We start from the raw sequence: 71,941 nt of genomic DNA, 5'->3' as shown, positions 1-71,941 counted from the left end.
ATCATACTACTAAACACCACTGTCCTGTTGCCTGTGGGAAGGCAGGATGTACCTGGAACTTCTCCTTTCTGCATTCATTACCTCTGACCAGTTGTGAAAAAGTGAAGGAAGCAAGCAAGTTATCCTGGTCATACAAAATGCTGTACATATATACTGACTGAAGACAGAGAAGATCACTTATTTTACAAGTTATTTCCATACACCAACATTTCTTGTTTCCAAGCTGGTGTGAAGGCTGAAGGGGTGGCACCACCCAAAGTACACACAATGGGCAAAAGGCAAGGTGTAGTCATGTAGTGCAATCTTTATTTCACCAAACTCGAGAAAAACTGTAAAATATAACTGTAAACAATTCAGAAACTAATACAACTCAACCCTCTGCTGCTTAATGTGGCACTACAGCCACGATCATCTGTGTCTAGTCAGTGTAATTTTCAGTCAGGATGTCGCTACAGTTGCAACATTAATTAATGATTTAGAAATGTCGAAGCTTAATTAACGTCGCTTAAAAAAAAGCAAAGAAATTAGTACAAGGTTCTCTCAGAAATCATTTTAAGAATGCAGGTTTCAGAGCTTTTCTTAGACATATTCTAGAATTCTGAAAATATTTGGGTAAACGTCCCGCAAAGCGTCTGCCATACGTGACATGTGACATGTGACATGTTTGTGGGAAATGTTGTCAGTGGAAGAAAGCCTGAAGTTTGCGACACGCGCTGTGAGTGGGACTGAAAATAGAGGTGCGAGGGTTAACAAACAGGTCCGAGTGGTTAAAATGTTAATTATAGTCTCGCCAGGGACAGACTGTCGCTACTCTCAGAGGTCACTCGGTGCCCAGTGGATGTAGTTGTCTTATTCATGCCACGTCCAGAGAACGGTACCCGTTTCAAGTACCGGGTGGCGGGGAAGTGCGTGAACCCTGTGGCAGGGTGCAGTGCTGTTTGAACCACCCTCAGCTAGTTCTCTCCAAACTGCTGACTCGAATATTTCCATAGCCGGTCTCACCTGACGGTTGTCCGAGTTTTTTTCTCTCTATTTTAATCTGTCGAGGTGAACGATGTCGCCTGCCCTCTGTGCCTCGCGCCCTTCACCTGTGTGGCGGCTGCACTTTAGTAGGTTGCAAACTACTTACGCAATGCTGACGCACGCCTGACCTTCGACCAGAGATCCCCGCACCTCAAGGTCTTCGTCTCCGCTAACATCTTGTGAAGCGCGGCCCTCGTCAGCCAGGTTTTTTTTTCAACCTCTGTACGGGAGACCTCCAGCTCACTGCGCATGCGCGCCACTCCTGCAACAAACGTCACAATAATCCCTTGTCGTCGATTGGTTGTTGGCGAGGCTACGTGCTGTGCTATATTTAGCCAGAGGAAACCCTCGGCGTAAACAAACTGTTGTGAGCACCGCGTTTTACTTACACGTGCGTCATCAGCGCATCTAATTATAGCACCTGGGTTTTCCTCGTGCCGTCAGGTACAACTGAAAAAGAGGAATAACCGTCTGATTACAGAACTCATCTCCTTGACCTACACCGATTTTCGGTTAATGTGGTGGACAGAATTAATCCATTGAATCACCGAAGTTAAGGAAGAACAAGAAATGGTTTACATGAAGTGCTCGTGCCTCCACTTTTCACTCAATCCAGCTAGCAGGCTTTGTCAAGTTTTAGTCGCAGTGGCGGTTATCGGTCATAGTCAGCACTTTTATAATTAACTGTTCATAACCCAGTAAGTAATAGTTGTCCCCGGTACATACCCTCCTTCTTCCCCTGCGCTTCTCCCTCCAAGTGGGTCACTGGGTCGATCAGATAAGAGAGCGAGAGTAAAGTGCAAAGTTTAATCCATGGCGGATGTATGAGGGAGGGAGATGCCGAGGGCTTTATAACCGCACCGGGTGGCGAACAGTGAGTGTGGTAATAACACTGGAGCAAACAATGGATTTCTTTATGCTGTTGTTGTTGTTGTTGTTTGTACAGCAGGGTGGGGGGGAAGCAGATGTGTTTGTCTGCAGGCGCACGTGCTGCTGTCCAGGCTACATCACACAAAACAATAAATTCTCGCTTACACTCAGATGCCGGAGGATCTTGAACTCCACAGCTGATGAGAGCAACGTTACCGCCGGCTGATCACATGACAGAAGTCAGCCAAGCATGCAGACGACCACTACACCACGACCACAGTAACGGACACGCGAGGGCATTAATGGCCGCTGGAAAACAAATCTACAATTCAAATGGTTTTCTTGTGGGAAAATATAAATTGATTTGTTTAATTTGTGTTTCTCAGTGTGAGCGGACATCTTTTGATTATCTAGCGATAACATGTTTGCAGCTCACTAAATATTGAATACATCGGTAACCAAGGGAGACACGGTGTGACGCAGTCTGGTCTGCAAGGAACGAAAATAGCATTTCGACATTTCCACGAAGAGGTCTTACATATTTTCACTGAGCTTTAACGAAAACTGCACGCGCGCGCACACACACACACACACACGCGCGCGTACCCCTCTCCCATACATACACACACTATATGTAATTATATCGCTAGTGTTCACGTCACGTGGTCGACAGCGAGAGACATGAACACAGTAACCACCACCTGCCCTGCACAACGCTTTTGGCTCCTGACGTCAGTCAATGACGTGATCCAGGAAGCACGTGCTATTGACCAGTGGAGGACTTGCTGACGTCACTGTTCGCGCGTGCTAGCTGTAAACATCACGTGATGAGATCTTGTCAAGGCCGCCGCCATCATGCGCTTCTGCGGGTAAAAGCCTGCGTCCGTCTGCTGTGATGATCAGAGCATTTGAATGAAAGCTGGGTGGGGAATGTCCGGTTATCACACGAGCACGTGACGGGACAGATATATATCTCACAATATTAATATAAATCACAATATTAATATAAATTACAATATTAATATAAATCACAATACTAATATAAATTACAATATTAATATAAATCACAATACTAATATAAATTACAATATTAATATAAATTACAATATTAATATAAATCAATAAAATACTAATATAAATCACAATACTAATATAAAATACTAATATAAATCACAATACTAATATAAAATACTAATATAAATCACAATACTAATATAAATTACAATACTAATATAAATTACAATATTAATATAAATCACAATACTAATATAAAATACTAATATAAATCACAATACTAATATAAAATACTAATATAAATCACAATACTAATATAAATTACAATATTAATATAAATATTGTGAATACTACATAGAGACCTTCAACTAGTATCTCGCCAGTTGTTATTTCAGTCAGATTCTGTATTACATCTTCTCTGTCCACCCCGATCGAATAATACTTGTTATGGCTTGTTATTTCTGTAAGATCACGGTATGAAATATAATATACATATATCTATATGGGTTGTAAATGCTCTAACGATTTTTACCGTGGCTACAAACAATTTTTTTCTATCACATAGTTGGTCCTATAACTTGCTTGTCTGTTTATTTCTTCTATCAAATTTTTTATCTGCGCTCATCCTTCTGTCTGTCTGGCTCCTCTCGTCCCCTCGGAACGTGCGTGTGTTTCCTGTCATCATGTCATCTATGATGCTGACGATGCATAATCATCTGCAGCTTCTCTGGTTGCTTTGCTTGTCGCATGATCTTGATTGTTGCATGCTTGCGGGAACCATGCACCTGTGTTGATGACTTTGTGTAGATGAACACAAGGCAGAAAATCAGTTGAAATGTTTTTGTGAGGATCTGGGCTCCTTGTGACCTGATTACAGAGGAGAGGATGCACTTGACATGACCTACTTAGAGCGGGGTCGAGAGAGGTCACCCTTCTTGGTCTGAGCCTCATGCAGCGCCCGGTAGTGCAGTGGTTCAAACACTCGCTTGTCACCACTGCAGCGAGAGGCCCTGGGTTCAATCTCGTCTCGGGACACTTTCTGTACGTCACACCTGTTGGCAGGGTTGGGTGCCAGGGGTTTTCCTCGGGTACTAAGATTCCTCCCCGCTCACCTCTACACTATAATACGAAATCATCGCAGGGTGGAAGCGCTTTTCTACTCAATTAACCAACCAATGATCTGAATCTAGTTCAGACAACCAAAGTATGTCCTTAACTGGCTCAGCCCTATAGGTGACGTGTCAAAGATGGCTACTCCCTCGCCCGTGGGTGTTAAAAAGTGTTTTGACAAGTAAGATGTGTTCTTGTTACTCACTTTGTCTACTGTCCTCTAATAATCACATTTTATGAAATATTTCATGTACTTTTACATTGTTTTCTTGTTTGTGTTTGACGAGATGTTTAACATTATTTTTCAGACAAAATCCAAAAAAAAAAACTCCAAAAAGAAAAAACAAAACCGGATGGACAGAAAGCCAGAAGAGATCCGGTGGCACCCGCTTGCGTCACGTGACATCACAGCGTGTCAGCAGACCACAAGACACAAGACACACAAGGCTCCCACCGTACGCCTCCACGTGCAGCTGTCGTTGTGAGGAGTGAGGGAGGTGGCATTCCATTTTTTTCACAGGATCCTGTAGCTGTGTGCCCCAAGTCTTCTACAACAGTTCTCCATTCTGTCTGCGGTTTCAGACGAACGTCACCCTTACCGGTGAATCACCGACGCCAGACATTCAGAAGTTCAGCAGGTGGACAATGGCTGACCGGATGGCTGACTGGACACCGACAGTTAGCGAGTCCAGCAATGGACAAGACACCAAAGTCTTCAGTGGTCTCCGATTCAGCTCCAACAGACGGGTTGTTAACCCTCCCACCTCCATTCAGCAGACGACAGTCAAGAGGCAGGCCCTTGTCACCACTGTCGCTCCTTTATCGCCAGGAGGTTTTTTTTCGTCGTTTTATTATGTTTGTTTGGGTGGGAGCGTGTTCGTTCTGAATCAGTTAGCACAGTCCTCGACTGGAGAACTTCCCGAGACTTGTGTCGCTCTAACAAACACTGCGAAAAGCAACATGCTTGTTTACTTCCACTCGTTAATGAAAAAAAAGTAATAATAATAACGATAAGACGAATTAAGACAAGAGAACTTTTACTAATATCCATGCCCACACCAAGATAAGTCATCGTCTAAGTGGGACCCGTAGCTTGTGAAATTGTAACGGGTATCATCAGGCTGTCGGGCTGCTGTCATTGAGGTGAAGAATGCATATGTACATAGTAACCGTTGCTATTTGCAGGACACCAAACGAGAAGAACAATTCGATCTTAGAACAGTAGAACTCAGAAAGAACTTATTAACAGGCTAAATACAAAAGAGAAAAAGAAAATTTCGCCCAATCGAGAAAATGGATTGGATGAGAGTTTCTTGTCACGTGACAACACGACGAGACTTTCGGTTTGGATGTTGCTGTTGGTGCTGCCTCGTTTTGTCTCTTTATACATTTCATAGATAGGCGAGGATGGACAATGAAAGACGAGAAGGAGAATGATGATAAGAAGATGAGGTGGGTTGGCCATTTACATGCATCACAAGATTGTTTCGTATCCCGGGTGTATGATCCACCCCTTGTTTATTGTTTACGTCTCCGATCTGGTTTTAACTGTATTGTTTTGTAAACATTTTTAAACTCTTCTTTCCCTTCTTCTGGCCAAGTTTCTTGTTGCTGAAAATCCAAAAGCAGTCAAAGTGTAAAGGTTTTTTAATAGATTGTCAGCATTTCAGTCTCGTGTTTCTCCGCCATGTTTTCTGTGCTGTGTGTGTATATATATATATGTAGACAGGAAGGGGGAAGACAGTAGGGACGGGGGCGCTAGTAAAGCCCGCTTCTTGCCGCTGATTTCTAAAGGCTCAACTACCTGTGTCCGTGCAGTTGACTGTTTGAAACATGTCAAAGTGAATGTCCTGTGTCACCATGCATGCTGACTAGCTTGCGACACCTCACTGCACATTTCTTGTGATCCCTTGTCCATATTATACATTACACTGTTCATACTATACATGTACATTGTTCATATTATACTTGTACACTGTTCATATTATACTTGTACACTTTACGCTGTTCATATTTTCCTGCTCATCAGTCTCAAAGAGACACTGAGTTCTGTGCTCAGTCCACAGAGCAATATACTCATGGCCAACTAAAGTCTGTCTGTCTGTCTGTCCTCAATGTCTGTGACCACCTGTGTACGAAAGAACCTGTGTACAAAGAACATCGTGAAGGTCTGTCCTCACAACCTGTCACACATCCACACACACCAACAACTGCCATTACTTCTAGTGCAGTGTTCGGGTGGAAGGGAGGGAATGTCACAAGGTTCCAGTCCAGCAGACGCAGGCTGGACCATACAGGTGGAAGCTACTCCATGCAAATGTGATTCTCATCTCTCAAAAATAAAATTTCACATTTATACTTTGATACTGGCGCCTGCAATATGTTGTGAAGTTATCAGCCAGTGCTCGTTGTTGACCGTTCAAATGTCGGTTTAGCTAAAATATGTTGCATGTTGTTGGTGGAACACATTGGCACAGTTCACGTTCCTGAAACACATCGACAAACGTCCACTGAGTGTCTACAGAGTGTTAACATTTGATTGTGGAGGAAATAGTATTTTCACCTTTTCTGATGGAGAAAGGGAGAAGCGATGCTTTGTGATATATCGTGATATTAACGATTGTGTTCATGGCAGGGGAGGGGCTGGCGGAAGTTTTTGAAACTTCAGATGTTTTTACCTTCACGTCACGTGGGCAGACGATGGTAGAGGATGGTAGATGGTAGAGGATGTGTGTAGACTGGTGGCTGTCATTGTGAAAGTTTGCTCGCTCACGTAACTTTACAATCATTTCCTACTGAGAATACTCAGTGGTCACGACTAGCTGCGTGACTTCCTGGTGTGGTTCATCGTTCCTAGTGGAAAGATGCGTAACTCTGCGCCACTTCACTCTGGCATGTCAAAGACCACCCTTCACCTCCCCAGATACCCTTCTACCATTGTCTTTGTATGGCGACTTGTAGCCGAGCTCTGGCCATCCTCCTTGTTGTCGCTGTCTTTGCAGACCACATGGAGGTTTGTAGGTGTCGTCTGCTTTTTGCCATCTGTGGGACACCAGGCTTACTTCCCCTTTTCAATTTTCCGCTTTTCAAAAGGGTGGAACTTTCACATCCATGTACAAGCTACAGCTCTCGGTGTGTGTGTGTGTGAAAATGTGTGTGTTGATTCTAGGAGTTAAAGCTAAGGTGTGTCAAGGAAACTCACCATGGTCCAGCGGACCTGAATTGTGTTAGTATCAGTTTTATTTGTTAAATTGTCGTCCACATCATGAAACACAGTACCGTGAGCATGCAAAACACGGCGACAACCACACCTACACTAGTGTGATTCTAATTTTAGAATTTCCCGAAATTTTTGCTGTTAAAGTGTTTTGTTGGTTTCTTGTTTTTATATATATAATTTGATCAATCGTCGACGCAGAACATCGTTCACAAGTGTGTGTTTTTGAGTGGGGTGATGTTGACAAAATGTTTGGGTCAAGTACTAGAAACTGTCTCATATTTTAGTCCTTCACTTTGTTCGTCAAAATCTTGATAATTATTAGCTTGATGATAATTATTGTGTGTATTGAGGTCTCCATCAAAGACTGACCGCTATCAACTACAATACATTATACAGACGATTTGTTGAGTTTGAGTTCCTTGACAGGAGTGTGCCTCCATCTATTGGGGATTTCAGGGAAGCGGGAAAAGTGCGATGTAAGAGGAGAAAAAGGTAGTTGGAGAAAGCTCTCGACGGTCCAGGGAGAAGAACGTGTGTCCCGAGAAAAGTTCTGAACCCAGGATCTGTCGATGCTCGTTGTCCTGGCACAAGATGAGTGTCTACCCGCTGTGCCCCCGGCTTTGCTCAGTGGACTGACAGTCCTCTCGCCACTTGAGACCGGCGACCTACAATACTCACCAGATTTTTTTGGAAATTATTCCCAAAACCTTAGTCTTTAAGTCCAGTCTAACACCTGACATGCACTACACCCCGAGTGAAGATAGGTCACGTGATAGGTCAATGACGGTGAAGGTAAAGATTTGTCTCCCTTCCTTGATTGCCAATTACCGCCGTGTGTGGCGCTCTTCAGAGTCTGACAAACGTCACTGACAAACGTCACTAGCCCCCACGGCTGACAAACGTCACTAGCCCCCACGGCTGACAAACGTCACTAGCTCCCCGCGGCTGACAAACGTCACTAGCCCCCACGGCTGACAAACGTCACTAGCCCCCCACGGTGATGAACGTCACTCGCGAGTGTTGTCTGTCTTAGGCTGTGTAGCGGCGATGCTTTGGTTAGTTGCTTTGATTGACCGGTTTTGTTTGTTTTTCTTTCATTTGTTTTTATTTCTTTTTTTATATTCTGCTCCACATTCAGCATTAGATCCTGTGTCACACTAACTGTTTTGACAGTTCACTGACCTTTACGGCCACGTTGGCACCAACGATAATCGTTGTGACTGTACACAGGAACTCACACACAACCGGTGTACACCAGCGGATTAAGTAATAGAGACCGTTCATTACAAGGTAGGTGTGTACATATAATATTTAAATCATTTTTTTCATTCAGCCTGCACGTGTTACGACAGACAAAGTCACGTGTTGCCGATCCTGTACACAGCACGTGACCATCCACCCGACAGCATCAGCTGTGCACTGTGTCCATACTGTGTACTTGAGCGTTGGTGTGGGCGGCGAGCTTGCGACGACGATAGCTTGTGCTTATTCGTCTGCCTTACCTCAGGTGTATCAATTATGTTTAGAAAAGAAAATGGCAGGCGACAGGTGTGCTTGTCGAGGATGCCGTGAAAGCGTTAAAGCAAAGCGTCGGTAAAGCGAGGCTGAGTGTGAGCAGTGTTCAGGCAGGAGACTGTCTCCTACACCAGTGTGGTGCAGTGTGTCTAGCTCTGTACAGTTTGTCTGGCACTGCAGTCTAGTTCCACGTGACAAAAACTGTGATAACCATGATCATATATATAGAAGGCTGTACACTATAGTTGTATATTATTCTGTACACTATAGCTGATGTGCTACCAGCTATTTCTGTGTTATTGCTGTAAGCCCGCTGTTATTAAAGCCTATGAAGACCCTTATTGTCTTCGCTTGACTGATGGACATGTGCGTGCGACTGTGGCTCATGCATGTGTGTGAACAAGAAGTCGATGCGTGCATGCTGTCTACATGCAAATAGCGTGTGCTTGTGTGAGCTTGCCTGCCTCCATTGTTGATGAGTGGGTGCATAAAGGCCTGGATGGGTGGACGTCCGACTGTTTGCATCAGACCTGTTCTGGAAGAAAACGAGCAACTGAATAGAAATGCTTCGCATTCAGCCCACGCGAGAGCTAATAGCTGGCCTCCTGCAGCCACTGTTATTACTGCCTGAGAGGGGAGGCCATTTTTTTTAATTTGCTTTGATTTATTGGCTTTGCCTCCCATCTGCATTTGTTCCGGAGAGTTCGACTATTCTACAGACCTTTCACTACTGTAATCTCAGCCAAGTCTTTCATCGCTATAGTCACGAGAAGAAAGGAACTACTTTTGACTGAAATATTTTGCACTAGTCATGAAAAAGAAACTGCTAACCACATTGAGATCCCATCAAATATTTATTAGTCGTTAGAGAAGCTTGGAGTTAATAACAGTTTGTAAACCACGCCACCTCACGAAGTATCTCAAAGTGCACTTTTATTGAGTTTCTACTCAGTTCTTAAAATGGACTGCTACACAGTTTTCAATGGAATAGTCATGCCGGTTAATAAACAAGCACAACATCCAATAACAGCGAAACAGGATATGAGACCTCATTGCCTGCCTGCAATCTGTTTAACCAAAAGCACATATGACAGCCACGTGTATCCATTATGGAGAGAAGTACTTACTAAGCTCCCATTGTTTCTCCTCTAGGCAATGCACATCAAAAGATAATTAAAGGTCTAAAACTTTTCAACTGACTTTGTTGTGAATAAGGTCTGCTGGTGTGCAATTCGCCTTAATGACTGGGTAAAGCTCAGTGCAAGAGAATATTCTTTATGATAATTGCGAAATGCTGAAAGGATTGTTGGTCACTGGACTCTGTGTAAATATACATGGTAGATAATCACAAGAACTCGCAGGACAGTACCAGTTACCGTCTTTGATTTCTTATGGAGGTATAGTGTAATGGCTACGAGGAGTCATGGGTTCTGTGCAATGTCGATCGTTGGTTTCGCCAGGGCCAGACAGCCACCATTCCTGTCCCATTGCTGGCATCCGTCTGGGCCGACCTTGGTGTTCCAATCACAGAGTACAACGATGCTAACCCTTTTCGGTACTGCCTTTATAACCTCCTCTATCTGCTGGTAAAAAACATTCACTTCCTTCTCTCTTTGCGTGGACATCGCAGCATGTGACCACCTGCCTATAATATGTTTCCAGCTGATGACCACCTGCCTATAATATGTTTCCAGCTGATGACTGCTCTGACCACTTCCCTCTGTAAGAGGAAGCCCAACCCCTGCTCGTTGTCTGATGTCCTCCTTACACAAGAGCTTGGTGGCTTTTACCAGTTGTTGACTATCGTCCAAAATAGGCGGGAGAGTGGGGACACAGTCAGCTGCCGAGTCTATCCATACGCTCCCCTCGACGATCTGTACTAATCAAGAGAACGAATGAATAAATGAGAAAAGGACGCTTGCAAGGGAGATAACAACAATTGTAAATCGACACTCCTTGCTGTCTATAGGCTCTAGTATTATCTCCCTTTAGCCTGAAAAGTTCCACTAATGCGCGGGTTGCGTGCAATAAATGTAAGAAAACGGTGCCAGAGTAGTGACAATACTGTCGAAGCAGCAAAAGTTGAGGGTGGCTTTATCTGAGGACTTGATGCTAAACTTCGATGAAGAAAAACAAACCCTGCTTTGCTGAACCTCACTGCATAGTCTGCTGTCTTGCAGGTTGTTTAAAGTATGTTTCTATTTGCGATTTCCTTCTTCAGCAACACGCAACTTCCTATTTAAAGGGTAATCCTAGTTCGTGTACAGATTTATTTACAGGCTATGCAACTTCTCCAATATACTAACAGCATGTTGAAGAGAGATTACAGACTGAGGTCTCAGAAAAATATAGATTGACACTGAACTTATATAGCTGCCTCGGTTACCCACCCACACATCTATGGCATACCATACTGTCATTAGTAGTAACGAAGGTGACAATTAATACATGCAAATTCTAGATTCATGTAAACAAACAAACATGAAGAAGACAAACTAACCCCTCCCCCCACAACCTTCCTCCTTTATCCGGGCTTGGGACCGGCAGGCACCCAGGGAGGGAGGGGTTTCAGGCGGAGTTCATAAAACTGCTAGCCTAGCCTAATCAGAAGTTTAAAACATTTTTAAAATAAATTTAACAGTAACAGATATAGGCTTCATTCATCTAAATATAGCCAAACCACTAATGAACAATTGGAAGAGGCACCAGCAACAGTAACCAACATCTTCGGCGTCACTGAGTACCGACCCTCCTCCACACCTACCCTAACCCCTTACCCTTCTCTCCCCCATATTACCCAGCTTCCCACAGTGTGAAATCACCGTATATGTAAGCATTTCGTGTTTCATTTTACATTAGGTATAAAAGATTGATTTACAATTAACAGTCTAATTATATATAGAGCTGAAATAACTAAAGTACATGTACTCTCTATTATTATAGAGTATATATTATAGCAGTATTATAGCTGTAATAATTTGTAAAAGGTACAGATTACTTTTAACCTCCGTTGCATCTATATATGTAAGAACTGTCTTCCATCTGAACCATACACAGCCTTGGCTTTGTGTACCACGGGACGTATATAATATAGATATTAGTTGGTGTTGTGTACCATGGGATATTTATGCATGATTGGCACTCACAGAGTTATCTTTGCGGTCAAATACCCTGCAAACTAATGTATTTCCAATATACACGTACTTTGTACTAGCTCGATCTAACCCTTTGTGTGTTGCATTAATGCGTGCATGTGTACTTTGAATGTACGTCGATCCGTGCTCTAATACTATACAGTATATTATTTCATTCTGAACTTTACAATCACAGAAGTTCCATGGAGACATCTGTGCTCTTGCAAAGAAATTAAGCTAATATCTGCATTAATCCTTGCACATTGCTGGATAATCCATTTTTGCTGTTTAACTAATACAATTATTACTTCCGAAAATCGGCCATTATGTTTTTTCTGATTTTCTTGTGTATATATATAAAATAGAGAATGATCTGTGTGTGTGTGTGGTTGTAGTGAAAGATCGATCTAAGTCAATATAGTTGTATCAAAATTTGAACCAAAACGATCCTGTGCGAGGATGTTAATGTAATTGTTGTTGTGTGTGGGAGGATGCCACCAGTCATTTCGCCCCGAGACATTAATTTCGTCTTACGTGGGACGAAATGGTCGCGACTAGGACGACTTGACAGGCGGTGGGGCGAAATGACCGGTGGTCGTAGTGGGGAGGGCAGATAGAGGGGGTAATGTGGTGTGACTCGGTGCAAGTTAGGTTAGAAGTCAGTTATGCAGTAGACAAATGTAATCCCATTAAAAAAGTAAAAACTTCAGCAAATGGAAGACGTAACGCCGCTATCCTGACTGCGACTGCCATCTCTAAACTGTTCAACAGCAGGTCGAGCCAAGTGAGGATGCGAGCCATGGACAGTGTGTGTATGGCATGACGATATCACGCCACTGTACAGACAGAGCGCAACCGCAAATAACACTCACGTGCTTCTCTAGTGTTTTCCTCCAGTTACCATGATGGCCTCCGTCAACAACGTACTGTGTATTCTTGCATTTATACTATCAGCCAAGTTATCCGAAGCAGCGAAACCCAAGAATCCAGTTATTTTAGGTAAGAAATTTGTTTGCAGTTGGTTTCTGTGGTTTTGTTGCTATTTTAGTAAAAAATAAATCATGTGATCGACTTCTAAGGTTAAAGCTGAAGAAACTCCTAACTGAAATATAACAGTCTTAAATTGTATGCGTTATGTAACGATGATACATAGCTCTGGAATAATCCACGTACACATTAAGCCACGTCGATAACGCGTATTACCCCAAAGTAACAATTAAAGGCCGTAACTAGACCATGTCACGGTCAAGTGTTCGCAGCCTTTAGCTCAGTTATGACCATCAGTAGTTGTAATACTAATCTTACGTAACAGATTACAGAGAAAAATCTACTACTGCCACAGGCTTGAGGATATACACTTCAGTGACACTGAACTATGTACTTAAAACCATTGTATAGATTTGTAGTATGTGCTTTGCTAAATAAATATTACTGTTTAGGGTACGCTGTGACAGTTGTTAAACATCTTTTCTTCGTTTTCATAATTCGTTTTTATTCACTTCCTTAGTGCCAGGAGATGGGGGAAGTCAATTGTGGGCAAAACTAAATAAGAAGAGCTCGCCCCACTACTTCTGTAAAACTTACACCTCAGACTATTACAACATCTGGCTCAACATGGAGGACTTACTCTATCCAAGTATACTATGTTTTGTGGACAATATGAGGTGAGTTGACTATTAATTTTATACTTTGGGCTCAGATTAACCATGCACACATTGTAACACAATTTTAGATCATTTTCATTCCTGTTGGTTGATGGAGATAGGATATCACTTCTGTTTCAATCAACATTGTCTGGATATTCACTGGCAGAAGAGTCACTTTAAAATAAGTGCTACTATAGCAGTTTAAGTAGCAGTTGTGAAAAGCCTACACAAGAAATGTATGTAGCAGCTTTTGTAAAATATGTAAGCCCTTGAAGAAGTCTCAGACCAAAATGTTTCATACAATAAGATTAATGTAACAAATTTTAATGCTGAAGGACAGAATCACAAAAATTAACATCACAGAAACTGCAGTTGAATTGGTGTAAAATCTTTCAGCCAGAGTAAGACTGATAACATGTTCAGTATTCTGCATCCTGTCATGGACCTACCTTCAGTTGAATGTCAAGTCTGTGGGCAGAAAAAAAGTCTGCAAAATTGAAGTGCTGTCTTTGTCAGTTGTGCGTGAGAATATTGTCTTGGGATTTGTGGAGGGTTTTTTTTTCAATCAAGAAAAAAAATTAGTTCTGTCTGTGTTTGTGAGCTGATTCAAGAAATGCTTTTGAACAAGTAGTGGACTTAAGTGTTGCTGAAGGAGATAAGTCAGTTTGTTTTCAGAAAGAATATAGACAGCATTTGCAGCTTAAGTATTACCTAACAAGAAGAGTGCAAATCTAATGTGAAAATATTAAAGGTGGCTAACAAAGGGGTTTATTAGACCATTCTAATACATCTTCAAGATGCAATTAATCAGGTGCAGTTGGTCTCCTTTTGACAGTCAAAGATCCAACATTAAAGCAGCATTTGAAAAAGATTAACTGAGACATCTCTGAGGCATATGAATAAACAACAGACATCAGTAACTGGCCAGTTTAAAATCAGACCATACTATTTTTTTAATAACATAACATTTTATTTCCTTGACATGATAACGCACGCCAGAGAAGCAAATTACAGTCAATACAATCATATGTCAGCTGAACAATTGCATACTTCCTTTGTTCACTATACTTCCTGGAGTATACAAGTAGGGCGTAAGCATATGCAGTCAAAATTTCTGGAGTAGTTATGACAGATGAAGTCAAAAGTTCAACGCATTCCTATGAAGACAAAAATTATCCTCTCTTGTAAGGGTTCTTTACAATCATTTCTTGAAAGTCATCCGGCGTGTAAAAATTATGTAAAATTCTAAACAATTAACTAGCAGACAATGTAGACAGTAGTATGCCATACTGCATACAGTGGCTTCACTTACAAGAGATAAATCAGATAATACTTATTCTTATCAGACACTGATTCAAGGCTATGACAGTTATGATTCGTGCTGTATAAACTGCCCTGTTTACAAATGTGACAATCAGCATTTTGAAGCAGTTACCTTTGGTGGCCCTGCCTGCTCTTGACCCAGGCACATCAGTCATGGACACTTTGGCTCTATGGTTTTCATATACCCAGTGCTTGACATGAATTCCCCAGCCTGAAACTTGTGCAGAGTTAAGATTTTTGCCATTTTGTCATTCATTCTACAGTAAATTCCTGGAGTGCTGTAGCCTTTTATTGTAATTTTCTTTGCATTAAATAATCTTTTACTTCAATGGGTCTTTCACTCTAACATGCGCAATAACATACATTAACAACTTCTCTTCTGCATTTAATACTATACAGCCCCATCTGTTAGCTCTGAAACTTCTTAAACTTGATGTAAGCCCCAAACTCATCCTATGGATTGTTAACTTTCTGGTAAAACGTTCCCAGACAGTCTGTTTCCAGCATGCACTCTCCTCTTCCAGAAATACATCTGTTGGGCCCTCAGGGTACATGTCTCTCGCCTGTAATCTTCACTCTATACCAATGACTGTCGTGGCACTGATTCGTCTCTCTTGATAAAATACTCTGATGATACTGCTCTCCTAGACGTCTCAAACTCACACTCTGCCTATGTTGATGCAGTAGATAAATTTCATAAATGGTGCAAGAAACTATCTTGATCTAAATGTAAAGAAAACAAAAGAGCTGGTGATTGATTTCAGACGCAAGAGCACTGTTATCCCTGACCTATACATTGATGGTGCTGTTGATTACAAATATTTAGGAACTGTGATTGACGACAAACTTTATTCATAAGAATGTCAATCTAGATTGTACTGTTTACAAAGTTCCCTGGTGTCAACAAAGGTCTTCTGTTGGTTTTGGTGGCAAGTTTTATTATAAGACTTGTTCAAAAGATGTTGCCTTGAAAGGAAATTTAGGATCCATCATCAGACATGATGCTATGCTTTTTAAATATGCATACATTGTTGATTACTGATTTTTCTTTTTAAAGACTGTTTCTGCTTGGATTTTTTTTATAGATATATACATGTCTTGTGGTTTACCAAGGCTTGCATGTGATGTTTACTGGACATTATTTTTTCTCAGAATTTCATGTAAAAATGTTAAACATTGAGCATCACTCAAGGTCACTTGACTCCAGATACAGCCTTAACATTCTTGCCCTTTTGTTTCCCATCTGTGATTATTTTTCCTGACAATTTAAATAGTTAACATTTCAAAGTAACCATACACTATGGGCAAAACTTCAGAGTATGGTAGCAGAAACTGACCTCCATTTAAACCAAGGCCATGGCTTTGTGTGCCATGGGATAAATATGATATGCATGGGATAAATCCTGATAAGACATGGTCACAAACTTTTCTTTCTTCTTTCTTTCAGGCTTTATTACAACAGAACTACACATACTACTTACAATACTGATGGTGTTGACATTCGTATTCAGAATTTTGGTGACTCCCAAACTGTGGAGTGGCTTGATCCAGATACAAAAGTACACTATTCACCAGGTGGGTACTTAGTGGTGCATTTTATTTTCTGTGGTAGTAGTAGGTCATGGTTAGAGTTAAGCTGAGTTAGTTTAAATTGATATCACGCGGAGAATGACATCAGCCAGTATAAGAGGATGTTGGAAGAGCAAGAGACATGGAACAATGGAAGCCAAATCAAAATAAGGAGGCTTACTCTTCACTGTTGTATGCACTGGGGTAGGTGAATGTGAGCCGGAAGGTGATAACTTATCTTTAAAATCTTTTTACAACATTGTTATAGTCAATCTATAGTAATGTAGTCAAGCTGCATATTTCACTACTATTGATACTGGAATACTATAGATATTGGAAATGCAGCATTCAAAATAATAGAGGAGATCAACTGTCTTTTCATGTTAAGTATTTAAGATATAACTTTATGTATTTACTATTACAAGCACATAACTGTTACTGTTAAGGGTTACAATTTTTGTAAAGTTGTTTGCAATGCATTTTTATGAAGCAGTGTTGATTATGAAGATTAATTATGATGAGAATTTCTTTTTCAGTGTCTTACTTTTCAAACATTGCCGATGCACTTGTAAGCAACAACTTTACACGTGGGAAGGACCTAAAGGGTGCTCCATTTGACTTCAGAAAAGCACCCAGTAAGTGAACATGATCATTTGATTTGGAGATTCATATCTATTTGAGCATATATACAATTTGTTTTTTTGTGTATGTAAAGAGATTTGAAAATTATTTAAGGCTAATTGTATTTACAGAATTGGTTATAGTTAATAATAGTTATTGTTACAGATTCAAATTACATTAGATTTCTTCCACATTTAAACATTTCTTAGTCTCTAGTGATTAACTTCTGCTGTTGTATATCTAATGTTAGGAGAAGGATTATATAGATATGAAAATTAAATTGTGAGGACAGTAAGTTTCCTGTAGAGTTGAGATTTTTACATGATTTCTTTTATCAGACTGAGTTAATTGCTAATAACATGAGGTATTTTTATTCCAAAAAAATATTTTTTACCATGTCTTTTTGACAGACTGGACTAAATTAGTTATTGATTTTAATTGCTTTCTACAGATTCTTGTTTTTGAACTGAGGAACAGTTTGTCGCAGAGCTTGCTTATATGGGGGAAAGTGGACTATTCCTAATCTTATGCATAGTCTGATGTCTGTGTGCTTTATGAACATATACATGACAACACATTGGGATTGTGCTTGCCATGGATAAGAGAAGACACATTTTGCTATTTCTTGCAGATGAGCTGGGAGAATTTTTCCAAAATCTCACACGACTGATTGAAAACACTATTATGAAAATAACAACAGTCAGATAGTGTTGCTGGGACATTCAATGGGTAATCCAATGCTGCTATATTTCCTCAATCGCATGGACCAGGCATGGAAGGATAAGTTCATCAAAGCTTTCGTCTCTTTAGCTGGCGTGTGGGCAGGAGCTGTCAAACCTGTACGTCTCATGTGCTCAGGTAGGTTTCATAGATTTGTGCAGACAAATTTGCTGCAACAGCTTTTCAAAGATCTTACCTGGATTTGTAGCTTTATGACCCAAAGGCTTGCTTTATCTCTGTTTATTGCCTGCAGCTTTAATGAGTCCTTTGTAGCTATAGCTGTGGCCAGATGCAAGATGGAGATCTCTAGATTGCTAGCTAGCCACATAGGTCTGCACCTGTGTCCAGTTAAAGGACCCAGCATCACTTTCAGCCCAACACTTACTCTGAGATACTCTGACCTCTGATTCAAAAGTATAATTCTGGAAGATTTCTGATCAGGAAAAAAGATTGCTGCATGGTACTCACACTTATCATTGGACAATGTTTACGTGTGTGTTGGGGAGACAGGCATATAGTTGTACATGTATTTCCACTCTCTACGTGTTTTTATTTTGGGGAAAGAAAGGCAGTTGTGCACATTTGTGCTGTCTTTGTAAGCATTACACTGTACACAGATATTTTTAATGAAGAAAGAAACACATGCTAATGCACACTTTATCATGCTATTTCCCAAATTACGGACAAAGGTAAAAGGAGCTTTGCACATATTTTTGTTGAAACAAGATGGAAAGGAACAGATGAGGGATGTAAAGTTTCCAAAACATGTTTTCAGTTTTTACCACAAGTGAAAAAGCTTTTTTTTTTCCCTTAGGTGATTCTTTGGGTGTGGTCATCGTCTACCCATCGTGGGTGCGGGCAGAGCAGCGATCCATGCCTAGCACAGCCTGGTTGATGCCATCACCTCGTTACTGGGCCAAAGATGAAGTTCTGGTCATCACTGACAAGCGTAACTACACAGTAGCAGATTACAAGGACTTGTTTGCTGATCTAGATTACATGGATGGCTATTATATGCGTCAAGATGTAGAAAATCTTATCATGGGTGAGTGTTAACCCACCAATGTTTTCTCTTTTCAGTTTATATTATTATCTTATATTATTAAATTTTAGTTTCTATTATTATCTTGTTGAGGATCCTGTGGAAGTAGGGGCTGTTTGATTTGTTCCCTTTTGGCATGATTAGGTCCCCTGGATATAGTTCTCTAGTAAATTATTTTTAATTAATACTTTTTATGTAGATTTTAAAAAATATATAAATTTAATCTCCATGTTTGTTTTTAAATGTTTTACTAAGACATTTTTTGTTGACACAAATCATTTTGGAGTTTCAACATTATAAAATTTGACTTTACACATCAGTCTTGTGAGGCAATTATTTGGGTAACTTAGGTCCCTTTAGGTCAAAGAAAAGATAGTTTACTATCAGGCAGTTAAGTCTTAAGATGAGTTTGTGTTCTAACAAATCTAATATTCTGCTCCATAGATTTGAAGCCACCTGGGGTGGAGATGCATTGTCTGCATGGTTTGGGACTGGACACCCCTGGCAAGCTCAAGTTTGGTCCAGGCCAGTTTCCTGATACATTCCCTGAGACCATTAATGATGATGGTGATGGAACGGTGAATAAACGCAGTCTCATAGCTTGCGCTGACTGGAGTGGCCAACAGAAGCAGCCAGTAATGCACAAGGTCATCATGAACGCAGAGCACATGGCTATTCTGAGTAACCCCATAGCAATTCAGTATATTGTTGACCTCGTTACAGACAGCAGTTAATATTGTGCATTTTCATGCAAAAATATCCTAGTGTTGGGGGAAAAAACGGGAAAAATCTTAATTTTTGTGGCTCTTGTCATCAGGTGCTTACAATGAGTCTGTGTCTAGAGACTAAAATTATGATTGCTTGTGTGTTTGGTTTTTCTTTTTTGGTGCTTGAGTTCTTAGTCTTTTGGTAAACATATGTACAAGTCATAAAAATGTGCTGGCCACTGTGTGGTTGTTCTTGCTGAATGGATTAATTAGGAAACAAATGAGTGCAGCTGAAAAGTAAAACCTTATGTAGAATAGATAAAGTTAGTGATAAAAAAATTTTTTTTTTAGTTTTTTAGTTTACATATAGCAATGCGTGTTTAAAGAAGAATGAACATGCAGACAACAAAATCTTGCTTCATAAGTATTATAACGATGATTTATAACAAAACTAAATTTGAGCTCCCTCTCTTTTGTTAATGCATTCACTTTGAGCGAATTAAGTAATAGTTTTAACTTACTGTGCTGTAAAATGCTTCCAAAGCCATGGACATTGATCAAGTGTATCACAAGTGCAGCTAAACCTGTGCCTTGTGCCAGATGTATAATAAGTAATGTATAATAAGGTTTGGCTGCACTAAACAATCTCTGTAGAAAGGGAATTATTTGTAAGAGGTACACATTTGTTTTCCATTTACCACAATTTTTGTACATTGTTGTTGTGATGTAATATTGCTGTATTATCTGGACCGATCAGAATCTTTTAATACTGTTTTCTTTTTCAATCTTTGAAGATCTTTAATGCTTCCTGACCACAGCCTTTTGTGTAGGCTGGTACTCTAACATGGCAGTGTGCTGTGTGGTTAAACCTGCAAACTTACGATAAAGACAGCCATAAACTGCCCTTTTAAAACTACAGAAAGTTTCATTTGCATTGAGCTTTTTCTTTTGTAGTTAATGTAAATGAGAAAATCTGAGGTATCAATGTATACAAAAATTGGGTCCTTTTGCTTAAAGGAAACATCACATTTTCTATATAAAAAAAGAAAAAAGAGGCAGAGATGATGTTTTACTTACTTGCATGCTGTCATTTTAGTGGTTTGCAAATTTAATGTGAAAATGAGCCAAGTATGTGGTCATAGCAGCATTCTGCTCAGCTGCATTATTCAAACGAGAAAATCCAAAACCAAAGCACATAAAATTCAACCTTGTGTCAGCATATAGTGGAACTGAAAGTCAGCTGCTCTGTTGAAAGCTGCACCATACAGAGTGGCATATGCTTGTGTGGGCTGCTTTGATCTTGTTTTCCAATGCATCATTTAAAAAAAATCAGGAGATTCGGTATATGCACATGTGCAGCAGCTCTCTAGTTTTAACTGAAATGTTTAAGGATATCTGTTACCCAAACAATGGTATTTAGGTGCTGCTTATAATGAAGTGGTAAGAGTATTGGGGAATTTCTTGTCCATTTTACCTGCCTTAAAAGAATGAGAGAGGACAGGGTATATATGAGCTAATCCAGGTCATGTATTTGTACATTTATTTCAGTATTGTAATATTTTTCTCCATGGACACAATTTTAAAAAAAAAACAGGTTATGTATCAAAAATTGTTAAAGGTGCCATCAGTTTATAGTTTATAATGCAGATTTTTATCATGCAGATTGTTGTTTATCTTGGCTGTGCTGAATCATGCCTTGACCTGGTCTAGTGTACATGTGTAGTAATTTCTTCACTCTGTTACAATATTCTTTTACAGTCCATGATTTCAATTACTTGTAGAGCATGTTGTTCCTATGAAATAGTTTGAGGTGTTGAAAAGTCAAGTGGGGCTTAAGCTGCCACTTGAAACTGGTTAAAGATGCAGCTTGGTGGACAGTTAAGACAACAGTGTTCAAAGCAAAGAAACTGGCCCGTGCAAAGATTCCGCTGGTGCAGGAAATGTGGAGCTGAATTATATCAGCTGCTGGGATGGAGTCTGAATGGTGAAACAGGAAGAACAGTAGTCATGGTCACAGTGATGGAGACATTGATAATATAGGCTGTCCGGTTTGTCAGCAGTGAAGGAAGTGGAGCAGGGAGTGACATGATCAGTCTGATAACACCAACTTCAGTTTTGGTCACTTGAATTGCCGTGATATAGCCCTAGTTGCTGGTACGGCATAAAACACCAATAAACAAACATTGGTCACTTGAACATCTCGGCTCTGAAGCACTTTTTGGATGCTTTTTATATCTGAATAATCAGGTAGTGATACTTATGATCTGATTTTTAAGGTGCTGGGTTCTTTTCACAGCATGAGATGCCAAAGTCCCCAGAATTTATCCATTTGCATTTTTGAAAACAGTTGTTTTTATGTTCATTAGGCTAGAGGTACAATGACCATCTTTATTAGTTCCCAGCAGGCAATTTAAACATGGAAAGGTGTTCAGTTACTATATATGAAGTTCTAGGTGAGAAATATGAGCAAGTTGTTGCATTGTCAGGTCCAGCTTCTCTGGATTGAATGTGGAAATAAGGCAATGTTTTCATATTTCAGCACTGTAGATTTATATAAAAGACTTTTCTGCTGGCCAGATATGAATACAGCGTATTTTCCTGACTTTTTTACAGCATTGTATTAAGATCTGCAGCAGATATATTACATAAGAGATTGGAGTAGTAAAGATAAGATAAAGTTATACCTTGAGGAGGTATGACTGCCACTCGCTTCTTTTTTGTCGTCGGCCTTTGGTTGTTCACAGTGTCTTCCTTGATATTAGAAACTGATTCCTGTTTAATTTTTTTTTTTCTTTTTGTCACTTAAGCATAAATCTGAGTGAAGAGACTGCCTCAGTACTGAAAAGCTTGCCATTTTTATTTTCTGGCCAAGTAAAATGGATTGCCATAGATTTATTAATCAAAGCAACTTTTTAGCCTTATTGGCACTGCATTTAAAGTCACTTTTTACGACAAAAAATTATTCAGCAATTTGTATTTGGAAATTATTACTGTATAGTGCTACCTTCATGTCTAGTCTGTTCTTTGCTAGATGCTTTTGCTTCCTAAAGGCATTACTTATCTAATGTCTGGTTCACAGCATGAAGGCTTAGCTTAGCAGTCTGCTGCAATCCTGATAAAATAGTAGTTTAGATGACTGCTAGGAGTTAACATCCAGCTTGTGCCCCTAATTGTTGTGACTGTAATAGTTTTTCACACTTGCACTTGGATTAGGGCTAGATGATGATGATGAGATTTTATAATGTGAAGCCCCAGCCATAGCTAGGTTCACCATACTTTAAAAAAACAATTGATATCTTCGCAAAAAATGAAAAAGAACCCATCTATTAAGAAAAGTTTGACAAAGAGATCATATCTGTGGAGAATGAAACTACTTGTCCATTTTTGCTGCTGGCTTTTGCAGAATTCAGTGTTACTTGTTATTAATAATAGTAATTAATATGAGCTGACTTTTCAAGTGGATACCTTGAAATTATGATGCACATGTTATTCTCTTAAAAGCACTTTACATTCTCTTTACAACACTCAAGTGTTTCCTTAAATAGAATAGCTTACAGATTTGTTTTTAAGCATGAGGTGGCTAAAGGTCACTAAACATACCTCTTGGGCTTGGCCTCATGAACACATTACTGCTGTTGTTAAAACTAATTTTCCTCTTCTCTCACAACTTACTTTTAAATCTTTGAATACTTATGTTTAGTAACAAATGTTATGACAAGATCTGTTACTGTGCTTCTGCTTTGATCTGTAAAAGCAACTGTGATGTTTGATGGGTTTCTCAGTACTACATCTGATATCTTCTATCCTTAACAGAGGATTTTTTCCTCACATTTCATGGGTTGCTTCTTGATCAGTATTTTTGCTGTATATAAAACCCCTGAAATGGTAATACAAAAGGCATAACCTTACTAAGATGTTCTTTGGTACTTCTGGTCTGTGAAGTAAACTTTTAAGATGCAGCACTTCAAGTACATGTGATTGTGTCCATGTGTGTATAATATACACAGTATGTTTTGTGGGAATCACTGAATGCTACATGTGAGTTATGAAGGCTTCAGCACCAGAACAGTGAGTGAATTCTGTTGTCTTGGTAATATACGTATGTGTTTTTGTGGTGGCAAAACTGGTTCATGTTGTGAGTGTGCCAGCTTTAATTTATTTCAGGAATTTAAAAAGCAGAAGCATGAAGTTGGATCTTTGTAAATAAACAGTTCTCAGGTTGAAATTGTGCGACTTCTTTATAAGACTATTGAACAATTCCTTGAAGAGTGGTCATAAGATTTCTGCCTGTCTATCCCAGAAGATGCTGAATCCTGATTATGTTATAATTTAATTGGCTAAGGAAGAAAGTTTACAGTCATAAGTGCGCTTGTCTTGTTACATCAGCATTTACAATAATCAGCTGCACCACATAGACCAGCTAAATTGTGTATCTTTGAAATCCATGTGAGTTTTTGGCAGTTTCCTCACTATCCTGGATCGGACTGAAATAATCTGCATAGATTTCACTTGTCATGCAATCCTACACTCAGTCCTGAAGCTACCCTGTACAAAATGCTACGAGAGGTGCTTGCTCTTGTTAGAAAAAGTTGACGAAATAGGTTTTAATTCCCGATGTGCATGTTGTGGGGATGGGGCAGTGAATCCTTAACTCATTCAATATGGACACAAGATGTAGCAGGTGCCACCTGTATAGGAAGAGCTAAGGGTTTCCCTACCTCTTCAAAAAGACTGAGTCAAATCTTTGACCCAGATTATTGATGTCAAAGTTGATGTTGACACTGAAAACAGCTATTACAAATCCGTTTTTGCAGTGACAGATGGTGTGATATTTTTCTGAAAAGAATCAATAAGGCTTGCATGCATCAGTACATCTTACAGAAATAAAAAAAAAAGAAGTAGAAGCTGTAGTAGAAATATATTCTGAAGAGTTATTTGTCAATTTGTGCAGAATCCACTCAGAATTGCATGATTAATCAATCTACAAAAGAAAATAATAAAACCAAAAAATAAAAGTTTAAAATCTTGTAATCTGGAAAATTGCTGTGCATCTGGGTCTTAGTACATAATTGTGTAAGGAATGGAATGTGAACTTGAATATAAATCTTTTTGCATTTAATGCAATCTCAATTTCATTTAATAATTTACAGTGATTGAACATCTATTGCACTAGAGTAAATATGTATAATATCAAAATATATATAAAGTAATATCATTGGAAAACAACAAAAATAAATATTACCATATGCAGTTCACAGATTAGGTAGTGCAGAGATCCATGGAATCACTGATTATACTTAAATATGGTTTGTCCTTGATGATATCAGATCTTTTTAATATTCTGACAATGTCAAATGCTTTTTACAGACTAATGTGAAGAGATAATCAAAAACTAAATGCATAGAGCTCTTATATAATGTATCACAGTATCAGCACCTATAGTGTACATAGCATTTTGCATGCAACATTCACATTTACATGGCCCTATCTTGAGAAAAAAAATAACACTTTCCATGGACGTAGATTGATATTAGTTCGTGGACTTTCTGAATAATATGCCCATATGGTTGAAGCAATAATGAGTTGCTTTAACATCAATCCTTTTGCAAAAGTGGTGTAGCCATTTCTTCCTTCTGAACATCAGGCTGGAGGTGGAAATCATGGGGGGAAAAAAGGATAACTATTAATATTTTTTGCAATAACATCTGTAACCTGTCTGTCTCAAGGCTACATGTTGGATTGGCTGGATTTTACCCAATTGTTGAATCAAGATTTTTCTTCCTCCATCAAGTGCATGTTCCATACAGGATGTAGAATCATTGTGCATTAAGTGCATGTATAAATTTGAACCATGATAATGCTAAATCAGAATTTAGAAGTGCTGACCACATGAGTGACTATTGTTGGTGTATATTTAAAACAATGCTGATCAGCTAGGTTCTCCAACCACTTGTCTGTTCTTTGTCTCTCTCACATGCCACTTTTTTCCCATTAAAGTTTCTTTTTTTCCCAATCATATGTTCAATGAAATATCCATCTAAAAGACAAATCTCAATTTAACTTCAAGTGATGATGTGATGAAAGTAGGGTATGGGGTGAAAGGTCAATTTTTGGAGTGCAGCATTTGTGAAAGGCATCAGTGGAATATATATATTACTAGGTTAGAATACATGTATAGCCATACCTCCTTCATGTAGCATAGAAATATTGTCCATACAAATGATGCACATCCAGTCACAATAGGTTTGTATGGCTGTGGTATATAACGCATGTTAACCATCTGAATACCTGGCCAGAACATCATACCTGTCTGCAACAACAAATGTCTGTGTGCAAAAACTAAGCTTTGACATTGCTTCGCTCTTGTTGGGATTTTATCCTTTTAGATGCATCTGATTTTCTCTTTTTATTTGAAACAAGCTTAGGTCTGTGTACTCTTGGCTGATATATCTTACATTGTAAATTACAATATGCAAAGTAAATTTTGTAACCATGTTCTGCATTTGTATGACCACTGAAGAATTTGAGAGTGTGTAAAGGTGTCCTTCCTGTACTTTTTTTTGATTGATATCACTGATATTACTAATACTATTAAACAAGCACAATACTGGTGGAGAGGAGAGTTTCACAAGCAGTGCAGCATGTGTTTTAATATCAGTACCTATCATGATGTGATTTTGCTGATAAGAATTCTGCTAGCTTTATCATGGCAAAAATAATTAAAGGATGAAAGGACACTTGGAAAAGCAAATAATGGTAACTGTGCCTCCGCATACCAGATATGTCTTCTTAAACTTGGTACGCAGTTCTGTCAAGTCCCTTCGTCCTTCCAAAACACCTGTTGCTATAGACACACAATTATTTAACTTGTCTCTCTCCAAATGTAGCAATAATTAAGGTAATTGTACTGTCTTCTTATACATTTCATTTTTCTATTAAAATTGCTCTTGCAGTGCAGTAAGTTCTGGCTAATGTGTTGAAAAGTAAAGTAGTGCTGAGTTAGAGGTAGCCAGCCCTTCATCTACAAAGAGAGAAAATGGAGAAGAAACACCCTTTAAAGTGTTTTAAAGAATCAAGCAACATCTCCTGTTTTTTCAAGACTTGTCAGCTAAGTGCAGTTTACTAAATCTAAAACTATACTACAAATGAAATATACAAACCTAATCCTCAGAATTTTATATCATAATACTTAACCAATGTCTTTACCTAAGTAAAAACTGCTGATGCCAATAGGAGCAAAAAAGACCTGGTCTGCGATGACTTTCTTCATCACAGTTGTCAAGGCCTTGCCAGGTAACAACCATTCTGCTAAATGAATCCAAGTGTAAACTATTGGCGCAATAACAAAGGTTCCTGTGGTAGCAATCCGAGCTGTCTTGCTCCAATTGACATGATCTTTCTTTGATATAAACAACTCTTGACTGATGTCGGATGCAGTCCACAAAATTCCATAAGTTGCCATTGTGTTAAGAACTGGCCATGACTTAAATAAAAGTACCATCTTTGCAGATAACCTGGAAACAAAATTTCAACGTAAAACTCAGTTGAAGTCAGAGACAGCATTCATATAAAAAACATCTTATGTAATGCAGTTATATTGTATGTCATTAAAGAAACCATAAGTGGTAGCAATAGGGACTAGCTGTTGATCACCTATAAGCATGATGGCCTTGTTTTTGTCCCCCTATTACAACTCTCATTAATGTATGTTAGGTCTGAACCTTAATTTATTTTTTTTATCAAAGCTATAAAACAGTTCTATGAAGCTTTGAATATCTCCTAGAGAGTTCTTAAACCTATTTAAATTTGGTGCATATTTAATGTTAGTTGGAAGTAAGTTCCAATTAGTTGGAACTCTTTGTGAAAATAGAATTTACATTTATTAGCGTTACAACTTTTAGTGAAGAATTGTCCTTCAGAATTTCTACTGATGTCAGTTTGTGGTGAAGGGAAGAAGACATTGATATTAATGTCAACATAACCATGAAATATTTTAAGCCTACATCCTACAATTTCCACTAGTATTGTCTTCTTTTTTTGTTTTTTTTTTTGTTTGAAGAGACCAAATTACATTAGCATATTCCAAATGTTGACGCACAAGTGCTTAGTACAATCTTAAAAATATATCTCATTCCAGATACTTAGAAGTCCTTCTAATAATACCAACCATCTAGTGCCTACCACTCTTTGGATATACTTATAATCAAAGTCCACTTCCAAGTCTTTCTCCACATCACATATCTTTATTTCCCGAACCTCACTAAAAGAAGATGAGACTTTACTCACTGAAGTAAATAAATGACTAATATTGGCAAATATGGGAGAGAAAGAATGGTGATTTCTTATAATGTTTTAAGAATGCTTTTTATAATGAAATAAGAAACGAACTAAAGACATATGCTTACACAACTTTATACTGAACCCTACTTTTCTTGTTGCTGATATGATGGAAAAGACTTATGCGGCAAGATATTCGCAAAGCAAATTTGTTAGTTTTATTTCCAACATCACCCACAAAACAGGACAAAATACACCAGTAAGTTTGTTTTATTCTTAAAAAAAAAAGGGTTTATTCAGCTTGTATCTCGCGTTGAATACAGATTCCGGTTACTACCGGATGTAGAATTACTGGCGAGAAATGTTTACTCAGAGTTGTCTGCATTGACGTACTGCTACGTTTAGTTGATATAAACAACGATGAAGTTCTGTTTGGTTTGTGTGACCAGGTGACGAAAAAATGCCCAGTGTTTTGGTGTTAGTTGTCCTCTTATTATTGATACCTAATGTTTTTAAAAACAGTTCAGGCTGTTTAGGAGATGTCATCACCCGTGAATGTGGAAGTAGCGAAAGGGAAAAGAGACAAACCCAGAACGAAAAATCGCCGGAAAATGACAACAGTGTGCCTGTGACATCATTAACACATGCGAATGGAAGGTAAAACCTGGTTTAGTTTGCGGTGAAATCTGCATAGTTTATAAATGTACAAACAATATAACGATTTGGATGTCCCTAGAAACACACCATGCACAGTCCAGACACTGACACAGTCACAAACACTAGAACGTCCCTTTGGTAACACGTAAATAACATGGCACTTAATAAAAAAATTGAACATGCAACCCAGACCACTAACAATTGATGTATATTCGTGTTTACACTTCTTTTAGTTAAGCTGGGGTATATCATTAGAGCTGTCGCCCCCGGATATTGTTCAATAGTGTCACAGCTGCAATCATTGTCGTTAGTTCTATTATTGTACTTATAGGTACGATCAACATTGGGACACGGATTTGCATATCAGATATCCTTATTCAAGTTTCATCTATTTTGCTGCTTGCTTTAAATACGATTGTTCCATCAGCTTTGTGGACTGCTAACATTTGTGGCATGTGATTAGACATTTTGAACAGTTTGACAGAAATGGTTAGGAAGTGTTCAACTATTTTCAACATTATGACAGCATTATGGCTTCTTGTGATTGGGCTTCCAAATAATATGAGGTAGTGATTCTGACTTCATCTAGGTGGTTGGTCAGTTCTGCATTAACTAACATATTCTGCCAAGGGCCTTCATCCAAATGATAGCATCATGATGATACAGTTTCATTTTATATAAGGGTTTAAAAGGACTTCTTTACTTACTGAGACTTATTTATGTCTGCTGTGCCTTAAGATAAAGATCTTAATATTGTAATTCATCCCAAGTCAAGTCCTCAAGAAGGGGGGGGGGGGGGGATTTTCTGACCACAGGCCTGAGCACGCCTAAACCAGCTGCCTTCTGCTCCCTAGAATACATTAACCACCAGGCTATGACACCTTCTCATAAAATTTCCAAAGTGTAAGATACATTTGATAGAGCTGAGTAACATAATATTTTAATATCATCCACTGTGGGCTCCAGCCAGGGAAACTGGAGTGGTGTTAATATCACCTCTGATGTTACAACCACTACCACTACCAAGGAGCCGCCCATCAAGAAGCATAAAGATGCAGAGGTCAAGGACTTGCCCCGCAAGGGTGCTGCTGAGGAAGAGCATCATAGTAGCCTGACCATCTTCTTCATTCTTCTGGTGGTGGGTGAGTGGATCTGACCATTCCATTGCATTTTTTGTTTTGCTGTTACACTACTTAGATATGTTTTGACATGCTAGATGCACCTTAAAACAGCTCCTGTAGTAGCAAGCCATTTCAGTTCCATGTAATCTTTTGGACATAATTTATAAAAAAAACAAACCTGATTGCACAGTAAATTTATAGGCTAAAGTCTGAGAAGTCTTGGTTTTGGGTTTGTCTGTCAGTAATATTACACAGAATTTTGTGTTTGTGACCATGATAAAAGTGATGTAGTTTTAATAAAACCAAAAAAGAAATGTTTATCATTTAAAAAGTGTTTACTTCATTTTCAGTTTTGAAGCTTCTTCTATTATCTAAAGTACAAACACTTTATCACTAATAATTTACACACAATTACCCAATTGTTTGTTACTGACTCTGTATGTGTGTGTGTGATGCAGCTATCTCTATTTTGCTGGTACACTTGCTTATCCAGACCAAGTTTCACTACTTGCCTGATAGCATTGCTATAGTACTTATAGGTGAGTGTGATGTACATGCACAGCATTAAGCTGAAACAGAGGAATACATTAAATAGCTGATTTCTTTGATAGTTTCTTGTGGTCTTTAATTTTGTTTTTAAGATCCTAAATATATATTCTTTATATTCTCATTAAGCCCCAAATAATTTGCTTTAAGTTAAAAATGTAAAATAAAAACCAGATGTTTGATGCATTTTGTCTGTTACCATTTGCATGTAAACTTCAACCTACTTTGTTTTAAATGGCTATCTCCACATTTTTGTTAAAAAAGAAATGCGACATAATTTGTTCATTCACCTTCATGTAATGATTTATTGGTTCTTTAGTTTAATGCCAGTTCTTTTTTTTCTGTTTATAATCAGTGGAATACTTCACTTTGCCCATAAAGTCTTTTTCAAAAATAGAAATCCTTCCTTTCTCTCATTTTTTATTTCTTGTAAACAGCTATTTGTAGGATATTGAGACAACTGAGTTTGTACTTGGTTTTAATTGGTTTGATAAAAGTGATAGTACTGTCTGAATGTTTACTCACATACAAATGTGCTATCTCTCTCTCCTTCTCATTTGGTGTAGTCACTCACAGTTTCCCCATTTATTTTCACTGTCCTCAGGAGCTTTAATAGGTCTAGCACTGAAGGTCTTTGAATTTGGAAACTGGAAGGTGAGCAATTTGTTGATGTAGCTAGTATCTGATGTTTTGTCTTCATTTATCAAGACAGATGTTAAATGTCAGCAATAGGTATAGACCAAGAATAGATCTTATATTAATCTTGTTTGTAGGTGGGTGCACACACAGTCTCTCTCTTTCACACACATAGAATTACATGCTTTTTGCTTGTAATTTCTTGATATTTTAGAATCAGTTTTATTTTAATAGAACATATTCCATAAAATAAGGCAGCATTTTCCCTATTGTGAACAAAAACATTGTTTCAGAGAAAACAAAATTACCTTAGATACATTAGATATACCTTTGGTGATATTATTAGTTCTATGTTATTAAAGGAATCCTTTTTTTATCTTACGTTTAGTTTTTTTATATTTAATGTTGATATATATATATGTTATTTACTGTACAGAATGAAGAAGCATTCCCTCCCACAGTTTTCTTCATTGTGCTTCTGCCACCTATTATTTTTGAGTCAGGTTACAACTTGCACAAGGTAAGTACACCTACATGCCAGTCTACTTGCTTGGGGGGGCTTATCATTAGGACTGTATTATCATGATCACCAGTGTCAAGATAGATTATTTTAAGTTAAAAACTATTCCAGCTGTTGTAGGTGTTTGATAATTATCTTTTCCCACCTCTTATTTTCTTCTTACTTCTTTTTATTTTTTTATGCCTCTTAATAGTTTCTTTTTTCTGTTTCAGGGCAACTTCTTCCAGAACATTGGGTCAATTTTGGTGTTTGCTGTGTTTGGCACAGCTATATCTGCTATGGTTATTGGAGGTGGAGTGTATCTTCTTGGGCAGGTATATAAACTCTGAGTCAGTCAAGTTTTGGTGTAATATAGTGTTTGTCTAAGTGTTTGACATGAAATGCCCCAAGAATGATCTTTTTATATATTTTTAGTGCAAGGATTTCAGGTTTTCATTGTGCACAACCATTTTATGCCTCTTTGTCATGGCAATTTCTGAATTGTAACACAAGATAAATGTCCTAAATTATAAAGTATTGGGAGCCATTTTATGAAGTATTGTACCATTTTTGCAATTTATAGCGCTAGTTCATTTTTGGAAGGACTAGAGTCATTCACATTTATGTTATTCTGTCATTTGACAGCTGACAGTTTTAGTTTCATTAAAAAAAAAAAGATTTGGTTGACTTTTTTACAAGTTGATGATGGAAGACTAGTTGTTGCATTTTTGCAATATTTTACTGTTTCACTTTCATATAGGGAAAAATGTGCATCAAACTTGTGAAAAGTTGCATAAAATTTACAGTTACAATGCTCAACAAGAAAGTCAGTGCCAACAATAGTTCAAATGGTTGAAAAAAAATCCATCATCCAGAATCATCTAGCACTTATTACTTCTAAAGGAATTGTGTTCGGTCACAACAGCGTGAGACCACACACAGGTTTGATCATCCATCTCAACAACAACTATTGGAGTTTAGATGGGATGTTTTGCAACACCCACCATACTCACCTGACCTTGTACTGTCAGACTTATGACTTGTTTTTGCTCTCTTAAAAACTCCTTGTATCTTTTTCGCCGATGAAGACAAGTCTTTCTATAAATGAGGAATTACGAAGATAACTGAAAGATGGCAAAAGGTTATCGAACAAAACAGACAATATATATCATTCATTGATCTTTGTTGTTTGCATAACTAAATGCCCTTAGAAAAATACATCATGACTTTTCCGTCAACCTAATAATTATATCAGTATATAAATAAATTAATAATATTACATCAATGCTTAAATAAGAATATAAATTATAATGGATGATGATTCAACAGGAAATGGAGTCTCCTGAAATTCAGGCCAGAATTCAAGGTTTTGAAAATTATAATGATGTTCCTGAAGAAGATGACATGACTGTATTAGAATAAATGTGGCTTTTTGTACTTGCCTTCCTTGAAAATAAACCCATTTGCTTCCTTTGGAGCAAAAATTAAAGAGCTAGTCTTATTTTGGGGAAACAGTATTTATGAGATAATAAAATTTTGTTTATAATAACTGTGATGTCCTGCTTGTTTTTTTAGGCAAGACTTTCAGATGCTGGATGTCAGTGTCGATACAAAACAGTGTTCTTAAAGTACAAATGCTACAACAGTTGAATCCTTGATCTGGTGTTAAGAAAGCTATTTTATCTTTTCTGTATTGCTGGGTTTCTCTCTTTCTTTTTTCTCCACCTTGGGTGACATGTGTGGGATAGTTAATACAAGATGTCATGAGCATGTAAAAATCCTGATGAGTCAAATTCATGGATATTTCTTGCTTTCAGGCACAGGTTGCCTACAGGCTGACACTGATTGAAAGCTTTGCTTTTGGGTCCCTCATCTCTGCAGTAGATCCAGTGGCGACACTGGCTATATTCCAAGCACTGGATGTTGACCCTATCCTGTACATGTTGGTGTTTGGAGAGAGTGTCCTGAATGATGCAGTATCGATTGTAATGACAACGTCAGTGAAAGCATTATCTATGTGGTCTTAAATAATTTTTTTTAGAGCATACTGCTGATATCCTAGAAATTGCTCACCTAAAATCCCTTTTGCCTCTCAAGTCTTTTAGCCACTAAATTTCCAAGAATTCAACCATATGTATCCAAGAGTAGTTCTAGAAAGTTGGGTTTAGCATGAAACAGGCTTTTAGGTGGGTTGTGGACTTTGTGTGAGCCAGTTTCTGCAAGAAAATTGTGTGTGTGTGTGTTTTCATTAGCTTTGAATAGAATCACTTAAAGTTGTCAAACATTTTCAAAGACTGGACCTCATTTAGTCTTGAGCACTTGATTCTAGTTTCTCTTTTAAACTAAAAAGTAGTTGAAGATTTGTTTTCCTTTTTTATTTTCTTATTAAGTTATATTTTTAAAGATTATTTTGAACCAATGAAGTTAATGTTTGTTTATGTGTTAGTTGGCAGGCATAGTTTATACTCATTTTGAGCTTTTACTGGTTTCAGCACCATTCTGGAATTCAGCAAACCATCAGCTGTTAGTGGTGCAACAGCCTTTTTCATGGCAGTGGCAAGATTCTGCATCATGTTTTTTGCTTCTGCTGCCATTGGAGTCTTGTTTGGACTGCTCAGTGCTGTCGTATCCTTATGCAATGTCAGTTTAACCCTAAGGGTGTACAGTGAAGGGAAAGGACAACCAACATTGTTTAAAGCATGGTTATATGACAAAGGACAATCAATGCCATTTAATACATAGTTATATGACAAAGGACAATTAACACCATTTAAAAGATATATGACAAAAGAAAATCAGCATCATTTGTAACATAGTTACATGACAAAGGAATTTGCATCCTTTAACCGGTAAACAGATTCTGAAGTTTGTGAACTTGCACAAAACCCCATCATTGGAGTTTGGTCTGGTGCTTATGTTTTCATATCTACCTTATGCTCTGGCTGAGGGTATTCACCTTTCAGGTAATCTCTCTTTCTCCATTATAAATGTTGCAGTGTTATGATTAGCTTTCAATATTTTTGTATACTCTTTGCTTTCAAGAAGGATGATCTGTTTGCTCATTTTGATAAAAGAGATTTATCCAAAAGAGAAAGAGCCAGTCTTACAGAGCATTGTGCTTTGGATAATGAGCTTTTAATATGCTGGTGACTCTTGAAAATAACTTTCTGTGCAGGGATCATGGCCATTCTCTTCTGTGGCATTGTGATGTCACATTACACCCACCTGAACCTCTCACCGGTCACACAGATTACTGTTCAGCAGACATTCCGTACCATCGCTTTTATTTGTGGTATTTACCATTGTTTTTACTTATGGTATTTACTGTTTTTTGCTGTGGTATTTACAGTTGTTTTTTAGCTGTGGTGTTTACCGTTTTTTCCATTTCTAATTTAGATGACTTAGTAGGTCATTTCCTGTCCTGATGTCTCTAAACAAATCTCCAAATATGTATTTAGGAAATGGTCATATGTAAAATGCTTGTCATTGATGTAAAGCTTAACATTTTTAAAGGCTTGGTGCAAACGACAGTTACTGAAAACAAACTGAGAAAATGTGTACACATATACATTCAATATTATCAGAAGCATTCTGAAGCAGTTGGACTGCTTAATGACTGGTGGTAGGTGGTGGAATAGGTGTCCAGTCACTTAATCTCCAGACACTTCATCCCCGACACTTCATCCCCGACACTTCATCCCCTAGACTTTTAATCCCCAGACACTTCATCCCCAGACACTTAATCCCCGACACTTCATCCCCAACACTCAAGAACAATTTTCATATCATTTTGTTGAAGAACATTAAATTTACTAGCTTATATGAACTTTAACTAATGTTGTTGATGTTCAAATGACGTTGAAGTTAAAAGCATGATTTGAATTTGAATTTCAATTAAATTTTTCGCTGACTTCATAATTTTTATAGTTAAGGATTTAGTTTAGGGATTAAGTGTCTGGGGATGAAGTGTCTGGGGATTAAAAGTCTAGGGGATGAAGTGTCGGGGATGAAGTGTCGGGGATGAAGTGTCTGGGGATTAAGTGACTGGGAACCGGTGGAATAGCATGTGATAAAAAAATCTCCATTTTTTTATGTAGCAGACATTGTGCAGTTTAGTACCGAAAAGGTACGTTTACTTGCGTACCTGCACATGCTTTGATGATTATCTCAAACTCCAGTTATGTGAAGTTATATGATGCCTATTCACCTGAGTTTATTTGAATGCTATGTAATGAACGCTGTACATAAATGTTATGTTCCAGCTGATACATTATTAATATACTACATAAATTGTGCACCTAAATATATCTCATTTCTGGGGGTGGGGGTGTCATGATTGTGATTCAGAGACTTGTGTGTTTGCCTACCTGGGGCTAGCTATCTTCAGCTTTAGAGTCAACGTCAAACCAGCATTTGTCATCTGGAGTGTGGTGAGCATCCCTTGCTAGTTTTACTAGACCTCTAATAACTGAATTTTGATAGCATCTTGCTCTGTCTTACTCAGCCTCAGATAATTTTTTCCTTTCCTAGCAGCTGTTAATACGTTGGTGACATTTGCAGGTACTGACACTGATTGCCCGCGCTGTCAACATATTCCCTTTGTCTTTCCTCCTTAACTTTTTCCGTGAGCACAAGATCACCCGCAAGAACCAGTTTATCATGTGGTTCAGTGGTAAGGAAATATATTTTTTGTTGAAATGCTAATCCAGCTAAGCTTTGATAAGTAATATTTAGTCAAGAAGAAGTGTACTATAACTAATTTGTTATCTTAATAAATTTTAATATGTTATGCTTGAGAAGCAAGCATAAAAGTGCATGTGTGCATGCACACACACAAAGAATTAAGGATAAGGGACAAGTAAGCGTAAGTAAGGTAAGTAAATGTTACTATCACAACTGATGTGTTTATGCAGATTTCAGATAATTAGATCTATTCAGGGTATTTAATATTAATCAGAAATTGGTCAACAACATTTGCTATAAACTTATAAATCAGACTTGTACTGTAGTTATTGTGATTATGTGGCATTTGGTATGGCAGTGGGGTATCAACTGTTTTTATCTGCCAGCTGGAAGTCTTTATGGTTTTGGTCAGGTCTGCGAGGTGCCATTGCTTTGCATTGAGCTTACACTTGGAACTGGCAGCAGAAAAACGCTATGTCCTGGTCACAACTACTCTCATCATTGTACTGTTTACTCTGATGATTCTAGGTGGCAGCACCATGCCACTCTTAAAGGTCTGTGCAGTTTTCGTTGCTTTGTGTGATTGCTGTACTTCACTCCATTGGTTTCAGTGGGGGAGTTGGTAATAGAACATACTGACACAAAGGCAGTGTTATCCTAGGTTCCTCATGGGCTGGGAGTATGGTATAATGATATGATTTATTAAATTGTGCATATTTCATCAGAGTACTTCAGAAGTGTGTGAACTGATTTTTGCAAGCAGTAATTGTGGCATAAATGCAGCATACATTTTAAGGTTATTCTTTAAAATGATGTGTTGAAGTTGCAGATGTTATTTACTATTCTTTCTTTCAGTGCTATGTTCTTGTTCTTTTAATTTTTTTTTTTCATGCCTTTCTCTGAGTGTCCTTGCAGATACAGAAATAATCATTTTTTTGTCTGTCCAATCACTAGCTAATGAAGACAGACAAGAGAAAGAGAAGGAAGCATGAGAAAGAAGTCACCTTGAGCAAGACAAAAGAAATGGTAGGGGTTAGGATTACTGTGTATACAGTACCCCCTTATGTACATATCTATACTATCTGTACACTGATTAGAGGTAGTGTGTTTGTACTACCCACACAGTGATTACAGATAGTGTCCATACAGCATCACCATTTGTAAAATAATTAATAGTGTCTGCACAATAGCACAAACTGTACAGTAATTACTGGTAGTGTCTGTGCTGTACCACCATCTGTACAGTAATTATAGGTAGCAGTGTATGTAGAATACCACCATCTGTATATTAACTACAGATAGTACTGTCTACACAGTATCACTCTGTACATTAATTAGAGTTGGCAAGGTCTTTACAACACCATTCTTTTATGTGTTAGATGTACAATAAACAGTAGTTTCTATACATTAATATCATCTATACAATAAATGCATATAGTGTCGTGTGTGTACAGTACCATCACCTGTACAGTAATTATAGTGTAGTGTGTGTACAGTACCACCATCTGTACAGTAATTATAGTGTCTATACAGCATATAGAACACTAGTGTAAATAGAATGGATAGCTGGCAGTTGGATTTGTTTTCACATTAATTTCCAAACGAGAGTGTTAACTTGCATAGCAGATGATGGTAGAGATGCAAAATCTCAGACTCTTTGCAAGGTGCTTTTGATTTATTAAATCTAAACTTGGGAGTGATAAGATGTTTACGATTTTGGCAAAAATGAAAAGAAAAAAAAATAAAGTAACTAAAGCAACAAACTTACTGTTGACATCAAGAGTCTCAGCATGATCTGTCCTCATCTTGATAGATATAGTTTATATATTTTCATAATGTATCTTTCACTAAGGCATGCCAAGACCTGACATCTTACCACTTCATCAGAGAAAATTTTTTTTCTTAGCAGACTGTCAACATATGTCTGTGAATAGCCATGGGTCTATAGTACTACCATTTGCAGAAGAATTGCAGATGCTAGTCTTTATACATGACTACTGTCTGTATCATAATTACAGATAGCAGCTTGTGTACAGTAATATATGCCAGTCATGATAGTAATGTCTCTACACTAATACCTTATTACAGTAGTTACAGCTCTAAAGTAGTCGACAAAGTAATATCATCTGTATAGTAACGTCATCTGAAAAGTGAAATCGGTATTAGTGAGGCTACAATAAAGGTCTGCTAGAACAAAGGAAAACAAAACAATTTTTTCTTGTCTTTTCCATATTCTACTTTTTTTTTATAATAATAATAATAGTAGTAGCACTTCTGTAGCACTTCTTGCGCTAAGCAAGCAGCTATTGCAGTTATTACTGTACAACTGTTTTTTATCAAAGAAAATGCTGTTAGTTGAAGAAATGTTTATTTGCCATGGGAAGAATACGAACACCAATCATGGCAGTGTTTTTATGTGACAGGGGGAGACTGTTGACTCTGAGCACCTGTCAGAGTTGACAGAAGAGGAGTATGAAGTGAACTTTGTCAAACCTCATCTGAAGGGCTTCCTCAAGCTGGATGCTAAATATCTCATACCCTTCTTTACACGCCGCTTTACTCAACAAGTTTGTTTTTTTTTCTTCTTCATACTATGTCAAATAACATGACTAAGTGAAGTTCAAGAGGGAAATATAAGCAATAAAGAGTAAATAAAGGTTATGAAGGGGTGAATCAAAGCATCAACTGCAGATTCTACCATGAAATAAGAATAATGTGCTTTTTCCAGTTATAATGGAAATGCCAAAGAAAAATAAAATAAGCAGTAATGTGATTTTACTAACTTCAGCTCTGTGCTTTAAAAGTAAGTGAAGTTAGGCTTGTTAGACAAGTTCTAGTGTCTTAAATCTTAACTGGTTGTTATAAAAAAATATAAATTAATGGTGACATTTTTTTTTATATGACATGGACATTTTTTTTCTCTTTGCTGAAAAATGCAAATACTTTGTCTTGTAGGAAGTACGAGAAGGACGCAGTCAGGTGGACAGTCTTACCAAAAAATGGTACAAGGAGGTGCGTTCAGCACCTTCTGATTCAGAGGAGGAGCAGGTAGCAGAGGGAAGACTTCCTCTTCAAATGGAGGAGACGAGTTTTAACTCGCAAAACAGTAGCAACGCTCATCTATAGCATTCATCTTACTACAAAGAAACTTATTAGTTTTGTAACATGGGCTGTATTCTTGTTTCATTTTGGACCAGACTGTCTTGGCATGATTTAAAAATTTATGACAAGCCTCTTTGTGGTTCATAAGCAGTGTAATGAAGTCCTAGTTGATCTGGTTTTTGAAGCCTGTTGTGACTTTCAATCAAATTTTTTCTGTGATTGGCAGGTTGTTGTTGAATATTGCCTGGATTTTAGCTTTTAGTTGAAAGTTATTTGCATGACATTATTACCTGCTGTTGAACGACGTAATTCACAAAAACGTAGATAGATAATTTGTCAACTATTTCAGGTTGATGGTGTCTAACTGTGTGTGTACCACAAGTGTTTGTTATTGAGAAAAGTGCTTCTTGCAAGGTAGTGCTAGAAAACTTTGCTGTTATGAGAAACAGAACTTTTCTCTGGATGGGGTCTGCTCAGTGGGGAAATGTGTTAAATCAAGTGCTCTTTATTATTGTTTATTATTATATAGAAGTTTAGTTTCTGGGCCTGTGCTACAGGGTCATATACATAAATAAATATACCATTTATTTTCATGCTGTTCCTTCATATCACATTGCAGAGTTATTTCACATTGAACATTTTATTTAAGAGTATTGATTTAATTTATATTATTTAAAATGTTTGGTTGAAAAATTCTTCTCTTTTTTTTTGCGTTATCTTATTATTCTTCATTCAGAGTATTTACATATCTCCAAATTTATTGGGTCCATGTCAGTCATTGCAGTCTGTGATACAGAGTTTAGAAAGGGGAGAGAAGGGAAGTGTTTGATACATCGAGTGCATCTGTTGAAGAGTTACCTTTGGTTCACAGAGGGGTTTCATTTCCTATAGTTCTCTAAGGTGATCTAAACAGTATACATCGCCAAGATGCATGATACAAAACTGGTAGTAGATGCTATCTTTGGTAACTAATAATTTTGCAACAAATCATTGCATGGATACTTCTTTGATTTCTGTTGGCCTTTGGAAGAAAGGTTTGAACAGCTTCCCCCCCAAAAAAAAATAAAAACCAATGATTAAAAACATTCAGTTGGCATCATAATCATATAAATTTGCAGATATTTTGGGTGGTTAAATTGTGATGAACTTCTGATCTTTCTAGAGTTTAACATCAGGTCCTGTAAGTTTTTTTTTTTTTTTTTTTTTGACCAGATATGCTGTCATTATGCCTTTCATATTTCTTGTACAAGTTTTGTGATTATTGAAAAATGTAACCACATATTGAAGTCCCATCTGTCTTTAAAAAAAGTCCCCATTCAAAAATATATAATCTTCTATGAGATACAAAAATAGTGCAATATACTGTAACACATGGTTATTCTCATTCTTTTGTGACTATCAAAAAGAGGCAGTGCAAAATTTTGTAACTCGAAGATATTGCTTTCTTAATCTTTGTATCAACTATTAATGGCTCATGTTCAGCTTTCTAGGGAACTTGTGACAAAATCTTACTGGATTTTATCCTTCATTTCCAAATTTTATTTTTGTCCAGTTGGATGACACTACCTTTCGCAGGTTTGGACACTTTAAAAAAGTTTTAGTTTTGAGGTGAGGTGTCTCCATATTGATTTGTGATAATGTGATGTACTAACCAGCATAGTCATTGGCAGAGTCTGTCATCTAGGTGGGCTTGTGATTATATGATGAGCTCACAGAGCCCTCGCTAGGGGGATGTGGGGCCTTGGGCAAATAGAATTTTGGGGCACAATAAAAAATTACAGACTCTTTCATCCCTACGTTGTACTCATTAGCACGGGGCTCCCATCAGGTGCGGGCCTTGGGCAGTCCCCCGCTGGTGCCGGCTCTGGAGGTCATTGGTAGAGTGTGGGCTGGGTGGGTTCATAATCATGTGATGAGGTCACTGGTAGTCTGTCGTCACAGTGGGCAGGTATTCATGTAACAGTTGCTGACCTACCTTGTTTCCCCCCTACATGCTGCATGGTCAGTCTTGCTTCATGCTTGCAGCTAGTGCCTTTTGGAGACTTGCTGCCGCCAAATGTTCTCTTGGCAAAAATGTTTTTTCATATTGCTTCATGATCAGAATTTAAAGAATGCTTTTGTTTACTGAGTATATGATGACATTGCAAGCAAAAGTGTTGAATGAAAGTGGAGAGATGTAAATTGTTGTCTCACACTTCTATAAAGTTTTCAACAAACAGCAAAAACAAAGATTTTTGATATTGATTCTTATTAGGCACTTTATATTTCGATCCTTATTCTGGTAATTTAACTCTGAATTAATGTCACAAAAGTATCAGAATAATGCCACATTTTTATGGCTGCCATAATGTGAAATTTACCCCAGTTGAGGGGAAGGGAAGTTGAGGATAATGGTGAGTAAATATTTCTGGGTTCTGTCAGATTTTGTTCATTTTTTTTCTTTGCTGGTTTGATTGTGAATGCATGCATGTACAAGTTATAGTAAGGATGACAACTTTTGTCTAGGATCACCATTAAAGCACATTGTTAGTCTCTATTGATTAGATACTTGCACACCAAAAAAAGAAGACAACAAGATACAGGTTCTTGACAGTGCATTTGTGGCAGTTTATAATCTCATTTAGACAAGTGCCTGATATCTGGCAATACATGCAGGTGATGCTCTTAACAACTTAACAACACACCATCCTTATGCAACTGGCCTTTCTGCAGGAGCTTCACCTCACAGCACAAAATAAACAGAAGATAAAAAAAATCTAATTTAAGAAAAATATCCATTATTATTTTAGCAGGGTTATTTGACAAGATGTGTACTAGCTTTAGCTGGGAAGCTGCCTCCTACTGTTTGCTGCCTTGGCAGGTATAAAAACTGAACGTATAAATAAATAGGTCTGTTTGACACACATTGCCTGTTGACATTCTCCAAAATCTACTACAGGCACCATCTCATGTAAATGTTATGAGAGTTTTTAAAAACCATTGAAACAATTGCTCATGATGAGTCTATTAAAAAGCTGAATGCAAAACTTAGTGATTTACACAGGGATGGTATCTTGACCACAGTTACATACAACCATGCTATATTAAAGTACAGCTATTAAAAAAGTATACAAGTAGCTTACACAGAAAGCATACTGATAAACACATCAGACAGATTTTTTAACAGTGTTCACAATAAATTCTATCTTGCCTCTACAACTGCAATGATTGTCAGTGCAATGTATGTGAATCGTAAATACCCTGGTAACTATAACCATATACTGCTGCTTGAAGTATAGCAGCTGCTTATAAGCAAAACAACCATGTGTGACTGATCGTCCCCTTGAGATATTTGCAAATCAGCAGATATTAATATATCATTTATATATTCTAGGTGGTAACCTTTTTGATAAATGCTTAATATTCTGGGATGTCTGCCCAACCAAATGGCAAATAGAGAACAGTGGGGTTTCAGGAAATTTACTGTTAACATTTCAAAATCTGATAAATGCTGTATAATTTGAGGATTTCTTTTAGACACAATGGAAAAAAAATTGGTCAAGTTTTCCAGATGATGCTTCAGGCCAACACATGGTTAAACAGGAGTACAGTACTCATTATTCACATTTGTATGTAAAAGTTTTAAATTTATTGACGTCATACTTAAAGCAAAACACAATATATTAAGAATTTTCACTCTCCAGCAATTGCAAATCTAAGATGTCTGTTTCTATTATGGTGCATTGTGACTAAAGATGTCCTCTGCCCCTTTACTGTAACAATAATACTACAATTGCTACATTGAAAAGAAAAGTGTCCGAGTGATATCAGTGTTGCAAGGAGTATGCATTCTGAGTGTAGCCTTGTAGCCTTTGTGCTATGTTCATGTGAAAAAGGATACATTCGGTTATTTTAATACAGCAAATCCTACACCTTAAACTCACCAAACCCCCACCCAAATTCATTATATTCTTCACCCCTTCCAATAAACTGTGTTGGTTTTTAACAAAGGCTGTCATTCCATTCAGTCAGCTCCTAGGGAACATTTTTTCATTTCAGAATCCCTTTGTTTCTCTTCCCTGTACATTTACAGTGATTGAATAGTGTAATGTGATATACAAAGAGTACACACTAAAAACTCTCTCCATCTCTGACCCTGTTTAATTAACCACTAGAAAATACACAGTTTTCAGAAGATTTAGTGTGCATCAAATGGTTATTTAAATAAAAAAGCATACTTTCCAAAATAAATTCAGCGGTGAAATCATATTTCACTTTTTAATATTTTTAAAACAAGGCTGTATTTGTACTTGAGTGTTGTCACAAGCAGTAATAGGACTATACAGAGAGGAAACAATCTCCATACACTTAACAGGCATCTTCAGTCTGTTAATTAACTGATCTTGTAATAGGAAGCTAAGACTAATGTGACTATGTCATGCACATGCACACCAAACATGCATGTGCACAGCAAACACACATGCATACACTAGCATTCCTAGCATCCAATAAGAAGGAAAGGCACATAAGTTAAAGGTCAAGACAAAACTTAACTTTTCTCTGGAAACACATCGAGAAGTGCACAGACACAGACCGCCGTCAAGTGAAAGAATTCTAAGTGCCACATTTACTTGAATTTCTTTCAGAGAATGTATCCAAGTCACTTGCCATAGTTTCACAGCCACACTTACGAATGTATCACAAGATTTGCATGTTAAAGCACACCTTTTCTGTTGCTTGATGTGGCTGTCCACTGCACTTGTTGTGACACTAGTGGGAAATACTAGAATCACACCGAAGATGTCCTGACGTTGGTAAAAAATGCTACAAATATACTGAAATGTCTTTCCTGATTGATAGAAAGTGCTAGCACCACTGCACAAAACAAAGGGCGAATCCACCAAAAAAAGAGTTCTGGTTTTGAGGAAACCTCTTGCTACTAGGAAATCACAGTCATTGCCCAAGCTTATTACAGAGTGGAGGGTAATATCCACAGAACCTCTGCTACACCATACTGGCAGGTGGAGCAGGGAGGCCTCGCACATCTAATTTTTCAGGAGTCACCTCCCACAAAGAATTGTATATCCTTGTCTTTTTCAAGAGACAGATCACCTTTGTCCAAGTCTTTGTTGGTATAAAGTTCGACATACACAGGGCAGTGATTACTAACAAAACCACCCCATTTCCATCCATCAGGAATCCAGTGACTAGACAGTCCATCACGCACCACACCCGAATTACCTGAAACAAGGACAGTCAATGAACATAGAAATAAAATTACATTCTTACTGCAGCTTGGAAACATAAGGAATTTAGCACCATACAGGATATTTCATCACCAAGTACTATAAAGATGGCCTCTTCTGTTTGTGTGACATCTAGTGCTCTTGTTTTTTATTCGCTTCATTTTTTTTGACTGCAGTCATGCTGTGTAATTGACATGTGTTAGATTTGAAGTGTCACAACTCGACCGTCAATCCGACAAAAAAAAGCAGAAGAAGGAGAGGAGGAGTTCAGCGTAGGCCAAGAAAATTTGATCTTAAAGACAGATGTAAATCTGCACCTCTACCTTCTGCTCTGCTTTTTAATGTTCAATCCATCCAGAACAAAGTTGATGAACTCGAAGGACATTTCAGGCAACAGAGAGTTTCCATTAAGGGTCTTCTCTCAGATCCTGTTGTCACCTGTAAAGGTTCCTCAAGGCTGCTGATTGTCTCCACTACTACTATATACTAACAGCTGTAGATGCCCTACAGATAAGAGATTTCTTATAAAATTTGCTGATGACTGCCTTGCTGTCACTTATGTGATAGTGAATATGTTTGCAGTAGAGTTCTGACTCTGTAAACTGGTGTGATAAACACTTCCTTATCGTGAATGCCTCAAAGGATATGATTTTTCAACTTTTGGACAAACAAGCCTGAGGCAGTCATTGGCACTATCGATGATGATGCCATCGAGATAGTCGACTGTTATAAATATTTAGGTACCATCTTTGATAGCAAGCTTAAATGGGACACCAAGACTGACATGATCCTCCCTAAGAGCCAACAACCTCTGTACCTACTATGGAAATTCAGATCTTTCTCTGTCAGCTCTGTCATCCTCACTCGTTCTATTAGTCCTTCATTGAAAGTGTCATCACTTTTTCTTTCATCTCTTGGTTCCACAACCTCTTCCTTGAACAGGAACAGTCTTGTATCCCTATTTAATATCTGTTCCAAGATCACCTGGATAAGGCAGAGGGATTTGGCAGCCTTATGTCATCAGCAACTCCTTAGGAAGGCATCATGCATCTTCTGTATGTCTGATCACGTGTTTGCATGCGAGTTTTCACTCTTGCAGTCTGGCTGTAGGTATGCGATGCCTGTATGCAGAACCAATCATCACCGCAGTTCATTCCATGTGCCATTCACTTGATAAACTCTTTTAGCTGTGATCTTGTACAAGCCTGAGGTGATCTAAGGTAATCAACTGTATCTACTGTTTCTGGAAGGTGTGTGTGTGTGTGTGAGAGAGAAATTATGTCAATATCTATGTATTATCTAGTACGAGCACTATTTTTAATTGCCCTTGTGGATGAATAAAGTTGTATTCATAAAAAAAGATAAGCATCATTTGGCTGTGGATAAATAAACACATATATACATGCAAATAGGCAGATATGTTTACCGAACACATCCTCACATTTTGACCTTAAAGACACATAAAAGACAACTGACCAGTCCACAAAGCCTGAGTCTGTTTACTGATCCAGATGTTGTCAAAGCACTGGCTGCCATCCGTGTTACTTCTGCTGATGTTGGTTGGAACATTTGTACCAATGCAGTTTTTGTAACCCTTTGCCCTCAGCCTGGTGAATTCTGTTTAAATAATATTCATCAATTTATCACAAAGCACCCACCAATATTCTGAAATGCAAGTCTGCCTGGCAGCCTAGGCTTTTGTGTGTTTATTGACTGTTCACAGTTCAGGTTATCTTGTTCAGCACCAACTGGATGTGTTTTTTGACCAACATAAAGCACTTTTTTAAACAGGTAATCATGGTGGGGCGCTCTGAGAGTCTTGAATGCAGTTAAAAGATGCAAACTGATGTCATATGAGCACATCTCGAGACCATCAGAACGTTGCAATGACTAGAGGTACATTGTGCCACATGGGTATCAAACTAACAGGTACATATGCCACTGGCCTCCAGATGCCAATGTTCTGTTCACTTGGTTATCCACTTCCTCACAGGGAACAGTTCAGAGAGGTAGAAGGTAGAGGCAAGTGGAAGAAACAGTATGCAGACTTTACTCAGCAGATCATAGAAAAGGGGAAATGGCTAGAGAGCGTTGAGAGTTGATGGTACAGTCATCAGTATTTTCTAACAGCCAGCTATGATTAAAGGACTGAAGATAATGATGGCAATGAAAATAGTACATGACAATTATCAACAATAACATACAATGATAGTCAGCAATAATACACGATTGCCAACTTACGATACGAATCTATACATCTCATGGTAACTCTACCTTCAGCATCGGGCTCCAGGTTGAAGTCACCAGCTATGATAACATCCTTTTCACCTGAAAGTCAGAAATCAGCTAATTTACACGAGTAGTGTTTAGTTCTGTGTTCTTAGGGACACACTGGAAATTGTTTTCCTAAATACAGTAGTGTTAAAATACTACTAATTTCTGAGCACCCAAATACCATTTTGTCAGTAGTTAGTCAAAAGCATCTTTCTTTACCAACTTTTCATTATGATTAATGTCTAAAAGGACAAACAAAATATACAGGCTCATCCGTATCTACCGAGATCAATGCACTGCTGAAATTAAATGGTTTTAGTCTGTGCACCGTCCGATGCTGGTGGGCATTACCTACCAGGAATATTGTCAGACAGGCAGTCTAGAACATCAGCCATAAGGGCCACTTCTTCCCTTGTGCGGCCAGAATTTTCTCCTTCCAGACCTGCTGCCTTTAGATGTATGCTTACAACCACACAGTCAAGCTGCTTGTTCACCTGGCAAAGAGAGAAAGATTGTTAAAAAGTTTAGATGATAGGCAACATAATGCAATATCTTTATGAAAATAACAGCCTCGTCCAGTCACAATCTCCTTCGAGACTTTTCTCTTGAATCATGTGATGTGCAGCTTAATGCAGCTCAGTGATTATTTAGATTATCTCCACTAATTATTTTTTTATTACAAATGTGTCTGCACACAAAGAAACTTTTACTGCATCTTACCATACAGCTTCATATCATAAATTATAAACTATTCATGAAACCCTTTTCCAACTTGTGCGTCTATAAATCTTTGGTTTGTTACAAGTGTCTATGTAAACACTCTTGTGGGCCACGACAAAGCAAGGTATCTACAAATATTATGTACATTCTTTTCTCACTCTAAACAGTTTTTCCCATTCATTGTCTTCATTATAGGTGGCTCATATCATACATAGCTACATTATTTTTTGTGCTTTAACATTTTCATATAAACAGTCAAATAATAATAACAAGAAAAAAAATTTGTGGAGGTGAGCTCAATATGCTGGGGGGAAAAGACTACAAACCAACCCAGGGTTAAATATACAATAAATATAAGCATCAGCAAATGGCATGGTGTATTTTATCATACAAGGCTGGAAATACAGGCATTCAGCAATAGCTTTTTTGTTTTGGGAAATGCATAATAGATTAAGAAAAATAATTCTGAAGGGGGCCTTACCTTAAAAAACCCAAGATAGGGCATGCGAGCAAAGGGAGCTTTCTTTTTAGTTTTCTCAAGAAGCTTGGCACTTACTAACTCAATTTTCTGAGAGATATCATACAAAAATCCATTGTACTCCACAGTCTGAAAGAGAAACAGACAAATACTATAGCTGACAACAAATTTTTGGTCTTCTTTGTACAAGTGCTAGAAATTTTCTGTTTACTAGCAAGCAAGCCTGAATAAACTTCACGATATCTACTTTCCTGAACAAAATCAAAATAATTTTGGAATGAGATGGGGACATGGCAAAAGACAACTGCGATACAGAAACTATCAAATTAGCAGGCTGATATAACATTTCCAGAAAATATATATGAGTCAACTCCATGATATGAGTGACATAGCTTTACTTGTTATTTTTATGTCCAAACAAGCTTTCAACTTGACTTGATCAAATTTAGTTTGTGCTAAATACTTTTCATGCCTTCATATTTCAAAAATGAGATAGGAGTAAAAAGAGATGTTGTTCAGAAAGTAAAAACAAGCTTCTTGAAATATTCTACCGTCCACCAGAGACGCAGCAAACATCTGACAAATGAATAACAACTCACTCGAAACATTCTACCTGCCACCTGAGACACAGCACACCTCCAATTTCCTCGATGTCCCTGCCACTTTTTAACATTTGGCAAAGAAGGGTGATTCAGTTCTTGGCAAATCTGTGAAATATGATTATGTCACAAGCACATAAACTTTATAATATATTTAAGCTATGTGATGTCCTTAAAAAAAAAAAAAAAAAACAAAAAAAAAAAAAAAAAAAAAACCACATACTCTCTTCATGTCTCTATGAGAATAGTATCCATCTATTCATGCACTAACTTTTTGGCATCTACCAAGAAAATTTAACATGGCAGCAAGAATGCTAGATGGCTGTACAGGCAGTCCTCGACTTACGACACTGTTCTGTTCCTATGTCGAGTTGTAAACCGATTTTCACTCTAAGTCGGAACGTATGTACATATTGTACATAAATCTTATCCTAACACAGTAATTATCAAAAAACTTATAAAAAAATAGTTTAATAATGAAATGAAAAAGGAATAATAAACAGTAATAAAAAAAACACAAAGTTCGTGTTACGACGATTATAACGTCAATCGTAACCACGAAACATCGTAAATCGGGACTGACGTAACCCGAGGACCGCCTATACTTGCTGCTAAATGTTACAGTGGTCTGAGAGTTACAGTGGGGAAAGTGTAGTGAGAGGATATGTATGCAAATGTGTACATGCACACATACATGCACAATGTGGGTTGCATCATTCTAAGATGGGATTTAAAGGTGAGTCTCATGCATGGCAAAAGGTGAAAAGTGTTGTTGGGCCCAGGAAGTTCCCAGGTGATGTACAGCAAGCTAACATGTGTGACAACATGGGAAGTTGAAGCTGGGGTATATGTGCCCACACATGCACATTCACAGTCTATCTCAAAGTGCACATGTACAATATTTCATTACTTCTTACGACTTCTTTCTCTCTGATATCATGTAAACAGATGCAGCATACAGAACTTACTTCTTCCAATGCCTTGTCATGTGACAGTTCCTGTACTGCTATTATTCCAAACCTGCACACATGAACAAATGGTTTATGCCAAGTATTCTTGTATGATTAACTCTACTGTGATGGCTTGAACTTCAATTGTGACTGTGCCCACAGTTTGCTGATGTCTGCTACGTGTGTAGCTGTGGGTGACATGATGATTTTGAAATTGTCAAATGAGGAAAGGAAACCTAAAAGACAAACCTACAACTTAAGATTTAAATGTCCTTAAGTACAGAATTGGCATTAACTGAAACTAAGCCCAGATCTATTGATCGTCATATTGTAATAAGATTTATTTTCACCTGGTTAATATTGTGTTTGCTACAACTTATTCAAAATAAGAAAGTTTGTCTTAAAAGAACAAAATGGAAAGATTTTTATAATACTTGCACAGCAATAGATATGCAATAAAATTTTCTGCTTGCAACTAAGGACTGCTAACTACTGCATAGCAACATCTGTGTACTACCAAATGAGATGAAGCAACACCTGTATACTAGCAGGTGAGAGGTAGCAAGATTTGTTTTAATATATAATCTCAACACAATATTTTGTTTTATTATACCACAGTTATAATCCAAAACCTCAATTTTGAAAAGAGTAAAAAAGGGAACTAACCCATTTTCGAGGATGGTCATACAGATGACATCCTTCACCCCAGGATTACTAACTTTGTCTAGTGAACACTCCTGGAGGTTCCAGGAAGCCAGTCTCAGAGCCCTTTTGTTGTTGTGCTTGAAATTAAAAGGCTGTAAAATTTCTGGGCGCTTGGGTACTTCAGCCAATGGGCCGAGCACCTGCAGCAAATTTACTAAGGATGTGCTCAGGTCCTTATGGTTGTCAATCTTTTGATCAACACTTTGCTGTGAGGGCAAGCGTGGTGATGGGACATTTTCATGGGTCATATTTGTGCCACCATTCAGGTGAGGATACTGCTTTGAGCTTGGTGGTGTGGGAGATGATGGAGAGGATTCATTACCTGTTGAATCAGTAACAGTCAGGTGTGGACGAATAGCACTAAGGATGCCAGGCCCAATGCCTTTAACTTTTACCACCTCATCAACAGACGAAAAGGGCCCATTTTTTTCTCTGTAGGTGACTATGTTCTCAGCCATAGTCATTCCTAAACCTTTTATTTTTATGAGCTGAAAAATGTTGGCAGAGTTGATGTTGACTATCAAGTGTTGAGCACTTCCTCCACGCGAGTTCTTGGTCTCACGAATACTTTCACTGTCCTGTCGACTTTCTCGCATAGAGCTGTCTCGTGAGCCTGGCAATGGCCGTGATATGATGTTCACATCAGAACGTATCTGATTTAGTTTCTCTGCCCCAACTCCTGAAACTAAAGCTAAGTCCTCGACTCGCCGAAAACCACCAATCTGCCGTCTGTACTCTATGATGTTTTTAGCAATAACTCGATCCACACCAGGTAACGTCATCAATTCTTCTTCAGTTGCTGCATTAATGTTCACGTAATTATGTACATCCATGTCATCATCGACTGCAGTCAGATTAAAAGTTGCACTGAGATTTCGACGATGTTTCTTCAGTCTGGGTCCTTTATAAGAACCTCTGTACTCCACAGAATCACCTTGATGTTGAGGAATAAAACAGCCGTTTACTGCTCCCATCTTCAACACTCTCAATTCCTCTAAATGGTTGAGATGGAATTAAAAAAAGGGAGGGGGTAAGGGTCAGTGGCTGCTACCCAATACAGCTGCTCTCCCTTCTGAAAATATGTTCTTGAGCATGAACCACTGACCCAGGTGAAGGTGGCATACTGCTTGAGAATAGAAGCTCCCACAGGATTTCTTGTTAGAGACTCAAGATGATCTGTCTGAGCCAGAGAACACTTTGCTCACAGCAATGGCAAAATGAGGCTGCTCCTCAAGAAGTAGCATGCAGCCTATATTCTGCCAACAGCATTGTGCACTTATTCAGGAAGCATGCACCATAACAAAAGCTGCTGCATCTCTGTGACACCAGTACAACACTGACAGCAGGGCCACACACCTGTTTCCTTAAAGACAATGTTGATAAAGTCCACCTGCTGATGCTGAACTCAGCCTACAAGGAAAACCAAAAACAAAACAAACAGATCTTAAAATGCTTTGTATGACATGACCCACAATCAGGACATTTATAAATTACTGAACAATAAGAGATCTGTAAATTCTTGATAATTGTTATTTTAACAATATACTTTAATATACGAACTTCTATCACCTATCTTATGCTAGTTATAGCTATATATGGCAGAACAGTGATCAATTTGTTGTACAGACCTGGCGTTAAGTCTTCCTCATTTCTCTATCTCTCTCTCTCACACACAAATACATTTTTAAAGTATCCTTCACAAATTATTGCAAATGTGGGTTGCTATATTCCTTGTTATTGAGATGTGTTGTATATGACACAGCTCTCAATATGCCTGCACTACACATAAATCTTAAACCCCAGAAAAATGTCCTACTTTCTTTGGTCAACCTTTTCACAGAACTACTTAAAGATGCAACATCATTTCTTACTTCATGTGTGACAGTGTACGTTCTATGTGTCTGGAAGACAAGTGCTAGGCGAGGAAATACCACACACTTAAATGCTACAGCCCTGTTACACACTTCCTTCTTAATTTGAATAATTCATTAATTCTTATAGATAACTTTGTCTGCCCTTTCAATCAAACTAGCATCAGTCATATAGCCATATTTACTATTTATAGTAGTTGTTAGGAAAGAAAACAATCTGTTTATATTCCACTTATTTTTTAAAAAATATGAAGTCACTGTAGAGTGTAGAACATCATCTATTGTCAGCAGAAGACATGCCAATCAAAATCAGATAAGGCTAGCATTCCAACAATTGTGTGTCCGTCACACTGGTGTTTGGATCACAGAACTCACTTTAGGCCTTATAGGTCTGGAGTCTGGAGAGTGAGGATGTCTTAGTGGTCAGTCAGTGTGCTTTACGAAGGAGCAGAAGGCTATTGGGTCAAGACCTGCTTGGAAAACTCCCTCTGCCTACCCAGCACGGGAGATAAAGACAGCAGAAGAAGAGGATTGGGTGTTCAAGGATGGTGTCCTAGACACAAGAACTCGCTGCCCTATGACCTCTAGGCTACTGGAGCTTTAACCTTTTATCTTTTATACATGTCATGACATGGCTTATGGAAAGAGAGTGTTCATGCTAACATACTCTGAAAGAATGAGCTCATCAGTTCTTTATGACGCTTTCTCTTGTACACTCTTCATAAAGTACATATCTCAAATAAAACACTTTTTTTTTTTTAAAGCAGCTCATGCTCTACGAGAAAACAAAAAGCGGTGAAACATGTTTTTTATTCTGTGGGCACCATAGTGTGGTGAAGCACTCAGTCCACAGCTACTTTCCAGAAGCAATGGATGGGAGTGAGTAACCTAAAACAAGATAACCGAAAAAATGCACAGATAAACATTTTAACATTACCTGAAGCTATTCATGTGTCAGCAGTACCCCAGTGACTGAATAAGACTGTGGGACTGATTAAGATTGTATCAGATGCTACAACTGATTGGAAAGTAGAACACTTTACAGCAGCTGTAATGACAAGGTCAGGCTCAAAGTACAGAAATTTTTGGCAACCTGCATTCTTTCAATTTTCTTTTGCTATCTCATTGTCTCTCTCTTTTTCTCTCTCTCACAGAGTACTGTCATGACAAGGACTGAAAAAGCTATTCAGGAATGTGCAGGTGATTATACATGACAGGAAGGTTCCAGTTTCACTAGGGTAGCCTGGTTTCTAACCAAATTCTTTTTTAATAGGTAATTTTTTTCAGAGCCACAAAATCCGATTTAACTTTTTTAACTCTCCTATTTGGTAGATAAACTTCCCTACCTTTTAGCCACCAACAATAACCCCAACCTCACCACTACTTAACTACCATAACTTTAAATTTTTAACCTCTGTATAGTTCATTGGTTCCCTATCAAGAATTTAATACACACACACGTAAACTGGAATGGTAATCATCCCCTAATTATAATGCCAACCCCACCAATGAATATGCTTTATGTGCATATAATGCCATGTTCTGCTTTTACTAGCACAGTGCTGTTGATTTTGACAGGTAACTTTGTGATCTGTGATGTGTCTACTCATGATGACTGGTTACCTGGCAAGAACAGAGCAAAATTACACCTTGTAACATGTCATTCTTCCTCTGCCTCTACCCCTTGCCCCTTCAAAGTGTTAGGTACATTCTATTTCAACACCCAGCACTATAAAAGAAAGCTATTCAACGCTCAGCCATCCAACCTCTAACCAGCAATGCAACTACTTGCCTGCACATATGCACATACATACATTACAATTCTGTATAAATACATATTTATATTATTATCTATGATCTAAGACTTGGTGTTTTCACTATATGCTTTAGGAGGTTCTCACACACGCATTTCAATGTTGAATACATTTGCATTCTTATTCATTATGTACAAGTCTAAATGTACTTTAACTGTACTTCTTCAGACCAACAGATGTTGTCATTGTGTATATATATATAGAGCAGCCACCAATATCTGGGATGAGAACAGCATAGCCTGATGCCGTTCTTATCTGAATATACATGGAACCCCTTCCCACACCCAAGGGACAGCCACTAGCATTCTCTAAATTGGGTCTAATGCACTGAGCATGTTAAACTTATTCAGTCATGATGGGTACAAAGTTCCTGTCTGTGAACCTCTCAAAGCTCCCATTGCCTAAATCCACAGGAGAAGTAGGTGGTTCAACATATCTACAGAATGTGGAAGATGCTCATTCCTTCAGAGCAGCTGCTAATCTGGCAGGTGAGTTCTCCACCCATAGATCCAAGCAGTAAAACCCCACTCCTCAGTTAGCCCCCAGAGGTACATTGCCCCTCTTGGGATGAGAACTGCCAGCTTTCTCTCAATAGAACACACAATGGAACGTAATCTGCTATTCTCTGCATTTTGTAATAGTACAGGTCATGCATACCAACGATCAGTCAGTAAAGTACATTGTCATACCACTCCCTGGCTACAATTTGCTTTTCCTCTTAGCTAAAATATAATATAATGCTGCTTGCATATTCATAGTCAAGCTGCACAATAAAGTTATTTTTGCAAACAATACAATTTTATAAATATGCTGAAATTACCTTCTCAGAGGCCATAGTTATGAAGCTATAAGTTGTTTCCCCAGGGCAAAATGAGGAACTCAAGGAGAAGCATATTGTTTCTGAACTTATAAAGCAGTGTCCAGACCCTGCAAACACTGTTATATGTTTCTTTACACCAGGGCACCTTTGCCTATGGATACAGGTTTGTATTATGCATCCCTCCCTCTACTATCCCACATGAAACTGAGCTTTTCCTTGTTCTTCCACTTCTAGTCAGACAGTACAGCTAGTGTGCAGTACATGTCCCACATGCTGACATACAGGCATACAAAGGGTCAGCGACAAAAGGTCAAAGTACACTGCTTATGAAGGACCACAATGTATTATTTATAGTGCTCTTCCATAAGTACTTATAAAGAATTCATTGTTATTTTACAGTTGTTCCATTCAAGAATAATACAACAACTTAGTTATTTGTGCAAGGTAAACACAAAAATTAAATGAGTTCAAACACTATTACATGAATGATTTTAAATGTATGGCACTTGGATAATCTAGGAATTTTTTTTTTAAAGCATGTATATACAACTTTTTTTTTTAGTACTGATACTTCTAACCCTTTGAAAATAAAACTTCCAAAAGGTGAGATGAGGTTGTTTTTTTATTTTTTTTTAATTTTTACAGTGCCACAATGCCATGCTGTGAACAGAGAAGCACCTATAGGCCTCACACTGGGGCGTGTCCTGATACGATCAGTGCAGCATCAACAAAGTCATCAAAAATGAACACACTAATTAGCCGTTGGATTACACCAAGGATGCACCGCAGACAAAACACATCTGTGACCTCGAACTCTAAGCCAGTTTCATCTGCATTCACTTAACTGCTGTCGATATGTCTATCCACCAGTCGGTAGCCGTGATGGGTTCGCCGTTAACGCTGTCACAAGACACTAAGAGCATTAGTCTAGCCATCCTCACCTACGACCCACTCCATGAAAGCTCATTTGAGGCCCGAGGTGGTTAGTAAGCCAAACAATCACGCGTGAAGCCCTCACCTGCCCACGAATCATGTGCTGGTGGGAGTGATGTAGACTTACCCGCCAGGGAAATGCCACTAAACGTCTCGATCGCACATCTTCCGCTCGGAACTGAAGATTGCTGGCATCTTGGCCTCTCCTCCACCGCTGCTCCTGGCTGGGAGAGTAATCGAACTTGAAAACACCCCGAGAATGTCAGCCACTCGTATTTCCAAAAAGGAAAGCGCATATCCGCACGAAAGTACTCCGACACCCAAGCTCTGTGATCGCCTGGCCACACGCTGCTGACACGAGGTCAAAGGTTACAGCACGCATGCGTGACTAGCGGCATCCCGTTACGCCTGTTGTCGGCTCCACGTATCTGTGCTGCATTCAAACAGGTGGGCTGCCGGCTGCTGCCGTCACAGCCAGACACGGCCTGTCAGCAACCTGCCCCGTGCGTGCATCAAGGCGACTGAATGTGTCGATTGGCCGCGGGTTTGCTGGTTTGTTTGCTTGTTTACACACTGCGCGCGTTTGTTGTTGCTCGGACTCATCGCGCGCCTTGAAGACGTCACGTGACGCGCGGTAGTCACGCTGTTGCCGGAGATCGACAATTAAGGCGGGTACCTGATCGATGGAGGCTTTCAAGCGAATCCGGATGGAGCGCGTCTGGCTCTTCCTCCCTGTCGATGTCACAAATGCTGATCAGATTAAAATAATAATAATAAAAATGTGGCGCGGCATATTCCGGAGCCTGATGGGGGCTGACGGATGGATGGAGCTGCTCCTGTGAAGACAGGTCCCGCTGTGCGAGGACGGACGTGAGGAGCCTGGTGATAAGGCAACCTGCCAGCTGCTGGCCGCTCGGCGAGAGGTCGAACACAGAAGAGTGCCGGGTCATTAGCGATGACCGCCTGCTCAGTGTGTGTAAGTGATCAGCCAGGATCCCATCAAATCGACAAACAACGACAGGCTGGCTCCGCTCCGCCATATCGACCACAGCTCGTACAGTCGGTTACGTGAAGTCCCACCCGAATATACCCGCTAGTGTTTCACTGTACTTGTCGCTGCGGCGCATTGGAGTAGTGATGATAAGGCTAGCGGCTGCTAGCTGGAGGGGACTGGGGAGGGTGGAGTGGTACTATTTGTTCAGGGTAAATGCCAGCCAGCAACAGATTGTGTAACTGTCAGCACGTGCTGGCTGTAACCGTCGGAGCCTGCAGTAGACTGGGTTAGTATCAGTACAGTCTGAATACACTGGTGACTACTATACGTACAGTCTGAGTACACTGGTAACTACTATAAGTACAGGGTAACTACTATACCTACAGTCTGAATACACTGGTGACTACTATAGGTACAGTCAATACACTGGTGACTACTATAGGTACAGTCAATACACTGGTATCTACTATATACGTACAGGGTAACTACTATAAGTACAGTCTGAGTACACTGGTAACTACTATAAGTACAGGGTAACTACTATACCTACAGTCTGAATACACTGGTGACTACTATAGGTACAGTCAATACACTGGTGACTACTATAGGTACAGTCAATACACTGGTGACTACTATAGGTACAGTCAATACACTGGTATCTACTATATACGTACAGGGTAACTACTATAAGTACAGTCTGAGTACACTGGTAACTACTATAAGTACAGGGTAACTACTATACCTACAGTCTGAATACACTGGTTGACTGGTAACTACTATAAGTACAGTGCAATAGAATGGTAACTACTATACGTACAAGGTATAACTACCATAAGTGCAGTCTGAATACACTGGTAACTACTTTACGCACAGCGCAATAGACTGGTAACTACTATACGTACAGGGTAACTACTATAAGTATAACAGATTGATGCACAGCAACTCCAACATGATGACAGAAAAGTCGTGGGAAACTTTCATCAGACACACCTTGAAAACATGGAGGCATTGAAGGAAGTTACAGTATCTGCGATGATGTTATGGTTAGGTCTTCGCTCACCAGCCCTGTGACTTCAGGGGTCAAATGTCTCAGCTGTTCATCTTAGCTACAGCTGAAGATCAAGTCTCCACCTTCACCTTCATCTGCGGCAACCCGCCTGACAGTGTTGTGTTTCTGTATTTCGTCGTACATACGAGAGGTGAGGTGGGGTGAAGTGTGCGTAGGACTTATGACAGGGGACAGTTGGGACAGATCCTGCAGGGCAGGTTACTAGGCTATTTACATGTGCTGTGCCCAAGTCTGCACCCGTTACCCAACTCTATCAATCAGATAGAATAAGTGACAGTTCGGATCATTCTGACAGTTTGAATTTCTCATGGTTGGGAAAACTACTTTAGCACGAGAAATCAGACTTTCAATGTCCGAATAATCCAAATTGTCGCTCTGATTGGTGTTGGCCGGCAATGTTGTGAATGGTGTACCAACGTGACGTCATACACTGTTACGGCGCTCGCTGATCGCAGGTGCAAATCGCGTACTTTGGTAGCGGATAATTAATTAATCGATCGGTTTAGGGGGGAGGGAGGTTAAAGTTACAGGTTAGATTATATCGTTTATATCTATTGATATCTGCAAAAAAAAAAAAAAAAAAAAACGAAAAGCATTCAGATTGGTCTTTGATTCCGCATTGTGGTCTGCCGCCGTATGGATGTACTTATTTATCATCGAACATTTGACCAGGTTTGGCAGTTGTATGTATTGTATGTAAAGGTCACAGGAAGCTAGTAGTTTGGAGGCGACTGCGCTTGGAATGGGGGCCTGATCATTAGAAGGTTGAGGAAGGTAAGCAAGCGAACAAGTCAGAGAGATGGCCCCGTGATCATCATCATCACTGGCACCAGCTGTACACGGTGCAAAACTGAATGGTGGAAACTTGACGAAGTTTTGTGCTCTGTTGAGGGGGCTGTCCACTTCTTCATGTTCGCCATCCAAATTTTCTTTTGCTTAGCTCGACAAGGAGTGAAATACCTCCGTTCTGGTACCACAGTTTGCACAATCTGAATCTGTGCCGAGCCGGTAAATGTCCATGATCTACAAAGTAAAGGGAAGTAAGCAATACAAACTTTGAGATCTTGATTACTTCCCGTTGACTAGTGGCCTTATAGACCGCTGTACAGTAAGACTGGCAGGTGATTTGTTGCTTTGGATGGTGCTGTTTATTATCTAATAGTTTTAATGATTTTGATGACGAATGATGTTGCTATCAGAAAACTAAACAAAAACTAATATACTCCTTACTTTAACATCGCTCGAGAACAATTGTAGTCATGATTCGCCTTTGCATTCAAAATCAGAAAACTTCATGGCATTCATTGCAAAACCCAACAAAACATCGCTTTCTGTCTGGAAAAATTGGTAGTTTATCTGACTCGTTTTAACTCAAAAGCCGGCAAGAATTCTGAGCAGAGAAGAAGTTCTGTTGCTCTTCTAGTGAAACGAAGATTTCGGTCTAGTTTCCTACAGTAACATCATACCGCCCTACTCCTCCTTTCTTACTAAATGAATGGAATAGTCTCATGACTGAGGCAGGCTACCGCAGTATCACGATGCACGAGTATCATAAAATCACCTAACGATAGTGATATCACGATACACGAGTATCACACAGTCACTTAACGGTGTAACGATACACGTGTATCATCAAGTCAACGTCGTCAACAGCTTTGTGGAAATGACTCATAACGAAACCAGGTAACAAGAGTTCATTAACTTACTTTGGTGCGTGTTACAAGAGTTAAAATCTTATGGCATGTGTAGCAAGAAGCACAAAGCTAACATAAAAGTAGCATTTAGCCAGTGTTACCACCCGGGTCATGTTCTCTAGCTATAGTTATGTTCTCTAGCTATAGTTATAGTTATGTTCTCATGGTCTCTCTGTGTGTGATGGACATTGTGTACACGATTGCTTATGATTCATATTAATTACAGCTGCATAAAGTCTGTTGTCAAATCCACTCCAGTCGCCACATCTGTCATGTGATCTACTGCTATAAATACAGCTGGAGTCATTGAAGTCATCAGCTTCTTTCTTCGTCTCTCACCTTTTGTTTTCTCTCACTTTTCCGCTTGTTCTAGTTGGCCTAATGGAAGAGCTGGACTACTTATTGCAAAAAAGAATGTTTTTTAGTTTGTACTTCATGAACCTCTTTCAAGTAGATTTATTAGAAGAAAACAAGAGGAAAGAAGCACAAAGAATAAAACTGTTTTTACACGAATTATACGTTTTTATATTAACAAATAATTGTTTTCAGAGGCTATCATTTGTACAAAAATGTTATTGTCACTCTTCTCAACACTTGGACATCACAAGGACAGAGAAAAGGAAGAAAAGACCCGTTGAGCTGGACGACAACTTCACTAGATTGGAAATTCTCTTTACACTTAAAAAAGCAAGAAAGTGGGATTTCAAACCTCTGTTTGATGACCAGAAAATATAAATTAACCGTTGAATGACATTTAAGCGGAGATGGAGAGGGTGTAGAATAGAGCGGGACGCGGCACTAGTCTGTTGCGGAGGGGGCTACACAGCCTAGCACCAGCCCTGGCATAGACAGGCATTCAAAGTGTGGAGGTCGAGTTGGGCTTTGCTCCTCTTCTTTCATCCAGAACAAGATTTTAAAGTTACAAGGGGGAAAAAATCGCAGAAAACGCTTTCCGATAAAGACACACACACACACGTCCTCCCAGACGCGCGGGAGGGTGTCGTGCGTGACATCAAGGATTTGAGACAAACTGTAGAATTCGTGTCACTCCAGGCCACACTCCTCCTCCCTCCGACACATCAGGGCCCACATACAGGTTATCTCCAGGCTACTGAGGCCTGCCAGACTTAAGCTGACATGGCGTTCGTCGGGATGCCATGTGTTGTGACTCATGCGCACAGACTGTATCTGCACACACAACTAGAGAAAGAGTGACAGAGAGAGCAAGTGAGAAATACAAATCCATACAGAAATAAGAGGGAAGGAAAAAGAGAATGAGAGCAACAACAATGTGTCAGTACGAGCTCCCCATTCCAGGCCACGGTGCCTGCCGTTCATTGGTCGCGCAGCTTTTTTGGCCTGATGCAGCCATCTGCCGCACTTTTTTTTTCCTGACGACAGGCAGCAGCACACACACACACGCTGCAGTGTTTCCTCAACTCAGTCCCTTCTCCAGTCTTCTGTCTTGGTGAGGACAAAGACTATAAAACCCACAAGCATTTGTGGATTTGACTCTCACATCAGCAACATCTGTCCGCAATCAATTCAGTTGTATACCCCGGCAGTAACTGCATAATAGTTAGGCACCCCCTCCCCACAATCCCCCACTTTCTCTTGTCACGACTCTCCGGCACAAAGTTCAGCTGCCACTGCCGCGACAAACAGTTCGAGATGATCATAACTTCATCGCAGTGTTTTCTTTCGACTCCTCGAAAAGGGTGAACCCGTAACATGTGACTGGTAAGTGATCCACAGCGCTGATTGTTCTTGTCTAAAACCACATGCTTGTCACATATAGAAGAGTCGAGACAGAAGAGTTTGCTTTCTGTTCAGCGCCGTTGTTGTCGAACCACCTGTTAACTATCTGCTTCACTTCTTTTTGCTCGCACATTTGTATAAATGAGTTATACATTGTCTTCATTAGAACATTGAATTTTTATATCGCTAAACATTGAAACCAGAAAATGAACAATAGCGGATTTACCGCTATCAATGTGACACAGTGTGGTTGTGACATGGCAGGATGTTGTGGCAGTACTGCTTGAGACACGGGGTGACTCGATTTTGTGAACATATATCTATATGATATATATATCTTTCAGAAGCACACAAAGACTGCAGTGACATTTGTAAAGGCTGTGATATTTGACGGGCTGTCTATATATGTGGATATTAGACTGATTATGTGTTGATTTTTTAACATCTAAAACGAGCCTAACCTTTTAGCGACAATGTAATTAGTGTATGATCATTGTTAAATGCCACACACACACTGCCAGCCACCCGTGACATCGTTAGTGTGATAAGAGGTCTGTCGGTGTGTGCGAAACACGAGCGCTGGGATAGTCTGGGTCTCGCTATCCACAGCGAATGGAGTCTCACGGAAGTGATAGCTAGTCGTTTGAAAGACCGCTGCCGCTGAGGATTACACATCGGTCGCGTCCCACCGGCAACGATCGCGTTCTCGCACTGATTGTCGCGTCTTTAAATAACCGTCAGGTTTCCCTGGCGATGATAACACAGCGGCGTGGTGGTGCGCGTGTGGGAGTCAACCCTCCTCAGTCACGTGCATCTGCTATGCATCGATTGGCTGCCTGCAACACGTGACAGCCAAGGTGAGTCACTCTTGACTATTAGTGGACAAGCAGACGTCCTGCACGCGGCGACGTTAATCTGTGTGGCGATGAGAGTTCTTTACTAAGTTCAGGGATGTAAGAGGTCACAGTGGAATCAAGGAAGGTAAAGTGCTTCTGTTTCCGCATAAATTCATCTCGTTTTTTTTTTCGAAGGGGCGAGGGCGTGGTATTCACAAGCTTGAGACTTTAGAGCTTGTCTGGAGTTAGGTTTCGCTTGATATCTTTCAGTTTCGCTCACACTTGTTTGAGCCACAGGCCCAGTTCCCTTTCAGCCTTAATCTCAAGAGTTTAGCATTGTTTTGTACACTTGTACACACATGCATGGTGACAAGGCTCATTGCAACAACTAATGAACTATATTCTTTCTAGTTGGTGGAAACATCTCATCTCTAAGACCTGTTCAACCAGTTCCTCTTAGATTCAAGGTTTTTCCGCTTTTTACAATTTTGTTGCGATCTTTGGCAAATGACTCTTAAGACAAAAATAGCCTTAAAAAATCTGTAATTTAATGTAACAAAACTGTTTAAAGATGTAGCGTGCCGTGTATATCCAACGAAAGCGGTGTGTGTGTTTGTGAGCTATTTACTGTGAAGTCAGATTTTAATCATCATCAGTAACATCTTACCTGTTGCGTGTCTTGTACTACTTCCAGAGAGATTTCAACAAATTTATCTTACGTAGCTATATTGCAAATTAAACATCGAAGTTAGTGGGAGATTTTTTTCCTTTTGTCAACACGACGAAAACACATAAAATAAATTGCCAACCAGTAGGAAATGGCGACTTTTCCTTATCACGTGAGAATGTGGCTCGTGATCGCAAACCTGTGCACTCTCTCTGACCTCCACTAGGGTTTCCATTATTTGATTTACACTCACTGGGACATTGTTCATTGAACCGTTGTGTTCGGAGCTTTCAGAGACTACGGGCTGACTCATCGTGCCTGTGGTGGTGTTTTGGGGACAGGGTGGGTGGAGATGGGTGTGAGAAGAACAGGGTATAGGGAGCTTGAGTCAGGGACGATAAATCGCTAAACGATCGACGCGTCAGCAGTGGCGGGCGGCGAGGATTGTAGCAACACCCCAGAATTAAAGTTGTTTGTCGGTAAAGTTGAATGACAACTATCTTTCAATCCGTCCAAGCCACAGTGTAGAAAAGGAATTTTATTTCTTGTACTGTACGATTGTCTGTGCGATGTATTTGTGTGCTCATTAGGAACTAGCGAAACTGAAATATTCAAGATGACGTCAGCCATCGGACATGCTGGTCCCTCTGTTCGGGTCCTTCCAGTGACCTGTGCAGACCTGGGTTTAGCCACTTTATTTCATGCAGTTCAGAGGTCCTACATTGCGTACAACATGTTCTTGCAATTCACTGAAGGAGGCGGTTACTGTCTTACTGATCAGACTCGTCTGTAACTGTACCACCAGTTCTGTCCTCGCCGCTTCTACCGCCCACCGCCACCATTTCGTGGCCGAATTTCTTATACCTTTACCTCTGATCTATAGCCAGAGCGTTGGGGACGTTACCGCACGACACCTGTCAAAGTAACGGCGAATAGCACTGGATCCGAAACCAGTCTTAAAGCGCTTTACATACACGAAAACGCACACGCACGCAAACAACGCAGAACACGCACATAGGAGGAAACCGGATTACCTGGAGAAAACCACCGACGTGTGGACATCTGCGGTATCTGCTGCCTTCAGTTTGCTTTCCCTCTGATCTGAAGCTGAAACCCAAAGGAGGAAGGTGGACTGCGTGGTCTTTGTACAAAGTAGATTTCGACTGACATCAATGCAAACATTTACTCGGTTCCGAGCGCGTGACAGTGGCCAACAGGTGTGATGGCCGAACCATGTAGTGTCTCTGGCCGATCCTGTGAAGTGTGCAGTATGGTAGACAAGATGTAGTCATCCTCTCGCTGTGCTGTACGTTAGGCATGAGGTCTTCCACTCACTGTGCGGTACAGGTATGTCGTGTTTCCAGAGAAACTGTGAATAGTATGATCAGACATATAGAATGGGTGATTTCTTTTCCTTCTGAACCCTGAATATTGGGCGTAATACACGGTGTGATAAATTGGGAGAAAAAGGTGGGTATGGTAAAGTGTGGTATAGCACCGGTTGTGATAAAGCGTGGTTTAACTCTGCTCGGGGTAAAGTGAACATCGGGTGGGGTAAGTTTGGGTGTATTTACGTCGGAACCATTCATCCATCAGCCACCTGGAGACATCTTTCGTTTAATAAAGTGGAAGAATCAAAGGCAAGCGCGATTACTCCTTCGTTACAAGGCGGTGTTCAAACAGTACACTCGAATTTCGTGCGATAATCCTGATGGAAGACTTAATTTACCGCATGATCCAGGTTTATCAATAGTATTGTATCACCTCACTTCAGTAATCAAGCCGCAGTAGAGATGATGGAACGGTTTGTGGTCACTTCTGCAAGGTCCGGGATTATGTCGTGTCATGTACAGCCACACAAATACTGATAGAAGGCGGCTGTGGTTACTGCAAGAGACGGCCTCATCGAGCCATGTCATTTTAGTAGTGGAGTAGGGGAGCATACCATATCACTTCCGTGATCAGAGGTGGGTGGGTGAGGGATGGGGGACAGGAAGGAGTGAATGATACACGTTCCTGATCCTCGCCATTACATCCACCGCCATCCCCACCGCCACGATAGTCTTTTATTATTTGGGTGGTCACAGAAATAATACAACCTGACGAGGAGAATGGGAGGCTACTGACAGAAAAAAAAGAGAAAACTGGAAACTAGAAAACTGGATGATGGCTTCCTCATCGACAGCAGAGTTCTCGGCTTCTGCAAGCGATATAACTAAGGGCGATGATGCAGACCGGGTGATGAATGCGTTAACAAGCGCAGTGCAATGGCGGGGAAGCGAGAGCATTCATAAAGTCTGTCATCCTGTCCTCACGCAGAAGACCCTGCTTCAGCACTGATTTTAATATTCATCCTGCGACTGAGAATTTGTGAGGGGAAACATAGTATGACATAGGTCAGCTGAGAAAAAGTCTGTTGTTCCAGAGAGTTTTCCGTTGACACCATCCTGTTTTAATTAAATGGAGAAGTCATTGGGTCCAATTATCTTTTCTCCAGCACTGAGCTCTCTCTCTCTGTGTAAAATCATTCGTGCAAGCCCGAGATGATTAAGTTTACTGACTGTGTGTGAAGACACTCGGCTTTAATGAACTGAGCAGCAGTATTCTGGTGTGAGGCGAAGTTCTGCCTGTGATTTAACGTGTATCTGTTGTTCACTTACTAGGAGTGACAAATAAACTAACGCGCGTTAACTACGCATGCGCACAGGCATTGGGACCGAGAGGTCGAGAGGGAGACCGCACCATGGTGGTACCGCAGCTTGCAGCATAACAACAGGAGGAGGCCGCTTTCTGGACAGCTAGGAAGAAGCCTGGGTGAAGAACCCTAACGGCGCTTCAAACACTGCTGGTCTTTTCTCTGTCACCACCCGGTTCTCTAAAACAATGGTTCCACACGTCTAATCTTACCCTCTGAAGAGCCCGTTACACAGAATACTTTAGATTGTGTGGTGATACCTGTATACACGTAGTTTTTACACCTAGCGGGCTGGTTTCCCGGGGTTGCCAAAATCTCTGGGAATGAAGGGTCGCGAGTATCGTTTACAGTCATCACAGCCTGGATGGCTTCCATGGTCACGTGTGAGGAAGCGCGATGTCATGGTAACGCCAGTTTCGTGTGAGGGGGGTGAGGGTTGTGATGTTTGCACTGGTGGTGATGGGGCGGGGGAACCAGAGAAGGCTGTATGTTCAGCTTCCATGTAAGGAGGATGAAGGGCGTTTGCAGTCTCTGTGTTCTTTCATTCATTTTTTTTTCTTCTGTCGAATGATATGGCGTTAGTGTTCTGTGATTAGCAATCTCGAGAAACTTTCTGTGGGAACAGGCAGGTGAGATGGAGGGAGGGTGGCAGTTATGCCCCTTGTTCTCGCTAACTATACTCTTCTTTTACTCCTCCATCCATGCCGATCAACCAGTCCGCTAACCCTGTAAAGGGACAGATAAGACAGAAGTTAAGGTTTTGAGCATCAGGGAATAAGTAACTAAATGATAGCAAGGAAAAAAAATTTGCAGTTAATTTTCTTTATTGATCAGTAGGAAAAGAACAAAATACATGTGGTGGGAGTTACGAGTTCTCACCTTTACGTACACCTTTTTGTTTTTCCATCGTGAATTTACACCACAATACATCATCCTTTTTCTTTTTCATCATTTACAGTTTTTTCCTAAATTGATATGCAAATACTTTTTTTCTCTCAAACCAATTGGGCGTGCTAGTAAGCACACAGCTGATATATTTAAAAAACTCATCACCAGGTTTACGTATCTGAGTGGGAAATCTTAATTACAAACTTAAATTACAAACAGTTACAAACTGCGTGATTCAGATATCTGTATAAAGGAGTATTTTAACAGCTTTTTCGAGACATTTTGGTTTATAAGTTAGTATGTACTGTCATCTCACTATTTTTTTCTTTTATTTTTCTACTCCAGCTTTACTCAGAGGCATAGCCACCTCGTTTACTTTCTTTGTAGAATTAATAACACTCACTAATCACCCAAAATTTGATAACACAACAAAGTGCAATCTTTTGGTTCCAACAATAACAACCAAACTGTTTGCAATCGCGATTGCGGTATCACCTTGATCATTACTTTTGATCACCTTTACCGTTTCTTGGAGAGCTAGTGCTTTTATTTGTCTGCTTTGACTTTATATTGGTAGGGCTGACATTGCTGCGCTTTCCTAAAGATTTATACTGGAACTTACTTCTAGGTAAAAGCAATCACAAACCTGTAGATGTACAAATCTCTGGAGCAACAGACAATTTTTTTCAATACGCAGCTTCAGTCTAAAGTCGCAATAGAGCTCCAACTGTCGGTGGTAACTCGGGTTTGGGAGGAGGTCGTCATAGAGATGGTGTTAATACAGCGAAATGTGTCCTCAACAAAATATGTGGGTCCTTAGAAGTGGTCGTTAGCGGGAAGGTCTTCAGGTTTTACTGTAATGGGAATTAAGTGGAAACTGATATATTTACACGCAAATGAAGAACTACAGAAATGTGTTGTGCACTCTTGGCTATTGTCCAAGGTGGCCAGTTAATGTCCCTCCTACCACTAAACCAAGTAATACCTGAGTCAACACTTCTTAATCTTAAGAGTGGCCTGCACACTACTTGGCAAGTCGTGCTGTAGTAATCACTGTACTAGAGAGCATAGATTATATCTATACTGTCTGACTATACCACCTCCTTTGTCTGGTGATAGCTGACTTTACACTCACACCAGAGACTTGACGTAGACAAGTCGGGTATCTTTCCGCGATTTGTATCCTCCTTGTATCCTCCAACAATCTGGTGGCGAGCTGCTGGTTCGAGGTCCGGCACAGTGCTACCTCTTAGTTAGATCCTTTGATCTTCGTCATCCATTTACAGGAAACCCCGGAAGTGTCACCTGCCAAACTACCTACACTGATAGATGTGAGGCGCGCATACCGCAATCGAACCGCAGACATCGCTAAGGCGTCCCTTTGACTGGCCATGATCACAGTACCCGCATTTCACACTCTCATCCTTTTATCTAGAGCTCTCGTCCTTTTCTCTAGAACTAGCTTACCTATTCTTATACGTGCTCACGTGGACCCAAGTACACCTCGCATAATCAGGACCCTCTACCCTTGTGTTATTTCGTGACAGTTGGGTTGAGTAAAGACGAGCACATGGCGTCCGTACCGAAAAGTCACGTGACTGTTACATAAACAGCTTCTGTCTGCTGCACGCATCTCCTGACCGGCCACAGAACATGGCCCGAAGCTGTCACGTGCTCCGCGGTGTTTTTCATTAAAGCCTGTCTCAGCTACCAGACAGTGCAGATGGCCGGACCACAGGTTATTAACCCAGTTATGGGGCTTGCTGCTGATGAAAGCGCCCGTCTTTCGGCCGGGGAACTTCAGCCTGATTACACTCGGTGTTTTTGAAAGTAGCCATTAATCTGATCTATCGGGAGTGGTAGGCCGCGTGGTGGGGGAAGGCTGACCAAACTGTCAAACATAATTCCGCTGCATGTTTGTAATAAAGTTAGTCGCTAATTTTCCTATTGGGCGAAGATGGCAAGGCCACCTGACAACGGGCCATAACTCATCACCAGGGTTCCCGATTACGAAAATGAAGTGGAAGATGCAGTCCAGAAAAATAAAAGGGAAGAAGCGGCAGTCCACACTTCAAAGATAAAGCTCATGAGATAAAAGCTCATAACTTAGTGGCCGTAAGGAAGGAGGAGTGGCTGCCCGTGTGCAGGGCACGGTATGTCATGCCCTCAGCGTCTGAGACTCAAATGAACGACGCCCCTGCCCTGCCCTGCCCTGCCCTGCCCTGCCCTCAGGCTCACACAGAAGACTAACGAAGCCCGAGTTAGGCGGTGAGACTGGGATTCGACACCAGCTGCTCGCGGCTAGCTGTCTGGAGAGTCTGCAGGCTGGTTGGTTTGTTGGTTGCTTGGCTAATTAATTTGATTGGAAAGTGCTTCACCTGGAAGTGATTTCACTCTAGGGGTACAGAGTGGCTCACCCTGTCTAGGGCACCTACACATTTTCGACTTCCCACCATGGACTACCGGCCTCCTTTATATCGCCGTAACGGTTTCTTCGTGCCGTTCGCCTGTGAGAAGGCCACACAGTCGATGCTTCGTACTCATGTCGACTCCAGCAGTGTACATCTATGGACAATAACTATTTCCATGATATGTTTATCTGTTTTATTACAGATTATTGATGACTATGTATAACTTACTACGAGCTGTAGGGCCGTAACTCCTACACATCTAAATCTGTGTAAACGTGTTACACTCCTGCATGTGACCTTTTCGACAATCGTTGAATCGATTCGGTGCTCGTACATAAATACAGTAGACATCTGTCTTCCATCATGTCATTGTCTACAGGGATGATAGCAGTGTTTGGACATTTATAGAGCACCAGGCTAAGACGATATAGACGGCGCCTGCATTTGTGTGGAAAATGTCGTCTGTACACGTGCACGGTGATCAGTTTTCTAAGAAACGCGTTCGTCGATAGCCTGTTGCCCTGACTGCGCAAAGGGGAGGGAGCAGCTTCAGCCTCCTAGCCCTCGAGGATTTTTAGTTTTTAAAAAGGTCTTTGCCAGGACCTTGTTGCCTCTCCTGGCAGCGCTTGATAAGTGTTGAAGTGATTTAGCTGTGGGCGGAAAGGGGCTCAACGTCTGTGGCATGTGAGGTGCGCGTGACACCGACTACAAACGACAAGCCGCAGTACAGGTCAGTGCGCCGTGTGCTAGAGATCAATACGCCGACAAGGCCCACAACTCCGCGCCCTCTCAAGACAACCGCGGACAGCTGGAAAACAGAAGCTGGACCGCATCACCGCTGTTTGGTAAAGGCTGCAACAACATTTCCACGAATTTTTGTTGTTGCTTGCACCAACATAGACAAGCGACGACTGATTAGTCCAGTGAACGCTGTGAACACAGTCTGTACACAGTGGACGTCACTGGGGTTAGAACAGCACAGACAAGGAGAGGAGGACAGGTCAAATGCTCACACAACCCCCACTAAAGACGATGTGGACTTGTTGTTAGAGGTAGGACTGGACGCGGTGCATTTAAAATCAACTGCATGTCGTTAGTCACAGCGCACCTGGCGCGTGCAACGTACGTTTCCACTCAAAGCTTCTCGTCTGCTTTGCGATCATCGCAGGTGGACTGCTAATATAATTAACAACTCTCACCTGACTTATTCCGGAAATATCTTTTTGACCATTTGAAAACCAAAAGCTGCTTTTTTGTTTAATTTGCTTCGAGAAAAGTTTTCTTATTTCTTACTTTCTTCTTATCTCAGTACAGTACTTTGAACTGTGAGCGAGAGTTACTTCCGCCTCCTGCATGACTGCTGTTTGAGTTTAAACATTTCATCGACATCGCTTGCATTATACTGCCTAGTGTCGTCCTTTAGTTTCGGCAAAGACTATTAGCAGCACTCAGTTTCTCACTCAAGGTAATCGTGAAGTATTGTCATGGAGACCTTTTCCTGTCAGTGCCACCTTACCAAAGGTCAGTGCGAGAATCTCTCGACCTCCTCGAGTCAGACTGGGAGAAACAGAAGCTTCTGTCCTGAGTCTGCTTTTGTTTCTCGTAAGAAAATCTGGGCAACACTCGAGATTGGTAGTAGGCTCAGTTTTGGGGGTGTGGACGGATATTGCAAGTAAGAAGTTGTATATAATGCTAAAAATATTTGTTGAATTTAATTATAATAATTAGCGTAGTGCCAAGGTCGCTGATCTCACGCTCCCAAAGTTGTTCTCTTCGTTAGGGCGTGTCAGGAAAAATAATGAATCAGTGTCCGTGACACCCTGGTGTGCATTGTGTGGTAGTGTAAACCAGGAACCTTCGGACTCATCTCTTTATCGTTGGTATGACAGACCAGGAACCTGCGGGTCCATCTGCGGAATCAAGTAGATGTTTTCTACTTCCTACCTCACGTACTTTGCACTTGGACAAGAGTCGTGCGAACTGTTTGTCAAGTGCTTTAGTTTATTTTAAATCTGTTGATACAGGGGAAAACACACGCCGTGGGTTCCTCTGTACTTGGCTTTCCTACTTCCGGGATAGTACAGTTTGCTTGAAGCTCATTTCCGTGCTTGAAGCTCGTGTGTGCGAGAGAGAGGGAGGCCAATCTCGTAACATCCACAATGCGTGCAAACATCCTCAGATCCTCAGCGGGGCGCGAAGCGAGTATAGAAATCTCGCCTTTTCTCGCCTGATTGTGAACGGCAAGAAACACTCGACAAGATGACTTGTTGATCGATCAGGACTTGTCCGCCCATCGTGCACCCTGGCTGTCGAGAGCGCAGTCCGGGTCTGCACACACGTACATCGCTTGCGTCACTGCTGCACACGGCACAGGTAGACCTCCTGGTGACGTGGCTTGCTCGTGCATCGGCGTCGCTGCTCAACACCCATGCAACAGGTGTTGGCTTCAGTCGTGATGGTGAGGTCTTCTATCTGGATGAAAGCTTGGTTTGGTCTCTCCATCGAGTGCGGTGTCTGGCCTGAAGTCAAAAACTAATCCGACAGGTAGGACACGATCGCAATGCTCTTGCTCTGTGGGAGCAGGATGCCCATGGTCTGCTTGGATCCCGTCCTTGGTTGAAAATGCTTAAAGCTAGTCGTTGTGTTGACCTCATGTCAGGGAGCAGCAGTTACCGCTGGCAGTTAGAGGATGCTTGTATAAGTTACAGCGGCGAAAGTAAAATTTGTTTGCTGTTGTAGCTTGTGGCATACACGTCCTGTGGATTTTAATGAGCATCTTGGCTGGCCTATGATGTGGGCTGATTTACCGCCCCGCCTCGCCCTGTGATATGGGCACTGAGCTATGTTTAGTGATATGATTTATTTACCATCTTGCTCTGTGATATCTGACTGTCTCGCTGGTCTTGCTCGCAAGAGAGAATGAATTCTGATATCACCAGCATAATCGTGTGTTCTGTCTGTACTGGCTGTCCTGGGTTCAGCTCTCGTCTCGGGCACGCTGTTCTTTTTCTGCATGTGGCATCTAGTGTTTACGTGGCTGGCTAGCTGACCTTAGCTGCTGCATCGACGTAAAACATCGATCCCCCCTCCCCCTGTCAGTATGTAAATGTGAGCGAGTGTGTTTGTGTGTGAGAGAGAGAACAGTATTTTTTACATATCCCAGACTTTCTTTGTTATTAGTGATCATAAAGTCTTACTTTCTGTTGAACGGGAACCCTGTCGCGCATACATCGTAGATATTATTTGTGTTTGTCCGCTTATTTAGGGGGGGGGGGGGGGTCAAAGCGAAGGGTCAGCATAGGGTCAAGGGTCAGGTGCAGCTGGTAGACGCAGTGTGTGATCGATTGTCTGCTTGTTGTGAAGCGCAGTACAGGGGCAAGTCGACGGGTGGCGACACCCCGCGCACAGGGTCAGTGTTCAGCAGCGACTGTAGTTCCTGCCGTCGTGTGCCTCTCCCTCTCCACCCTGCAACGGCCACAGGTGAGCGACAAGCAGTTCTGCCTCC

At 39.9% G+C, this 71,941-nt stretch overlaps 5 protein-coding genes across 13 annotated transcripts in view; 3 read left to right on the top strand and 2 right to left on the bottom strand.

Moving 5' to 3' along the window:
* The first annotated feature begins 12,577 nt into the window (after positions 1–12,577).
* Positions 12,578–19,580, top strand: LOC112576964 (group XV phospholipase A2-like). Its single transcript, XM_025259862.1, is given in 8 exon segments — positions 12,578–12,885; positions 13,394–13,550; positions 16,303–16,430; positions 16,961–17,059; positions 17,677–17,730; positions 17,733–17,903; positions 18,580–18,810; positions 19,252–19,580. Coding segments are annotated over 8 exon segments (1,227 nt in total). The 5' UTR covers positions 12,578–12,788; the 3' UTR covers positions 19,542–19,580.
* A 4,841-nt stretch (positions 19,581–24,421) lies between these two features.
* On the bottom strand, positions 24,422–28,079 carry LOC112576966 (mpv17-like protein). 3 transcript variants are annotated; one of them, XM_025259863.1, is made up of 5 exons: positions 27,942–28,079; positions 26,721–27,028; positions 26,291–26,358; positions 25,699–25,824; positions 24,422–25,159 (listed from the first exon to the last, which is right to left on the bottom strand). In XM_025259863.1, exons 2-5 carry the CDS (start codon positions 27,013–27,015, stop codon positions 25,109–25,111), a joined length of 540 nt encoding a protein of 179 aa, XP_025115648.1. In that variant the 5' UTR covers positions 27,016–27,028; positions 27,942–28,079; the 3' UTR covers positions 24,422–25,108. The 3 variants fall into 3 exon arrangements, with proteins under 3 accessions (XP_025115648.1, XP_025115649.1, XP_025115650.1); XM_025259864.1 differs by having other exon boundaries at positions 27,801–28,000; XM_025259865.1 differs by lacking the exon at positions 27,942–28,079 and adding an exon at positions 27,682–27,762.
* A 64-nt stretch (positions 28,080–28,143) lies between these two features.
* Positions 28,144–41,455, top strand: LOC112576961 (sodium/hydrogen exchanger 8-like). The gene is given in 17 exon segments (XM_025259857.1): positions 28,144–28,448; positions 29,415–29,590; positions 30,028–30,108; positions 30,720–30,769; positions 31,188–31,271; positions 31,484–31,585; positions 33,068–33,246; positions 33,743–33,875; positions 34,108–34,213; positions 34,426–34,542; positions 35,598–35,680; positions 35,811–35,922; positions 36,346–36,363; positions 36,366–36,487; positions 36,888–36,959; positions 38,357–38,500; positions 38,889–41,455. Coding segments are annotated over 17 exon segments (1,947 nt in total). The 5' UTR covers positions 28,144–28,251; the 3' UTR covers positions 39,060–41,455.
* A 159-nt stretch (positions 41,456–41,614) lies between these two features.
* Positions 41,615–56,523, bottom strand: LOC112576962 (endonuclease/exonuclease/phosphatase family domain-containing protein 1-like). Of its 3 annotated transcripts, none has more exons than XM_025259858.1 (9): positions 55,552–56,523; positions 49,948–51,396; positions 49,300–49,351; positions 48,332–48,439; positions 47,736–47,861; positions 46,890–47,028; positions 46,535–46,588; positions 45,737–45,877; positions 41,615–44,255 (listed from the first exon to the last, which is right to left on the bottom strand). In XM_025259858.1, exons 2-9 carry the CDS (start codon positions 50,958–50,960, stop codon positions 44,068–44,070), a joined length of 1,821 nt encoding a protein of 606 aa, XP_025115643.1. In that variant the 5' UTR covers positions 50,961–51,396; positions 55,552–56,523; the 3' UTR covers positions 41,615–44,067. The 3 variants fall into 3 exon arrangements, with proteins under 3 accessions (XP_025115643.1, XP_025115644.1, XP_025115645.1); XM_025259859.1 differs by lacking the exon at positions 55,552–56,523 and adding an exon at positions 54,492–55,012; XM_025259860.1 differs by lacking the exon at positions 55,552–56,523 and adding an exon at positions 51,858–51,872.
* Positions 56,524–60,638: 4,115 nt separating this feature from the next.
* LOC112577201 overlaps positions 60,639–71,941 on the top strand; it is a 16,701-nt gene continuing 5,398 nt past the window's right edge. The window contains exon 1 of one of the 5 annotated variants that reach the window (XM_025260210.1): positions 60,639–60,921. The gene's annotated coding sequence lies outside the window, so the exon portion shown is untranslated. Of the gene's footprint in view, positions 60,922–61,800; positions 61,921–70,518; positions 70,981–71,641 lie in introns of those variants that run through there. The other 4 variants (XM_025260207.1, XM_025260211.1, XM_025260209.1 and 1 more) reach the window with 4 other exon arrangements.

The sequence above is a fragment of the Pomacea canaliculata genome, linkage group LG12 (assembly GCF_003073045.1).
Source record: "Pomacea canaliculata isolate SZHN2017 linkage group LG12, ASM307304v1, whole genome shotgun sequence".
Classification (NCBI taxonomy): domain Eukaryota; kingdom Metazoa; phylum Mollusca; class Gastropoda; order Architaenioglossa; family Ampullariidae; genus Pomacea; species Pomacea canaliculata.
Note: the sequence above shows the minus strand (reverse complement) of the source record. Positions and strands in the feature narration are given on the sequence as shown.

Coding starts and splice junctions, on each gene's coding strand:
- LOC112576966 (XM_025259863.1), bottom strand. CDS start 27,015: ATGGTACTTTTATTTAAGTCATGGCCAGTTCTTAACACAATGGCAACT. Junction 26,359..26,720: donor CATCAGCAGTTTTTACTTAG/GTAAAGACATTG, acceptor GTGTGTCTATAG/CAACAGGTGTTTTGGAAGGA. Junction 25,825..26,290: donor AGTTTAAGAAGACATATCTG/GTATGCGGAGGC, acceptor TTGTTGTTGCAG/ACAGGTATGATGTTCTGGCC.
- LOC112576962 (XM_025259858.1), bottom strand. CDS start 50,960: ATGGGAGCAGTAAACGGCTGTTTTATTCCTCAACATCAAGGTGATTCT. Junction 49,352..49,947: donor ATGACCATCCTCGAAAATGG/GTTAGTTCCCTT, acceptor TCATGTGTGCAG/GTTTGGAATAATAGCAGTAC. Junction 47,029..47,735: donor CCTATCTTGGGTTTTTTAAG/GTAAGGCCCCCT, acceptor TCTCTTTGCCAG/GTGAACAAGCAGCTTGACTG.